A 72089-nucleotide genomic window follows, 5' to 3' on the forward strand; every position below is an offset into this window, starting at 1 on the left:
TTGGACCCAACTTGGCAAACCGCCACTACAAACCACTAACGTCAGGTTAAACCCATATGGGGGCCGCTCCTATGCACTTCTCGGCAAGTGCAGGGCTGTCGTTTCTATCGAGACTGAAACTGTACCAATGATCTTCTACGTGCTGCCAAACACCAAGGACACTGGCACGGAGACACTACTAGGGCAAACCTTCAAGAAGCAAACTCGTTGCCACATCGATTAAGAGTTGCAGCGCATTCACCTCGCCATAGGCAACATCCACACGGATACACCTTTTAGCAAGGGTTGCACGATGGAACAGTTCGCACGACCACCGATAGAACTATTAGCATCCGAATCTAAGGAGAAGGGTAGTGCCCAGCCACCATCCACCACCTCTCAAGAACCACTACTCATGGTAACAAAAGCAAAGGCTCAATAACCTAGTTTCCAATGGAAGCCTAAACAGCCGCAACCGCTGCCTAGGAGTCGTCGCACACGACCTTGTAAGACCCAAAGCTCTAAACCTAAGATGCCAAGGCGCATTTTCAGAAATCAGGGCATGATCCAACAAAGGTGGATCTCCAAAGCCCTCCTACATGCGCAAGGCTACTATGAGGGAAAGACCTGGTTATATATCCCTAAAGCCCACATGGCCAAGACCGCCACTCGTATGCTACCCCCATGCTTGATCACCCCCAGTCCCATCAAACCTCAAAACCATGGGCCGCAATGCTCCCTAGGCCCACATCTATCAAGCCCATCTACACATATGCCCAAGAGACTCGAACAAGTCTACCGGCCCAAACGACAGACACCATCGCATGACCCATCACCCACTAGAGTCCATCTAACTACAATGATCCACTCTAAAGGCAGCAGTCCATTAGAAGTAGCTGTACTTTCCCAGCCCTAAGCCAGGAATCCCAACCGCAACCTAAGGCACACCCGCAACCACAACTATCCACTGTCAAAGGCTCTAGTGTTATCAAACCCCAATCACCAACACATCTTAAACCCTCCTACGAGCAGAAGTCATTTTTGACATTGGCCTCAGATCTAGCCAAAGATACAGGGGAAGACGTGGTTGATTGCATTAGATGGCTCAATGCCACCTTCAGAGAGATAGCTCTAAGCTATAACCGCTTGGACTTAGGCTTGTTGCCCGAACCTTTTGCAACTGAAATTCGCATGATGCCTTGTTCTTGGGAGACGTTTGAACTTGCCTTCGCAAAGGCAGCAAACTCCACTGCTGTATTGCTCAACAGCGAGGTCTCTAAAGAACAAGCCCTCAAACAGTGCCTCATAACGTCATACAATCAACGAACCACTTCTACCATCACAGACCAAAAAATTGCAGAATTATCCCAACTTGCTGGGACTGAATCCCCATTCTTGCAGCACTGGTACACTCTTAGGTTGCAATGGGAAGTAGAGGAATGCCGAGTCATGACCAACACGGAGCAGCGCCGCACAATCAAAACAGCGGAGTACGACTCCACTTATATCGTGCCAACCTCATACAAAGTGTTAACCACTCTTCGCAACCGCCCCCTAGAAGAGCACATCAAGGGACATCCTTACCTCGATCGCCTACTGACTAAGGAGGAGCTACACATTGCTAGCCGCAGTGCCTCCGGTGACTTCATAACAGATGTTCTCACTTACATAACACATGTTGGCACTCACCCTTTTGATCTCGATCGCGTAGCTTAGTTGGAGTACAACCCCGATTTTTACACTTGGTTCCTATGCCGGTGACTCCTAAGACCCATTGCCAAAGGTCCTCAACCTCCCACACCTTCAATCCTAGTAAGGATTCTTCTCAAGCTGGGAAGGGAAGGGGAGTAAGGTGAATTAAGAGATCAATTAAAACTAGTGAAAATCAAGAAAAATGCATAAGCGCATAGACAAGGAGCGAGGTAGGAAGATGTCAAGAGAACTTTAAAATAAAAGGCAAAAAGTTAAAGCTGAAAGGGAAGGCTCCACATTGGATAAGATTTTAAGGCTTTCATTCAGTAAACACATAGAGTCTTTTCTTTTTAGTCTATGATTTCTTTTGTGAATTGTTAATTTGGAAGCACTAATGGAAATTGGGGTTTATGATAGGAATGAAAGATGTCGCAACAAGACAATGCCCACCGACTTCCATTCACGGAAGAGGAAAGAGCACAGTACAACATCACTTTGGAGAGCCGCGCCTACAACCAGCTAAAGTTCCAAACCATTCACAACATAGAAGGTTTGGTGGCCAAGGAGGAGGCGGCCAGGAGAGTCGTTGAAAAATGCAACTTCACCAAGTACCTGGAAAAATTCGCACAAGAACCCGACCACAAAAAGTGTGTGGAATTTCTCACATCTTACAACCTCGACAACAAGTGCCGCACCGTCACAATAGGAAGGGGACAAAACACCAAACAGGTGCAGGTTCACTTAACCCCCGCCTTGGTGGAGAAGGTGTTGGGACAAGAGCCGAAAATAGAAAAGAAGTAGAAGAGAGATGTGTACACCATGCTGAAGATGAGAAAGGAGGATGTGCTAACAAATGACGGCATCAGTATCCAGGACATCCCTGATGCAGAAACCAAATTGCAGGCAAAACTGGTACACGTGCTCTTCTCTAGTCAGTGCTACAACGCATTGATGCACCGAATCAGTGTGCCTATGCTAGAGAACGTAGCGGCTCATACCCTGCATGAAGTCGATTGAAACGGCTATGTGTGCAAAACTATCGACCAGGTGGCTAAAGCACTGGTCTTAGGAAGCACGCCCGCAAGAGGAGAGTCTCCAGCTTCTAAGACAATAGAAAGAAAGAAGGCCTCATCCAAGGCCTCTTTCATCACCTATGGAAGCATTTTAACTGCGCTCATCCAAAAGGTAGTGAAAGAGATGCAAGATGCAGAAGAAGGGAAAGGGAAAATGCCCAACAGGTCACCCCCTCATCAGTATCAAGAGAGGTCCAACGACAGGATTGAGACTGATAAGGAAGGACAGGAGCAAGAAGAGCAATCAAGCAAAAAGCAGGTCAAGGAACCCAAGAAGAAGACAGTGCAGAAGAAAAAAAAACTGGATGAAGGCCGCAGGAAGGAGAAAGAGGATTTGGAAAAAGCAAAAAGACAATCCCTCAAGGAGGTCGAGGAGAGGGAGAAGAAGAGGAAACAGGAAGAGGAAGAAACAACTGAACCAGTCAAGAGGGATAAAAAGGCTGAGAAGTGAAAAAGAGAAGAGCAGGAAGAAAAGGAGAAACTGGAGGAAGAGTACAGGAAGGCCAAAAAAGAAAGGCAAAGAAAAGCTGCGGAGGAAGAAGAGGAACTAAGAAGAAAAGAGGAGGACTTGGCCGAAGCCACATGTCGGTCCATTGAGCAACAATGAAGTGCTGATGATCCAGGAGCCTGGAGCCAGCTAAAGGAAGAAGGGCCTAGCTCTAGCACGCAGGTACCAGAAGTCGCGCCGCCCGCTGTCCTAGAAGGCAAAGGCAAGGCCCTCCTCCATCCTATCTCCACCCTCATAGCACCCTCCACTGAACCAACTATAATCACCCCTAGCATCCCCACCAGCATGGAAGTTTCCAACTTCGTGGCCTAGATGCAATATTTCATCAGTAAAGAAATGGCCCAGGGAAAGAGCACAAAAACCACAGCCATGGGGCAAAAGAGGCCAACCGCAGATGCTGAGTCGAGGCAGGATCAGAAGCGTCCGCGAGTGGAGGCCTCGACCACCCCAACCCACACAATAATGACGCACCTAGCCAATTGCGATGAGTATGTCGTTGAGCTACTCTCCCAACTGGAGAAGGCAAAGGAGGAAAAGAGAATGGTTGTGACTGAGTTGGTGGCAAAAAAGGAGTCAATAGCCACCTTCCAGCTTGAGAAAACCTGCATAATAGCCATGCAACAACGACAAATCTTTGACCTCAAGTAGGAATTAAAGGCCAATGAAGACATGGAAGAAAGCTACAAACAACGGCTCGAGGAGGAAAATCAAAAACTGGTGCAGATGCAGCGGGAATAAAAGCTCCTCTTGATGCAACATGGGGCACTGGAGGCGAAAACCGTCAACATCGAGCAAATGATGGAGGAACTAAATGCCAAAGAGGAGGAGAGTACATTATCTAGGCTAGTAATTACCGTTTGCAGTTCATCAACGATAGCTCGTACTTGGCTTTAATTTCTTACTATTGTACTCTATTTTTTGCATGATATAGTTGCAATTCTATGCACTCTTTATGAGAGCAATTACCTTGTCTTAAGAGTTTCTTGACCACAATTTGTGGACAACTCATTATTTTGTAAGTACCTCTTGTTTTCGGCTTAATTTAGTAGTGGTTTTGGACTGATTTACAAGAAACTACAGTAGCATGTTTTGCCCTTTTGAGCACTTGCTTGCTCTCATTATGGCTAGTGGTTCCCGGTATTGCTGTCTTTATTATTGAGAAACTGGATGGAACTGACTACAGCTATTGAAAGACCCATATATGGCAAGTTTTAGTGCAAAATTTGCATATTAGACCACTCAAAAATTGGGGTGCCAAAACTAAAAACATTGTAGCCAAGGATTGGGAAGAATTGGATGAGATATGCAAGTCCACGATCGTTTTATCACTCTCTAAGAAGGTTCACCACAATTTTGTGACTAAAAATCAGGCTGCATATGAGCTTTGGACACAGATTAAGAATCTCTATGACAAGTGGAGTCCCGCATCTCAAATGTATTGGCTAAAATAGTTCATGAACCTTTGCATGAAGGAAGGGACTTCTATGTCTACACTCCACTCCAGCATCATCTAGTTAGCTTCATAGGAGATTGAGTTCAAGGATACTTTGCATCCTTTCTTTTTGCTTGGTACTCTACCTGAGTCATGAGACACTTTCAATACAGCTCTATGTGCTAAGAATAGACTGAAATTGTAAGATGTTGAGAGTGCCCTCTTGATAGAAGAGATGAATAGAAAGAATGTATATGCTTCCCGTACATCACATGCATTGACTATGAGAGGTTGACAAGATGGAAACTGCCATGGTAAAGACTCTCAAAGGTCTCAGTCTAGGACACGTGGACAATCTTGCAATAAATCATGTGGCCGTAAGTCCAATCCTACTTATCATTATGTGGGAAAGCATGTCATATTTAACCGTAATGCCATAAAATATGCAAAGACAAGCGCAAGAAAAAGGGACAGAATAAACTATAAGAAAAGAATGATGGCTATAGCATTGTGCCTAGTAATTCTAGCATCAAGATTGATGAGATTAATGTGGTGTAGCAACCTAATGTATCTAATGATCTTATATTGGTAGCCTCTTCCTTGGATGCTTCACAAATGACTAATTCTTTGTCAGGCTATACTCAGTGTTGGTTGATAGATTTAGGGGCTTCCTTTCAAGTGACCCCTCATAGAAAGTGGTTTCACTTCTATCATAGTATGATTGGATCTTTCCGTTTCAATAATGACCTAACATTAGAGATAATTGGTATGGGTGACATCTAGTTGTGTTTTGGTTTAAAAAGCATGTTTGCTCTTCATGATATACGTCATGTACTAGCTCTCACAAAGAGCCCAAACAAGTCAAGAACAAGCCAAGAAGTGTGGAAGATCAAATGCATACCTTTGAAGCTGATGCCATGGCTACCATGAATGATTGTACTATAGGTATTAGAACTGAGCTAAAGCAATGGTGGCGAGTGAAACTCCTCAATCAAGGCTCTAATACAGTTGAAGGGAACCGCCTAAGTGGAAGCATAAGCAAGAAAAAGCAACAGAGAGACGAGCCATGGAGGAAGGAGAGAGAGAGAGAGAGAGAGAGAGAGAGAGAGAGAGAGAGAGAGAGAGAATGTGGGAATTCCAATAGTCAGTTGGGCGAGCTCAAGGCAAGCTCATTTATTTCCTAGAAGGTTTCCAAAAGAGTCAAGAAGAAGCCAAGAAGTGGGGAAGATCAAATGCATACCTTTGAAGCTGATGCCAAGGCTACCATCAATGAATGTATAGTAGGAAACTCCTCGATCAAGGCTCTAATACAATCAAATGAAATTGCCTAAGTGGAAGCATAAGCAAGCAAAATCAAGAGAGAGATGAGCTATGGAGGAAGGAGAGAGAGAGAGAGAGAGAGAGAGAGAGAGAGAGAGAGAGAGGGAGGGAGGGAGAATGTGGGAACTCCAATAGTTGTAGTGTGTGACTAGCCTTCCCTTATTCAATAGTCACACTGAAAGAATAAAGAATAAACTCAAGTGATGGGCATCCACCGCATGCAGTAGTGTACAAGTGCGCACAGGTGCGCGGTCATGGTATGTGAAGTGAATATAGGGTGGCATAGGCATATCCACCTTTACCCCCAATAGGCCTTGTCTATTGAGCCTCCAAGCTCTTAAATACATTTTTCTACAATAATAAAACTACCTTAAAACTCATGGTATTCTCAAAACTCATGATATGCAACTCATGGTAATAGATTTGCCTCAAAAATCATAGTATATAGCTATGAATTTTAGTTGTAAGTTTTTTTCTTTCTCTTACACATTTTTTCCCATATTCTCTATGAGCTTAGGATGGTGCTTAAACCCACTACCCACTAAGAACCCCAAAAACCAAAACCAAAACCCTAAATCTCTAATTCCTAAATCCTAGATATTCAATCCTAAACCCTAAGCCTTAAGCCCTAGGGCATAATTCCTAAGCCCTTGCACTCCATAAATATTTGAATCCTATAGTGTAAATCATGAAGCTTAAAACATAAAATTAAAACCATCGTTAATAAATCCTAAAAACCCCCCAAAAACCCTAAACCCTAAATATTACTTTAATTTGTAATCCCTAAACCACCCTAAATCCTATATGCTCTAAACCCTTAACAATAAACCCAAAACATATGCTCTCAATTATGAACCCTAAATTGCCTATCCCTAAACCAAAGGCCTTGATCCCTACACCCTAAACTCAACTCTTATATTTTAAAATACAAAACCTTGAATCCTGAATCAATAGGGACTACATTTTTTTGAATCCTAAATCCATAGGGACTATATCTTTAGATAGAGCTTACATTTGTGTAAGTTAGTTTCAACTCTCTTTAGATCTCTTTTGCATACAAATCTTAGCTATGTACTCTAGCTTAGACCATCCCTGATACTCTCTTTAAGATATCTTTTAAGCAAAGCTTGGCCACCTATTCAAGCCTGTAGCAACCCTCTCTTGGAGATCTTATTGAGGATGCTGAGCTTGGCTAATAGGAAAAATAGCTTTAACTCTCTCAAATGTTTTTGAGGGTAAGGTGCTAGAGATTATATCAACTCCCTCCTTGAGATATCGTTGAGGTAGTAGAGCTCAGCTATGTGCTCAAGCTTATTTCAACCCTCTCTTTGAGATCTCTTTTAGGTAGAGGTTGGTCATGTGCTCAAGCATGTATCAAGCTTCACTTTGAAATCTATTTGAGGCAAGACTTGATTGAATTGATAATAACTCTCTTTAAGTTTACTTTGAGGAGGCAAAAATTGACCATATGTTCAAAGCTTATATCAAGTCTCTTCTTGGGATCTAGCTAATGAAGTAGAGGTTAGAAATGTGCTTGAGTTTATGTAGACTCTCTCATCAAGATCTCTTTGAGATAGAGCTTGGCTATGGTTCCAAGCTTGTATTAACATTCTCTCTATGATCTCTTTTAGCAAGAGCTTGGCCGTGTGCTCGAGCTTATATCAACTTTGTCCTTGAGATATCTTCAAGGTAGTAGAGTAGCTTAAGAATGTGGTTAAGTTGATATCAATCCTATCCTTGAGATCTCTTATAGATAGAGCTTGCCCATGTGCTCACAAGCTTGTATCAACCTTCACTTTGAAACCTCTTTGAGGCAATAGATCTTAGACATGTACTCAAGCTTATATCAACCCTATATTTGAGATCTTTTCTAGGTTTAGCTTGGCCATGTGCTCAATCTTGTATCAACCTTAACTTTTAGATCTCTTTGACACAGAGCTTGGCCAAGTGCTCTAGCTAATAGCAACCTTACTTTGAGGTAGAGCTTGGCCATGTACTCAAGCTTATAGCAACTCTCTTCTTGCTATCTCTTCAAGGAGGTGAAGCTTAGCAATGTGCTTGAGCTTATGTCAACCCTCTCATCAAGATCGCTTTGACATAGATATTGTTCATGTGTCCAAGCTTATATTAACCTTCTCTCCATTATCTCTTAATTAGAGCTTGGCCATGTACTCAAAGTTACATCAACTCTCTCCCTGAAATGACTTCAAGGTAATAGAGCTTGGCCATGTTGATGCCAATCCTATCTTTGAGATCTCTTCGAGGGAGAACTTGGCCATATGCTCAAGCTAATATCAACCCTCGCTTTGATAACACTTTGAGAAGGCAAAGCTTAGCCATGAGCTCAAGCTTCTATCAAGTCTCTCCTTGGGATCTCTTCAAGGAGCTAGAGCTTAGCAATGTGATTGAGCTTATATCAATTCTCTCATCAAGATTTTTTTGAGATAGAGATCAAGTTTATATCAACCTTCTCTCTCAAACCTATTTCAGCCCCACCAATAGAGCTTGGCCATGTATATGGACTAGAAAACCTACATCATATGCTCATTTGTGTATCTTTGGTTGTGAGACATTCTACCATGTTTCCAAGGAGAGGCATAATAAGCTAGATCCCAAGTCTGTGAAATGCATCTTTCTTGGTTATGGGGATGCAGATGAGATAGGATATCACATATGGGATCCGTGGGGCTCATAGAGTTATCCGTAGCCATGATGTCGTTTTCCCTGAGAGAAAGATGCATAGGCGGCCTAAGTAGGTAGTTGAGGTATGCATGGTGATCTTTCAACAAGAGCCTCTTGCTCCTGTCCAACCAACTAGAAAACCTACTATAGCTTATTCTCTAGTGGCTCAAGATCAAACCTATTTTGAGATACTCTACTAGAGCTAGACATGAGTATGACATCAGCATGAGCGCTTTACACCCTTTGTAGATTATATTAAGGTGACAGATGCAGGTGAGCCTCTCTCTTATGATAAGGCCATGCATAGAGATAATAGTCACTCATGGGACAAGGCTATGTACTTGGAGCTTAACTCCTTACAGACAAACCATATGTGGGATTTGATTCCTCTACCTATTGGCACAAAGGCCTTGCCATGAAAGTGGATATACAAGTTGAAAAGTATCCTTGGATGTCCCAAGTCAACCTACAAGGCTAGATTAGTAGCTAAGGGTTTCAAGCATGAACATGGTGTTGACTTTGATGAAGTATTTTCTCATGTGGTCAAAATGACGACCCTACGCTTGATACTAGCATTGGTTGATCTGAGCTTTATCAGATAGATGTAACGATGGCTTTTCTACTTGCATGATGAGATTTATATGTAGCAACCTAAGAGCTTTGAGAAAAAAGGCAAGGAATGCCTAGTGTGCAAGTTGAGAAAGAGCCTTTATGGCTGTAAGTAAGCACCTAGGGAATGGTACCACAAGTTTGATGCATTTATGTATTCACATGGATATAGCCATATTGCTATGGATCTATGTTTATACATAAAAAAGACTCGTGATGGCAACCTTATGATTTTGGTACTCTATGTGGATGATATGCTTATTGCTAGGAGAGCTCATGATGAATTGGATGCCTCGAAAACTCGACTCAAAAAGAGCTTTGAGATGAAGGACATGGGATAGTCCTCACATATTCTTGGGATGTGCATTACACGGATCGCTCTAAGGGGTTCCTTTATCTATCATAGGAGTACATCCAAAATTTTCTTGAGCAGTTTTATATGCAAGATGGTAAGCCTATTGGCAGTCCTCTATCTTCTCATATGAAGGTTAGTCATGCCGATTGTTCACAGTCTTATGAGAAAAAGGTCAAGATGGCCAAGATCCCTTATGCATCTATAGTGGGCAATTTGATGTATGCCATGATAGCCACTCATCCTAACATAGCATTTGAAATGGGAGTTGTGGCACGCTATATGGCTACACTGGACAGACAGCATTGGAATGTTGTAAAGGGTGTCATCAAAGCTTATCCATGTGCTTAATCTTATACCAAGTCTCTCCTTGGAATCTCTTTAAGGAGGTAGAGCTTAACAATATACTTTAGCTTAGATCAACCCTCTCGTTGAAATCTTCTTGAGGTAGAGCTTAGTCATGTATTCAAGCTTGTATCAACCTTCTCTCCGAGTTCTGTTTTAGCAAGAGCTCAGCCATGTACTCAAGCTTATATCAACTCTGTCCTTGAGATTTCTTTGAGGTAATAGAGGTCAGTCAACCTTATATCAGCCCTATCTTTGAGATATCATCTAAGTAGAGCTTGGCCATGCGCTCAAGCTTGTATCAACCTTCACTTTGAAATCTCTGAGGCAAATTTTGGCCATGTGCTTAAGCTGATAGCAAATGTCACTTTGAGTTCCTTTTGAGGAGTTAAAGCTTGGCCATATGCTCAAGCTTATATCAAGTCCCTCCTTGAGATCTCTTTGAGGAGATAGAGCTTAGTTATGTACTACTTAAGCTTATATCAACCCTCTCATTGATATCTTTTTAAGGTAGAACTTGGCCATGTATCCAAGATTGTATTAAGATTTTCTCTAAGCTCTAATTTAGCTAGAGATTAGCTATGTACTCAAACTTATATTAACTCTCTCCTTGAGATGTTTTCAAGATAGTAGATCTTTGTTATACGCTCAAGCTTATGTCAACCCTATATTTCAGATCTCTTCTAGGTAGAGCTTGGCCATATTCCCAAGCTTATGTCAAACCTCTCTTTGATATCTCTTCTATATAGAGCTTAGCTATGTGCCCAAGCTTACATTAAACCTCTCTTTGAGATCTCTTCTAGGTAGAGCCTGTATTAACCTTCACTTTGCAATATCTTTGAGATAAAGCTAATAGCAGCCCTCTCTTTGAGTTCAATTTGAGGAGGCAAAGCTTGGCAATTTATTCAAGCTTATATTAACCCTATCTTTGAGATCTCTTCTAGGTAGAGCTTGGCCATGTGCTCAATCTTGTATCAACCTTCACTTTGAAATCTCTTTGAGGCAAAGCTTGGCCATGCTCTCAAGTTGATATATCACTTTGAGTCCACTTTGGGGAGGCACATCTTGGCCATATGTTGAAGCTTATATCAAGTCTCTCTTCTTAGGATCTCTTCAAGGAGGTAGCACTTAGTCATGTGATTAACCTCTCATCAAGACCTTTTTGAGGTAGAGCTTGGCCATGTGTCCAAAGCTTGTATCAATCTCCTCTCCAAGATCTCTTCTAGCTAGAGCATGGCCATGTGGTTAGGCTTATATCAACTCTATCTTAGAGATAACTTTAAGGTTGTAGAGCTTACCTACATACTCAAGCTTATATCAAACCTCTCTTTAAGATCTCTTCAAAATAGTGCTCTGCCACGTGCTCAAGCTTGTATCAATCTTTACTTTGAAGTCTCTTTGAGATACAGCTAATAATAGCCCTCTTTGAGTTCAATTTAAGGAGGTGGCAGAGCTTGGTGTTGGGAGTTAAAGGTCAATTGTGCCTAGCCGCCTATATTTACTTGTACTTACTACACGCACACATGTACATTGTAGGTGGCAAAAGCCTGTCACTATTATCTTATTAGTTATTCTTTACATGACAATAGAATGAAAGAAGCCATGTCACACACATTGACTTTTGGAGTTCCCACACACCATCATGTTCTCTCTTACTTGAACCTACATAACTGTTACTTCTCTCTTCCTTCTGCTCGTACTTCCACTCCTACTTCACCTTTCAATTGATATCAAAGCCAGCATTCAAGGAGCTTCACTAACATTGCATTCATCCCAGGAAGAAAGCTAGACTTGAAACTTTCATGGTAGCCACACACCGAGATATGCATCAGTCTCGTTGCGTCTCTGATTAGCTCCACACCTTTCAAGCTTATTAAGGATCTCCATGACATTGCTTTGAGCCTTCTCTAATGAGCTTTAAGTTAAACATCAACGATAGAAACCTCGAGCAACTAGCATAAATTGCACCAATTTAGTTGTCTCAATTCTTAACATCAATCATCTTCTCCAACTCATATTGAGCTCCAAGATCAATGATCACTAGATTGGCACCCTCCTCGATATTGAAGACTTCCATCTTGAGCATTATTTGGAGCATTTGAGATCAACCATTGATCTACAATTCAAGACAAGCTTGCTATTCACTATTTGGGTAACAAGCATTTCATTGGTGTTTGCTCTATTGATGCTTATGGGACCTCATTATTGTCCCTAGATGATGCGTTAAAGCTTGGAAAAGACTTTTCAATTGATTAAAGTTTGATTAGCTCAATAATTGCAAGGTCTATGTCGTTGTAGCAATGTTTTAATAGCTAGCATTCACAGTGAACGTTTATGCATTAAATACCAATTTGCTATTCAAGTATGCTACATGGCTACATTGATATTTCATATTGATTTTTATGCTTGAATATGCTTATGTCGAGCTCTACCTCTTCGATTTGAGCTCAATTGATTATATATAGGTAATGACTATTTGATTCAATGACTCTCTCTCTCTCTCTCTCTCTCTCTCTCTCTCTCTCTCTCTCTCTCTCTCTCTCTCTCTCTCTCTCTCTCTCTCTCTCTCTCTCTCTCTCTCGTGATATATCTATTTTTTCTTTGAGAAAGCCAAGGAATAAAAAATAAAAATTTAATCTTTCTATAACCCTTGTAAGAACATATTCAATACGTGCGATCTACCACATCAACCAATTCTACCACAATCCAAGATTTCAAATGCTTAAGATTTTTGCTCATTAAATTTTAGCTTTGCACCTAAACACTATGGTCTCTCAAGGGAGAGATCAAAAGAAAAAGTTAATACTAGCATGATAATCAAATCTATTGGAATTGCGTTGGTTAGCCAAAAATACATTTTAGTTATAATAGCATGATAACAAGTTATAATACAATTACATAGAGCTAAGAAGCTCCGATAATCTCACAAGAGAGATGGAGAAGAGACAAGTAGCTCTATTTACCATGGCATCAATCATTTCTCGAATCTTTCTAAGCATTGACAACACTTGGTGAATATGCTCATCAAATATCCAAAGTTATACTACAAGAAAGCACAGTTTAAGACAACTATTATAAAAAATAATAGAATAATGAAATATCACAACAAAATAAGATTTAGAACTAGATTTATATCAACATAGGTGAGACTACGAATATACAATAGCACACTCACTACTATAATAAGTATGAACCGCCATGCCTTGGAAAAAAGTAATTACATGCCAAAAAAGGGAAGCTATCAAAGAGAAAATAGTTCCCCTACATGTTGATAACAGCACAATCAAGAAATGGCTAATGACTAAAGAAATGAAAGCCGAGCCATAGACAATGGCTCCAACTAGACATAAACAAACGATGAGATCCATAAGAAAGAATCAATCTGTTGGAACCAATGAAAGGAAGATGAAGAGCTATTAGACAAACATACATTACATAAGAGAAATATACATCGGGAGAGTGCTCACTACACTTGTGTGTATGTGTGTTAGTAATGAGTTTTATATTCAAGGACCCTGGGGGAGAAGATGTGTGTGTGTGTACTAAAGCTTGGGAGCAATTTGGTGGATGTTGCACTTTAAATCAAAATTATAAGTCGAGCCTTACATTATTGGTTCAAAGTGCAAGGTCTTTATAAATGATATTTATGCTATATGGGCTTGATTTGGCAACACCCCATGTACTTGTCCAAAGAAGGATGAAAAACATACTGTCCTTCAAATGAATGCTAGAAAATTTAAAAGGTTAGAAAATGGTAGAAAATAAGTCCATCAATATCACATCAATTGGGTATCTTTTGAAATATGAAGAATTTCATGGCATGCTATTGCCTTTCACATCCCTCCAAAAACAAAACGGAAGCTTTGGTAAGATCTTCCAAATGGACAGTCAGGTTCATTTGAAACCCTTCAAATTTGAGGGTCATTCTAATGCTTACAACTCAAACAGCAATGGCGAAGATGCTACTGTCATCTGCACTCGAGAGATACCACAGTCTTTTTATCCTTCCTGTAACACCGCACCTTTTCCCACCCAAGACAGTACATATACACCATACCTGGCTCGACTAGAGCCAAAAGATTAAAAGCCAATCTAGGGTTTATGGAAATGGCAGTGCCTTATGATGCCACACTTTTTACCGTTCAAGCCCATGAGATAGATGGGGTTGTGGAGAATCCTTGACCAACCTTTGCATAGGCTGTTGGAACCGTGAATTGGTCTTGCATTATTTGCTCCTTCCCAAATCTTAAGCGTCTTGATTATTCTGGCGCTTTACAAGCTTTTAGTCAAGTACGTGTCCTTTATGCACCGCAGATCATTTGGCTTGGCACCAAAGAGATTGGCATTATTACAGGTAATCTTTTGAAATAACCCAACAGACCAAGGTTCTCAACCCTGCAAAGAAAGCAGTAGGAGAGCACTCGTATCACAGTTGCAGAAACACAGCAGCAGCATCCCAACCAGGAAATGCTCCTCGGGGGGATGTTGGCAACTCAAAATAGCATTCCTTCATGGGGGGTTTCCTCCTTAAAACCCCTTCGGTTTACAATTAGCAAACCTTCTTCTTGCCTTTCCAGCAAACCTGGCCTTGGGTATCAACCAGTAACCTGCCGAGAGGTCAACTATGCTGAAGTTCGAAAACCTACAACATAAAGCAGACATATGAAACACCACAGGGAAGATAAAAGCCGGAAATGCATCTGTAGCTCAAGTGCACCTATAATGAACCAATGCCAATTACAAGACGCATGAAGAGGTAAGAGTCGCTGCCAAGCAGCAAGCTTTTCATGATTTCCAACTTCCCACGAGAACCCCACTTATGGTGGTATGGGGAAACCCTTGAATAATCTTTCATCACATACACGTCTTACAAGGGCAGAGAATCTTTGGCGTTCATTTGATATTGGTGAAAACAAGAAGCACAAAATATACATGTGGACTTTCAACATCCCACACCTCCAAAACTTCTCATAACTCAGGACCCCTCACACTTCATCTTCGAACTTTTTCCCGAAACCCTTGGGCCCTCCTCTTGCAGAAGCAGCGGAATCAGACCGCTTCTTTTTAGTTTTAAGCTTTTCATCCAATGCTTTCACTTCTGCTTCACTTGCCCGTTTTGCATAAAAGTCTGAGACAGCAAGATATATGACCTGCACAAAAAGTTCATAAATAAGGTATGAGTGATAATAAACAAGGATTTGGTTTTAACTGAAGATCAGGAAAAGGTAGTCTAGTAATTGAAGTTGCCCTGTACTTGGAAACAGATTTACATTGGACCAATGCTACACTAATATATAGTTCTAAGGTGAGCATCTTGGTCAGACGTGCAAAGTTGCAAATGCCAATCACATTGGGCAAAAATTCTATTCCAAACTCCCTGACTCTCAATATAGAACAAACAATCTCCCTCTCTCTCTCTCTCTCTCTCTCTCTCTCAAATCTTTGAGCTCTGTTACTCTCTTTCATTCTCTCTCACAAATGTTTTTGGCAAATGCCGCCCTCGGGTTTTCGGTGCTTTTTTTTCTCAGAGCGGCATCCCTATATGAAAATTCTCATTTGTGACACTAATAGCAACGCATATAGTGACACTTTTAGCTATGCCACTATCTTGTATCGCAAATGGCCATTGCTATCACCCCATTCCCTTGTAGTACATGTATATTCATTTGGTGGAGCTACTCTGCAAGTTCAATTGTAAGCATTGAAAGGATTTCTGAACCATCTAATCCAGACACATGCTTTACCAAGATGACCCTCAACATAGAACAAACAAAACCAGCTACTCTGCATGTGCAATTGAAAGCATTGAAAGGATTTCTGGACCATCTAATCCAGACACGGGCTTTACCGAGATGATCACACAAAATTTTCCAATGAATTTTCCAATGACATCCAAAACCTTAGGCAATTTGTGACTAATGATGACTAACTATACAATGAGGATTCTGTCAGCATGTTCTCTGCAAAGTTGCACTTCTAACGATCAGTTTTTGTTGTTGATGAAGCGTGAATAGAAATGTACGTATCTGTCACACAATACCTCTAGGTTTTAGTGTCTCTATTGTCCAGATCTCACTAGTCCTCTTGATGTTCAATGCCTACATAGTATGCTTATCTGCAAATTTGATCCCCAAAGACTGCCATGTCCCACATGAGAAGTCATATCATCCAAGTGAACTCATGTGAAAAAGAAAATACTAGGCATGTGCAGGCTGCACTATATCCTTCTGATCCCACTTAAACAAGCTGCCTCGGAAATACTTCCACTTTACACAGCACATCATTTTGTCGCCCTGATTGCCAACCTTCTATGAGTTCGAAATTCGAATGCCAACCCTTGCATTACATGAGACCACATGACAAGTCCACAAGAAGGCCCCATTTTCTGATTCAGAGGGAGCTTTGGTAACCACTTCTACAAAGGGGAACACCAAAGGTGACAAGAACACTTAGGCTGGGAAGGCAATTCAAAACAACGATGACACCCCCTTCCTCAAACAGAACCAAAGACACCAAAGAAAGCAAACCCATCTATAAGCAACTCCCTAAACAGAATAGGTTTTGTACACACTATCAAAGATTGATCCATGTAGATGAGAAGGATTGTACTAAGGCCAAGGTGTCCTAGTCAAGAAACCACAAGAGGCCATGATTGCCTCCACTCCCCCTAGAAAACAGAGTGGGGCTATCCATCCCACTACTACCCCATTTGCTCCTACTGGCACACATGCCACTGGACATGTGGCACACAGACAACCTCATCCACCCCCACCTTACAGTACTCCTAACAGTTTGAGTGATTGAACAATTTTCCCACGAGAGACAGTCCAAGTGGCACCTACTGCATGTGCATTCTTATAATGTAGCATTACTCTATGCATCTCTTCTCCTCGGAATGAGTGCCCTTTCCACACCGTGGGTACTTCGGCATCTTCTCATTTTCATCTTTCTTGTCCTTGGCATGTGCCTTCTTCTTCTTCCCTCCACCTGTACCTATAGTAAATGCTTTGGTGGAGCCAAAACCACTAGCCCCAACCTCTCTAAGTTGCTCGTCATGCTCCAAGACAAGCCATGAAAGCTCCTCCCTTAGTGTCTTGCGAGTCCTCGATATGATAAGGCTAGTGTAGAAGACATCAAACCAAGGAGATGGCAGCTGAGTCAAAAGGATCATAGCCATGTTGCTCGTCATGCTCCAAGACAAGCCATGAAACTCCTCCCTTAGTGTCTTGCAAGTCCTCGATATGATAAGGCTAGTGTAGAAGACATCAAACCAAGGAGATGGCAGCTGAGTCAAAAGGATCATAGCCATGTCTTCAAAGGATATCGTCCGACCAAGATAGGCAAGCTCACCTCTCATATTCTCCATCTTCACGATGTGCTCCTTCATGGAGGAGAAACCATCAAGACTAAGCATCCGCAACTTCTTCTCAAGGGAAATCTTACAGGCAAACATCTTGTGCTAATACAAAGACGCAAGCTTCTTCCACACTCCAGCCATGGCCTTCAACCTACGAACATGCACAAGGACAACATCTTGCAAACTCATAAAGACAAAGGATCAGGCTCAAGAGTTGAGCTGATTCCACAAGGCTGCTCGGTCCATAGAAGCCCCATCTGCTGGATTCTCCTTAGGACACAGGATAAAATCAAAAACAAGAGCCCAAAGATCAAAGGTGTCGAATATGCGCTCCACCTTACACGACCACCACAAATAGTTCGAACCATTGAGTTTGCCTTATTTGGGTAGGGAAGGTTAGACAGGCACCTACACCGAGGGTATCAAGGACAACATTTTCACATCGGACAAAGCCTTCTATGATAAATGAATAAAACGAGGACGGGTGCGAACAAGGGACTCCTCTCGTCGACTAATATCGCGATAATCACATCTCCTCTCAAAAGAGTATCTAAAAAGAAGCTCCTCCTTTGAGTCATCAAAGCTCGTAAACTGGTAAGACATCTTGATCTTGCAATCACCCAAAAAACCTGCGTACTGATGGAGACAATGCAAGAGACAAAAGGCAATCAGCTACACGAATAGTAGATGTGTGGTCTATCAAGGAAAAGCTATCACCTACCACCAAAAGGGATTCGGATGCACCAAAAAGCTATCACCTGAGCCAAGAAGCAATCACGTATAGCAAGGAATTTGCGTTTTCAGTAAAACACATGAAGCAAGAGCCGTCTGATGCTAGGATGCTCTCAATGGGTCCCAGATGCTGTCGCCTAGACTCCTAAAGAAGTTGCCTAGCTGCCAAGAAGGTCAAGACAAGCACTGAACCACCTGCACAAGCTATAAATACAATATATGTTGCTTGAAAATATGCAATTAATAAATCTAGGCTACTCTTCCACGATGAAAACTTGTCTTTTGCAAGGAATCTCCAAACTGTGTCCTCATTTAGACGATGATACCATGTGAGAATGCGCAACAAAAGAGAAACATGAACACAAAGCGAAGCACACAGAGAGAGAGAGAGAGGAAGTAAAAGATGAAGGAAGAATATTGCATTCACTAAAGAAGAATGTTGATACAATAGGGATGGACTAATCAATCCCTGCATGCAGCCCAAAGTGTCAATGAGGGCACCAAATCAAGCTGATGACGATGCAGCACCAAGCGCACACTGTTAAAGTGTCAAATTGTACACCTACAAGTGAAAGACTGAAGAGACTGAAGATACGTGTGTCTACCAAGTGGAGGGTGTGGCTATAAATAGCCAAAAGACCAAAAAATTGGCCAATATGCACCTATAAGGGCCATAAATGCTGGCCAATCAGCAATAAATGCTGGTCACTCTCTAAAAAATGCCACAAAAAATAGGGAGGCCCCGAAAAAATCCCAAATAAAAAAGAAAATCTCCAATAGGTATAGGCAAACTGTGGAAAGCAAAAACTGGCCTAGGAATGCACATAGGAAACCGACAACTGAAGAAAATGCACCTAAAATGCCAGAGCTCTTATGTCTTCGTCAAACTCTGACAAGAGATCACAACCAAGAGACGATAGGCTGACATGACTAACATAGGCAAGCTAACACTTTCAGCCTGCTCCTTCAAGTGGACACTTATCCCCATGACATGCTCTCTCCTCTCTTCTCTCTCCTCCTCCTTCCTTTCTTCTTCCTTCCTTCCTTTCTTCCTTCCATTTTCTTATGCTTCTCTCCCTTCTTCTTCTTCTTCTTCTTCCTTCTTCCTCCTCCTCCTTTTTTCCTCTCCCTTTTTAACCTATTTTTCTTTTATCAAAAGTAAATGCAGCAATGGAAGCATAAACAGATGCTGTAATAAACTATTGAACACAAGGACAAAAGAGAAAAACACAAAAGAACACCGCAAAGAAGAGAAAACATAAGAATGCTCAAAAAATGGAATCCATATACTAAACACGGGACAGTCACATACAACAGTGAGTCACTAGCTACATGGGCACTGGCACCAACTGGTGCGTAGATCGGATGCTGTACGCTCGCGTAGTGAATGCCGGAAGGTCCCCAAGAACAACAGAACTCTACTTTTTGCACAAAGAATCCACTTTGTGTATGAGCCCCGATCATCAAAGTTTACGAAATCCACCGTAAAGCCTCACGGAATCCACCGTGGCACAGAATCCGCTGTGAAATATGCCTCCTAGCATCATACCGGATTCCGTAAAGCCTCACGGAATCCACCGTGGCACAGAATCCGCTGTGAAATATGCCTCCTGGCATCATACCGGTATGATGCCAGGAGGCATATTTCACAGCGGATTCTGTGCCACGGTGGATTCCGTGAGGCTTTACGGTGGATTCCATAAACTTTGATGACCGGGGCGCATATTTCATAGCGGATTCTATGCCACGGTATGATGCCAGGAGGCATATTTCACAGCGGATTCTGTGCCACGGTGGATTCCGTGAGGTTTTACGGTGGATTCCGTAAACTTTGATGACCGGGGCTCATACACAAAGTGGATTCTTTGTGCAAAAAGTAGAGTTCTATTGTTCTTGGGGACCTTCCGGCATTCACTACGCGAGCCCCGGTATGATGCCAGGAGGCATATTTCACAGCGGATTCTGTGCCACGATGGATTCCGTGAGGTTTTACGGTGGATTCCGTAAACTTTGATGACCGGGGCTCATACACAAAGTGGATTCTTTGTGCAAAAAGTAGAGTTCTATTGTTCTTGGGGACCTTCCGACATTCACTATGCGAGCGTACAGCATCCGATCTGCGCACCAGTTGGATCCACTTTGTGTATGAGCCCCGGTCATCAAAGTTTACGGAATCCACCGTAAAACCTCATGGAACCCACCGTGGCACAGAATCCACTGTGAAATATGCCTCCTAGCATCACCAACTCCCTCTCTCCAACAACACCTCCAGGTGATGAATGACTAACTGAGGAGGGAGCCCAAAATAGAACAAAACAATGCCATAAATGATAGCAAGTAGGCCAACATTTAATGCTGTTTGGGCAACAATAAATGTCAAATTAGTATCAACATGACCACAAAAAAATACCTAAAATACCTAGTAATGCCTGGCCAAGCCCTAACTCATATATGAGCTGACTAGACTGCTAACACCCTCTCTCAATTCATGGGTGATCTAAATTACATTTCACACGAAGGAGATAGAGGAGCTCCACTAGCTGGCAGTTGGATACCTCTCCTATTGTATGCAGATGACATTGTATTGATAGCTGACTCTCCAGAGGGTCTACAGAGACACTTGGATGCATCACATCCACACTACTTTATGGAGTACAGATATGGGGGCCGAGTCTTGACCACCGTAGCAGATCAAGGCACACTTATGACAGATGGAGGTCGATGGAGAAACCCCTAGTGTCCATGATATCCAAGATGATCAGATGTAAGGCCTCAATGCCACATGAGATCATCAGAGCCAAGCTTGCAGCTACACTGATTGTGGTAGAGGCCCTTACCCGATCGGTCACATATATACATAGCCTATGAAACTTACCCAGAGACAGGTATGCACGGTTGGCCCTTGAGTCCTCTAGACAGCTTGCCAGAGAGGGTGATACTTCATGTTGGTATGCACAGATGTCGGCCTGGTTTGAGCTGCGTGGGTTTAGCATGGACAAGTTACCCCCCTTCCAGTGCTCCCTTGATGCACCATCTCTTGATCTGAGCAGGTTAGTGAGTCGCAAGATCATCAGAATGGATCTTACCCAGTTGGATATCAGATGGACATGGTTGATGCCAAGGCAGGAGCTAGGAACAAAGATGGCTTTCTACCGCGAGCATTTCCTTCATACTATAGATGATGGATTTATTGCTCGCCCGCGATACATGGACATCCACCTTTCCCATGGGATCAGATGTACTATTGGCCAATTGCGCACCTCCTCACATCAACTAGAGATTGAGACTGGCAGATATAGATCCATCCCATCAGAGGAGCGCATATGCCAGATATACCAATTAGAGCCAGAGACAGAGGAGCATTATATCTGCCCTGTTGCCTAGCGTATTATGAGATCCGTGGTCGTTTCCACTGTCTCTTTAGAAACGGATTTGAACCACTATCCAAAATCATGGATTTTACCAATCAGCAATGCCTTGGTCTCTTTCTTCTTGAGATACGACGGCTTCGTGACATGCGCCTCGGGAGTACAACTGCTCCAAGACACCAAGACCCTCCAAAGAGGCAGCTCAAGGACTTATTTGCAAAGGAGACTCAAAAGACTTCAATACAGTTACAGCCACGGTCCACACGAGAGCCTCTTTCACCGCCACAGTCCACACACAGACAAGGAGTACTGATTGATCGAGAAGTTCAGCTTAGCCGATCCAGACGTCCTAGGCCTCGACACAAACACCGATGACACCGTCATAGGCGGATACAGGGGATTATTGCTCGGGCTAGAGCTATACCCACATGAGATTGTACCATTTGGAGCTCATTGTTACTAGATAGAGCTCTATGCTTTACACACAGCCATAGTTAGTTTCCTTTCTTATTTTGCCTTGTGCTATATATTTTGCCCAGACAGTTGTACCATCATACACATGATTGTAACTCATGGTCTCATAAGTCATTTTAGCCTTTTGTAGACTTTAATATATCATTTCATTTCATCTCTCTCTCTCTTTTTTCTTTTGGTGCGGTGAACGTATCTCTCTCTCTCTCTCTCTCTCTCTCTCTCTCTCTCTCTCTCTCTCTATGCCATGCCCAATGACGTCTCGTTCCTCCTTTCCTTATTTCCTTACAATAGAGCTCTATGCTTTACACATAGCCATAGTTAGTTTCCTTTCTTATTTTGCCTTGTGCTATATATTTTGCCCAGACAGTTGTACCATCATACACATGATTGTAACTCATGGTCTCATAAGTCATTTTAGCCTTTTGTAGACTTTAATATATCATTTCATTTCATCTCTCTCTCTCTCTTTTTTCTTTTGGTGCGGTAAACGTGGAACGAACATCTCTCTCTCTCTCTCTCTCTCTCTCTCTCTCTCTCTATGCCATGCCCAATGACGTCTCGTTGGGGTGTTCATTTGCATGGCGGCGTGGAGTTCTATGACTCCCGGGTGGATGCGGACTGGGCGTGCTGGCCAAGGGGGATAGTAGGCCACGTGGCCTCCCCCTCCATCATCGACATCCCCTTCTTTTCATCAATGTCATCATCTTCTTCCTCCCCATCGTCATCTTCAACTTCTTCTTCCATGTCATCCTCCTAATCGATGTTGTCTCCTTCCTTCCCTAGCCACCTGTTTAGCGACAACAGAGGGAGGGGAGGAGAATAAAAAAATTTCAACTACTTTTAATAAAAATTATGGTTGGGGGAGGGGGGGGCCTATGCGAGGGGGGAAGGGGGGAATATTACAAAAAGAAAGCTTAAAGGTAAAGTTTCCAGGATATATTAAGTGAAGTTTCATAATTATCCACCAATGGATGCAAAATGGATGGAAGAGGATGACTTGGCAAACCATCCTCAATTGTTGCAACTTTACCTAGATGCCTTTCAGTTAGAACCGGCTGCAATTTGAGCTTAGTCACGTTCAACAGAGCAAGGGTCCGAAGTATTGCCTGATGCTTAAGGGGAAGGTAGCACTTCCACTCGTATAGTTGTGGACAGTTCTTGCATGTAGTAGATCTTGGATATACTATTCTAACAACAATATGTCTGTAATAGGGTCACTACTCAATATACTAGTTATCAAAATTAGATGCAATGATGAAAGCATGTGGAAAATTGTTGTAATAGATTGTTGTACACAGGAGACAAAGAAAGAGAAAGAAAAACGCTGCAAAAAAAAATAACATTGTACAAAGAACTCAAAAGCAAAGAGATACTTCGAAAATGGAATCCATATACCAAGATATGAGAGTACAGAACCAATGTGAGTCACTGACTATGAAGGCAATGGTACCTGCTTCTCTCCCTCTACTAGAACCAATCAAGTGATGAATGATCATAATGATTAATGTGGAGGAGAAGCCTAAATAAATAAGCAAAAATAATGCCATAAATCATGTCAAGTCGAGCAACATTTAATGCCATCAAGAGGAGATGTTGGAGGAGCCATGATGAGGAAGATACAGAGAAGATGAAGAAAGGTAAAAGTATGCCAACAAACTCGCAATGATTGCACAAGTTCCAAGCAATAAAGAAAGCACATAGAGAAAAGATCAACAGTAACCAAAGTGTAGTGATGAGAATGCAACAACCAAATGCAAATGAACCCTTTCTAAAGCTGAGCAGTGTATCTCAAAATGAAAAGAAGGACCAAAAATAACAAAACCAACCCAAAAATACCGCCGCCCAGCCTTGCACAAGAGCAAACAGTCAAAACACAGGTGTCAATCAATAAAACGCAGGCAGTAGACACCAAAACGCAGATTTGTTGGAGTAATAACAGTTCCCCAATAACAGGCCCAAAAAGCTGAAAATGAAAATGGTAGTCTACAAAACGTTGAGGAGACAAGCCAAAAATGATCAAAAGATGGTCACTCAAGCTAGAAATCAATCACAAAAGTCAGAACAAGTCCAATTAGCACGAAAAGAGTCAAAACTCAAACCTAAAACAATGTAAAACAGCAACAGGAACAATGACCTTGCAATCTGATAACATGTCAGAAGTGGATGCAATGATGGAAGCATGTGGAAATTTGCCGTAATAGACTACTATACAAAAGAGACAAAGAAAAGAGAGAAAAACACTGCAAAAGAAAAGAACGCTGCACAAAGAACTCAAAAGCAAAGAGATACTCGGGAAATGGAATCCATATACCAAGATATGAGACAGTACAGAACCAATGTGAGTCACCAACTGTGAACGCAATGGCACCTGCTTCTCTCCCTCTACTAGAATCAATCAGGTGATGAATGATCATAATGATAAATGTGGAGAAGCCTGAATAAATAGGCAAAAAAATACCATAAATCATGTCAGGTCAGCCAGCATTTAATGCTGGTCGACCAACAATAAATACTAAAATGACCATTTTAAAGGGCCAAGATAAATGTCTAAATAATCAAGATAATATCCTAGTGCCCTAGCCCGCTGACATGCATAGACTCCATCATGAACCGACATATCTGCTAACATCGGTCACTATGAGATGTATGCAAATGAGTATGGTTGTTACCGCGGCTTTGAGACTATACTTTTGCATCAGTTTGAGATTAGCTCATGATCAACTGTGCATGAGCTTTTGCCTCAGTTTTGAGATCAAGTTCTGATTAGTTTTAGCTCGGTATTTGATTAGTTTGAGAACCCGTTTATGGTCACTTTTGGGATCAGTTTCGCATCAATTTTTGCATTGATTGCTGATCAATTTTTGCAATCAGTTTGGGGTCACATTTGCAGCAGATTGTGATCAGTTCTCAGGTCAGCAAATGATCAGTTTATGATTAGATTCTGCTCAGTTTTCATAGCTTGCAGCTGGTTCTATGGACAACAGCATGTTAATAAATGCCATTGACAGTTTCAGCCATGGTTTATGTTAAGAACATGCTTTAATATGGTTGTGAAGTCAAAAAAGTTGGGAAACACGAGTTATGAATGCATCCAATGTGTTTCTAGCAATAGTTCTAGGCTAATTCTCGGTATTATCTCATGTTTATGCTGGCTGGAAATTTTCAAAGGTTTGGAGCATGTGGCATGGTTGGACAACAATGGCCACTGTTGTGACTGTGATGCCTTTTGGAAATTCCAATGCAATATGCTTTTCTTTTGGCACAATGCAATGCAATCAAGGACAATTGCACAAATTTCAAGGGGCACGTCTATCACAAGAACATGAAGTTTTGAAATGCTTTAATCTTGCAGATAGCGTTTGATTAAGTCGTTAATCAACTGTGCAAGGTTGTTTAGCACCGTGCATGTGTGATGCACATGGCAGTTATTTCATGGTAATGGGCTGAGGGTGTCAAAGACAAAAGGTATGATAAGTTATGCTAGCTAGGCTTTGAGGTCAATTGGTGTTAGTTTCGACCCTAGGATAGTTGTTTGGCCATATTAAGTGTCAATGGTGACACCAAGGACTAGCATAAATTAATTAATTAATGCCAATCTAAGGGTCAACAAAGGTCACGGACCACTCCAATTGCAAATGGCCTAGCCAATTTAATTACGGATAGGCACTTTTAATTTTGGGCAAGGTTAGAAAAGCTGAAATTAATTTTCAGGATTATTTAAATCTAAAATTTGATTAAATGGCTGGATAATGTTGAAAAATGGGTTTAGAAGGCTACCACTAGGCAAAAATACCCATGCAAACTGAGAAAACGTTTTTAGGGGCTGGGTGTCAGCAATTCAGTTAGTTTTATAGCCTGGGAGAAAGAGAGAGAGGGAGCTACTGATCCATTTTCTGATCGAACAACAATTTGCTATAGAACACACCCATCTAGGGACCTCGATAGGCAAGGGATAGCAAGGAGACACCTTTCAAGGACTGGCAACAACATTGATGATTAAGTGACAACATTTTGAAGGTGCCTGGCAATAGGTGACTACATTAAATGCAAGCTAGAGCAAGCAACATGCAAATTTTAGGGTTTCACAAGAAGAAAATCAGATTTCTCTCTCATCTTGGCTTTCTCTCACCTTCTCTAGTCAATTCTCAAAATATCTCAGTATTTCTCAGCTATTCTTAGCACACCTCAATCAAATTTGGTGGACAACAAGAGGATTTCTATTGTAAACACTAAATTTTTGCAAAACTTAGGGTTTAGCCACGATCTCGAGACTCGTGCCGACAGGATAAGGCATGGTACACTGAAATCAATACCTACAATTTGTTGTACTAACAGGGATTTCATATGCCATGCCATCCATTGTGAATTGGGGCCACATTTGGCCCTTCTAATCTCTTTTAGGTATTTAACATGTTGTAAGAACCTTCTCCTTGGCTTTGATTTCCTTGTAAGTTTGGAAGGCTTGGTGATGGATCTTTGAGGCAAGACCTCTAGGATCAACTTTGTGCTTCTTTGCAATGGCCTTTATTCTAACCATCTGAAACATCAAAGAAAACAAATAATACAAGTAAATTAAGACAGTTCTCCAAATCTCTGACATAATGTTATCTAAAATCACCTGGTAGCAAACAAACACTAATCACATAGTCTATCTCATATTTGAATAAAACAATACATACAAAAGATGTATGAAACGCGGGAGGCCTTCTGAACAAGAGAAATAAACACCCTCTCGTGTTTCACACATCACTCCTTTTTAGGATACATATTTGATCAAAGATAATAAATGTCATAAAGTTTTACAAGACTCAAAATAGAACATCTTAGTATCAACAAGTATCCTTCTGTGTCATCAATTTCTGTTGAGCCAGGATTCTAAATCAAGAAACTTGCATTCCACCGACGATGAAATGCAAAAGAAGTCTTGTCCATGGGAAGAGCCATGACTTATTGTGTTTCATACATCGCGATTTTTTGGGATTATTTAAAGAATCTTGCATTAGTGGAAAAAAATCCATTTGAAAAAACTCGTCGACCCATGACCATTCGTGGAAAAAAAAAATCCATTTGAAGAAACTTGCATTCTCAACGACGTATGAAACGCGAACGAACTCTTGTCCATTGGAAGATCATGACTAATCACATTTCATGCGTCGGGCCTTTTTTTGTATAATTTGGCAAGAGTTGTCAAGTGTTGCAGAGTAACCTCATAATTATCAAAGAACTTACATTTCTAAGGGTTCGGCACATATGCTGGGCGATGAAACCTTCTTTAGTCGTCTTGCACTGAAGAATAATTTTGCACTATGACCAAGTTAGCCTTGAGTTGGTGTGATCGAGCATAGAAAGAGCTTTTTCTTTGAAAAAACTCTTTTGTGGGCATAAGCAAGACACCCAAAGGTACGAAAGTGACCAACAGAAGGTTTACGGCTGTTCCAAGCCCTTCTGCTGCAAAAAAGAATTCAGCATAGAGGACATGTATTCCCCCCCTCGGTCCGAACGGAGAGTCTTAATGTGGCATCCAGATTGGTTTTCAACAAGTACACTGAAAGCCAAAAATGCATCATACACTTCTGACTTCTTTTTCAAACAATAGACCCAGCAAAAACGTGTAAAGTCATCAATGAATGTCACAAAATAATAACCACCACCCAATGACATGGTCTGCATAGGCCCACAAACATCTGAATGCACCAACTCCAATCTGGTTGTGCATTATTGGCACACTGTACCGATTTCCCAACGGGAGGTGCACTAACTGAAGCAAACAAATCTCTGCGATATGTGATATGTCTAGAAGCACCACTGTCAAAGAACCAAGTGTCAGCATCCTCTGTAGAGCTAAGTGCTCTATCGGCCCAAGAGATGTCATAACTGCAAGTGTAAAAACAATAGTCCCTGTCCACAACAAAGGACACGGACTCACTAGCAGTGGAAGGAGTAGTAGAAACAGACATTCCTGACTCCTTCTCTTTGGCAATGCGCTTTCTGCACTCAGTGATATAGTCGCCGGGCTTCTTACAATAATGACATTTTCCTTTCTTTGCTTGCGTGCCCCCTTGTGACTAATTCTGCGATGTGTCCAAAGTGCCAGAACTCTGTGGAGCATTTTTCACCTTGCTGTTCTTGCCTTTCTGTCGTGCCACAAAAGCCTGCTCAGAGACTATAGCATCCACACCACTATTTTTCCGTGTTTGCTCGTCCTCTAGAAGCAAGCTAACCAGCTGAATAAAAGTGAGTGGGTGCTCAGCAATCCTCATTGTGAGGTTCAATGCAGTATGAAAAGACAAGTACGAAGGAGGTAGGGAATTCAAGGTGGTGGATATCAATTGTGCATCCGAAAAATACTCATCTACATTCATGAGCTGCTCCCTCAAGTCCTGAATCTTGTTTAAGTGATCTTGCATAGAATCACCTTCATGCATCTTCAGAGTTTCCAACTCTTTCTTCAAGAAAGAGATTCGTGTCTCATTTTTTCCTGCAAACATATGCTCCAAAGTCAACCATGCATCTCGTGAAGAAGATGCCGAACGGATATGAGGTATGATGGACCGCTGAACTGCCAAAGCAATCAGCGACAAGGCCTGTGCATCACGGGTATCCCAAGCTTTTTGAGCTGCAGTTCTTGGAGGAAGTGGCTGAGGTGGAGCGGGCTGAGGTCCCCGTTGTCCACGTGCGCCATGGGGAGGAGGAGTAGCGGGAGCTACAACTCCCGGCCGAGTTTCCTCTCCACTGACATAATCCCATAAATTCTTGGCCACTAATACATTTTTCATCATAAATGACCAAAGGGAATAGTTGTTTCCGTCCAGTCTGTCCTCTTTGGATACATACGTAAAAACATCACCTCCCTGATTTGCCATGATGACAAATTTCCAAAGACAATATGAGCAATGTCAAAGCAGTTTGAACTGGAAATCTGCAAATTTCCAGAAATTGCAGCAAATACTTTTCTGCAATTGATGTGCAAGGGCGTACTCTGTCAGAAAACTGTCCTTTACTGCACGCTTCCCAAGGTGCAAACAGTGCAGTGCAACACTGTTATGAATAAATCCCCAAAATTTTTGCCAAAATCTTTGTCAAAAACAGTCGTTCTGTGACTGTATCAGCAGTTTAAATGCACCTGTCCTCCAAATACACAAAAGCCCCAAAATTTCTGACCATTCAGTCCAGAAATTTGCATGAAATTTACTTTTCCAGTAGATCTGTGCCAACCGCGTGTGAACCGCCGCTTCCAAAATTTTATTCTCAGCTGGAATAATAATAATTTTAAAAATTTTACCTGGGCGTGAAGCACGTCGTGAGCTGCTGACGTTACGTAGACTGGCGGGCAGGCGGGAGCAGGTCGTCTGATTGGCTGACGAGTCGTGATGGGCAGGCGGGCTGCGCGTAGACAGGGCAGGCAGCGTGAAGCACGTCGCGAGCAGGCGTTGACTCCGCCTGCACGAAACTGGTCGCCAGACTCGCGAGCTGCTGACGGACGTTTGCAGGAAACGGGCCCTGGCGTATTGAGGCGGATTGCTGGTGCTGCTCGCGAGCTGCTGACGGACGACTACGACTGCTGACGGGCAGGGTACTGGTGGAGGCTGGCGACGAGCTGTACTGTGCTGAGGCAGCTCTATGGAACAGCTGCCTGACTGCTGACAGAACTGACGACAAGTTGTACCTGTGCTGACGTGACGTCTGACGCTGGAGCAGAACTGGCGTGTGCTGCAGAAACTGAGTTCAGAGCTGAGCTCTGATACCAAATGTGATAACAGAGGATCAAGGTACAGCTGGGATTCAGTAGACAGTGTGAGAGTGAGAGAGACAGAGTTGAAGCACGACACCCAAGAGAATAGACTGAATGAGTGTGTTCTGAAAGTACAAAGTACAACCCTTAAACCTTAGGGTTGTAGGGGGGTGTTCACACCCGACACACACTAAGTGCCTAAATGTGTGTAACATAAGCACATAAGTACATACGATAATAAGACCATAAGTCTGGGGGAAAAAACCTCTCCTACCGAGAGTAAAAAGTGCCCCAGTGTCCTACTGATCACCGACACTCCCATATGAGCGTAGGCGTAAGTAAGGCGTGAGTAAAATACCCAACAGAAGAGGATCTAGAACCCTAATTTTCTATAAATTGGGAGCCAGCCCTCCACTCTTCTCGGAATCTCGTTTTTGTAGGTTTTAGGTGTTATCAGCTTGCTGCCCACACCTCGTTCGCGGAGGACATCTCAGCCCTTGCTGTCCATCACTGTTCCCTATAGTCTGGCACCTGTTTCCAGCCCTCCACACGCTGATTGCTGCTGTTCTGCCTGGCAACTGACTGCTGATCATCAGCATTGCTGTTGTACAGCTTGCCATGTCAGCAAACTACTGCGTTTGCACGCCCTAGCTGCCGCCCTGACAGTTTTCTCTCCCCTGCTACAATCGCTGCAGTTTTTCTCTCTCCTGCAGGCTGTCCTGCCTGCGTTTTTAGTCTTTCTCTCTCCTGCAAGCTGTCCTACCTGCGTTTTTAGTCTTTCTCTCACCTACTGCCTGCGTATTTAGTCTTTCTCTCCTGCAGGTTGTCTTGCTTGCGTTTTTAGACTTTCTCTCACCTGCTGCCTGTGCTTTTAGTATTTCTCTCTCCTCACTGTTGTCTACATCAGATCCAGCTTCTCACTGCTACGTTTGCTAGCGTTCGGCATCCGGAGGCTGACTTGCTACGATTCGGGATCCGTTCGAAGTACAACACACTCTCATGCTCATTACCCCTGCCCTGATCCTTGAGATACAGGAGTTCAAGGTTCAATATTCATTCACTGCATAGTGTGTTTGTTGCATGAGCATCGTATTATTAGTAGTCATATGATTTCATTTATTAACTCTGTTCATTGTCTCTGAGTTACCCTAACCCTAACTGTGTTCTTTTATCAGTTTGTGCTTTGTCGCACGGTTTCTGTTTATGCTTCTGTGTTAGGATATTTTCTTTACATAACTTAGCAAAAGAATTCAGATCCTACTACTTCTTCTCCTCCTTCCACAAAGCCACCAACTCTTTGCAATCCTTGCGCAAATGTCTCTTCTTATCACAGTGATATTATTGGGCCTTTGACTTATGCTTCCTATCACCCCTCTTTGAAGCTATAAATACCTCACTAGAGCCACTAGACTGCTAATGGAAGCCTCCCCTGTAATCACAAAGATGTCTCATACTCAAGTAGCATGGAAGACATCTGTAGAAAACTGAGGAGTGTTGATGATGTCTCAGCCCTCAAAGCATTGGCCACTCCAAATTCCAAATGAAGCTTGTAGAGCATAGTTCCCACAAAATAAGCCTTTGGAAGGGCGGATTGCATGTGTCAAAGCTGGTCATGTACCTGTATGACACAAAGTAAGAAATGTTGAATAATACCCTTCGGCTCAAACTTCATCTACTAGAGCTGTCCATAAAGAGTGAAAGCACATATAGGCGAAGGAGTCTCATGCAGCATTAGAAGCTTCACCCAAATTGCTGGAAAGTCCTACAAGAGGTGATCGCCAAAAGGACTTCTTTAGAGATGCAACGAAGAAGAGCAAAATATGCACAGGTATCATCAATATCCCATGTGAGCACAGCTTCTTCATAATCGTCCTCATCAAAATCAACAACAAGAGTAGGATGCTCAAGACGCTCACAAGCTCCAAACACAGCATACCACAACTGTCTTCTACACAAACCAAGCTTTCATTAGCATCATTCCATGTTAGATAATCACGGCCGTGAAATTTGTCGTTAGTAAAATAGCAAGGGGGACCACGATAGGAAGAGAAAATCAAGGAAAGAAGAGGAGGAGAGAGTACAACCAAAGCAAGGCACAAACTGCACAAAACAGAGTTCACACGCAATGTTTGATCACAAAATCCACAAAAACTGGGAAAGATCAGCCAAGAGAAAACCGACAAAAGCTGAAAATGCTATCACCTAGCCTTCAGGAGCCCAAGAGGTTGAAAACACAAAGACTACAAGTCAAAACACAGACAAAAGAGGCACTCACTGCATGAATCAATAGTGATGAATGACTAATTGAGGAGGGAGCCCAAAATAAATAGGATAAAACAATACCATAAATGGCAGCAAGTCGACCAGCATTTAGTTCTGGTCAGCCAACAATAAATGCCGAAATAGTATCAACATACCCACAAAAAAATACCTAAAATACCTAGTAATGCCCGCTCATACATAAACTAACTAGAGTGCTAACATCTTCTTCTCCTTCTTCTTCCTTTTCCTTTTTCTTCTTCATTCTTTGTTCTAACTTCTCACATCTTCAATTCGCCATTGTGTATGATGTACTCCTCAATAATTATGGTCTTTTAAGATTTCTAATATCTACATGGATCACAACTTTATTTTTTCCTCGAGGCATTCTTTGTAAATTGTAAGTTGCAAATCATTATTTTATGTTCTTCAATCTTGTAATAATCATGTATGATGTGAGTGGTAACATCAAACTTCATGAATCATATGAGTAGTAGTGAAATAAATACTTGAAGTTTTGTGTGAAATTTGAGTAAACATTGTTGTGGACATTGATTTATTTAAGTATCTATGCATGGATTTTAGGCTAAAATCTGAAACTCCTCCCTCCCCCCTTTCCAAAATTGGCCAAAATTTGATTTTTGTCATTTCTGTTTCCCCCATTTCCGAAACTCCCCTATACTATAACTAAAGGAGGTCATGGATTGCAAGAAACAAGCCACTTGGGGAGAGAGAGAGAGAGAGAGAGAGAGAGAGAGAGAGTGTGTGTGTGTGTGTGTGTGATGAGAGGTGGTAATAATCTAATCTAAATGAGAAATGGGTGGGAGTGAGGATCAATGTCCACAACAAGCCCTCTTATATCCTATGATGCACAATTGTTTGTATTACAAAGCAATTGAGGTCCAAGGTAATGATTGAATGTCATGAACTGCTGTACGGAATGCATATAGACATTGATACTGCAATGAAAGCAATTGAGACTTTCTCTTATTCGCCAACTTTGAGATGAAATGTGGATCACTCTACACCGACATGCATTGTATATCAAATGATTATGTTTGACCACAAAAAGACACCTAACTTGCTACAACCTTTTCTTATTGTAGACACTATAGTAATGCATTCACATGTTATCTTCAAGCTTCCTAGCTCTTCTACAAGAATGATGACATATGGATTGTTATATGCCTATTTTGTCAAAAGTGGATGCAGCAATGGAAGTGTTTACGAATGCTGAAATAGACTGTTGAAACACAAGGCAAAGTGAAAAAGAAAGACAATGCAAAAGAAGATATCTCAGAAGAATGCTCGAGAAATAGAGTCCATATACCAAGACAAGGCACAATCGCATACAATAGTGAGTCACTGACTATGCGAGCACTAGCACTAGCTCCTCTCTCCAAAAGAACATCCAAGTGATGCATCCTATGACTGAGAGGAGAAGTACAATATGTAGGCAACAAATATGCCACAAACAACTAGTCAGTCAACATTAAATGCTGTCCAATTGGCATAAAATGCCACAATTAAAGCATAATAAAAATACCAAAAACATCTAGCACATGCCCAATCCAATCTAGCATGTACAAACTCACTCATGAGCTCACCTATCTACTAACATCTCTCTCAGATCATGCATAGGCCACCACCAAGATGCCTCAAAGAAAACCTGATATCAATATCAATCATACCAACTCCTAAAAATAGAGAAGAATCAAAGCAGCTCTCAATGTCTTGCAATAGCATACAAGGCTATCCTGTCAAATGCGCCTCTAAACATACGTAACTATGGATGCCCCACCTTTGGCTAGACCACCAAAGTATCTCCTCATGTGAGCACTAGACTAGGAGCCCATCCAATATGGGTAAAGCTCACACGTGTCAAGGATATCTACGCCCTCAAAGCATTGGCCACTCTGTCAAACTCCAAGTGGAGCTTGTAGAGAACCATCCCCACAAAATGTGCCTCTGGAAGAGCAAACTACATGTGTTAAAGCTAGTCATGTACTTGTGTGACACAAAGTAAAAATGACTAAATAGTGATTTTTAGACTCGAACTTCATCTGCTAGAGCTGTCCATAACATATCATTACACACAAAGGTGAAAGGTGCATCATACAATATTTGAAGCTTTGACCATACTTTTGGAGATGACTTGCAAGAGGTAACCGCCAATAAAACTTCTTTAGAAATATATCTAAGAAGAGCAAAATAGGCACGCGCATCATCCGTATCACGTGTAAGCACATCTTCCTCATGGTTGTCTCGTCAAAATCTTCTTGAACTCAAAAAAAACACTGAGGATGGGAAATAGCTCCACAAACAATGTACCATAACCGCTTCAACACGAACCAAGCTTTCATAACACTCCAAGTTAGATAGTCATGGCCATGTAACTTATCATCAGTAGAAGTGCACGGAGGAGCCATCTAGAGAGGATAAGAAGAGAAGATAGAGTATAGAAGGTGGACAAAGAGAAAAGACAACCAAACCAACAGCAAATATTGCACAAAAAGAGAGTTCACATGTAATGTAAACAAAAATCTGATCAAAAAAAAAAAGAGCAACTCCTACCAAAGAATAAAAACTCAGCCAAAAAATTGCCAAAAACAGCCCATAGAAACAATCATCCAACCACAATTAGGTCATAAAACCAAAAACGCAAGCTGTTGGAGCAATAAATGCAGCAAATTGACAATGACAAGTAAAGAAATTGTCGTAGGTTGAAAATATGAGCTCTTCAGCACAAAACGCAAACAACAGTAACCAATAGATAGGCTGAATAGGAGGCAGCAGCACGTCACCTGATCAAAAGAGGTAAGCAAACCTGAAATAAGCAAAAGAACATCAGCAAGAGCATAGACCCTACAGTCTAATACCATGTCAAAAGTAGATGCAACAATGGAAGCATATACAAATGCTGAAATAGACTCCTAAACACAAGACAGAGTAAAACAAAAGAACAGTACAAAGGAAGAAAACTCGGAAGAATGCTCCGAAAATGGAATCCATATACCAAGACATGAGACAATCACAAACAATAATGAGTCACTCGTTGTGCGGGTACTACATTCAAAGCAAGAAAAAAATAACAATGGATCATGTTATATATGGTAAGATCATGTTATACAAAATATATTCAAATATCATGGCATGCCACAACCTATTATGAGTGACAAAGATTCTCTGATGATAAGTTTGTTTTGCCGATGTATTTTTGAGTGTATCATACAACCTCGAAGTTCTCATCTTCTATCCCACAAATAGATGTGCAACCTCAAGAGGTAAATGCTACAACTTTTAGATCTTTTGAAGTGCAATGTGTCTAAGCACAAGGCCAAATGAAAACAATATTTGCCACTATCAGAGTTTGCTTATAACAACATAAAGCATAGTTCCACTAGCAAGGCATCTTTTCATATTGTGAAAGAGAGAAAACAAGTCCCACCCATTTTGCATGCAAAGTATAAGGTCTTTTTGGCTAACAAATATCTCAAGAACATGGACGAAACCTAGAGGAAAGTAAGGCCAGCTCTCCAAAAAACTCAAGTAAAGGAAAAGAAAGTAATTACCATTGCCAATAAAAAATTGGATGTGACCCCATTTACCTTTTTAAAAAAGGCAACAAAGCTATCATTGAACGTAAGGGATTTTTTTTCCCCCTTTTATAGCACTTATATTCAAATGTGTCTAGCATTTTGATGTTTCCAAGACTTTCAAGTATACCATTATCCCTTTCACTTCAAGGTCTTACATTGCTCACATTGCCTTCTCTTACCAACACGACTCGCAAGTGGGGCACCCCAACATTTGTCCATGAGCTACAATACACAAGGATGGCAACAAGAACTTTAAGGCAGTATAACTTTGTCATTCCAATAGCTTCAACACATCAATCATGTGGTTAACTGTTTCAACATCTTCAACCAAGAGCTAAGCCCTTCCAGCAATAAAGATTTGCTGCAATACGCTATCTTAGAAATGCAATATGCTTGAAAGGACATTGAGACCCGGCTACATACTAGATTCTACTTGTGCTGCAACGTAACCCTCTAGCAATGTGTTTGGAAGAACTGTCAGGTGCAGCTGCATAGTATAGCTTTCTCGACATCATTGTGACAGCCTGATATTGTAGCAGCTTTGCAGCAGCAGCCCGATACAGTTTTTTCATCTCCAATGTGCCGTCAAAGAGATGCCAAAAGGGCCTTTATAGTGACAGCCTGATATAGCTAGTTGTAGCAGCTTTACAGGGGCAGCATTATACAGTTCATCATCTCCAATGTGCCATCAAAAGGCACACAAGACCCTCTCGTTCTTAAAACAATCAATCATGAAATAAAGACCACAAATATCAAAGCTGAGCCGTAACCAGGAAAGTCGAGAGGAGTCGAGGGGTGTTATAACATACCGCGACGGTTAGAAACACGAGTCCGACAAAAGCAGCAAAAGCCAAGACGGAGACCAGTAGACTGTTGTCAGGGGGGGTGTCTGCTAAAGCGTTTCCTGCAGCCGGTGCCGCCCCTCCCCCGGCCCCCGCACTCTGTTCTTCGATTGCAAATGCAGGTGAAGAGAACATAGCCGCACAGGAGTCCCGCACCGCGGCAGGCACACCCAGCAGTAGTGCTCTTGGTTGTAGTCCATGAGAAGCGATTTGCCTGTGGTTAAGGGTGGAGAGTGACCCTCTGCTTCTGGCTGAACAAATGTGAGAGAAGGTAGCTGTAGCTATGGAGGTGCGAGCAGAGGGAAGAAGGGAAAACGGACTACTAGCAAAGCACAGTTGTAGTTGGGTGCTGCGTAGGGCCTCCATGTCTCTCAGCACTTGATTTGTCAGCGGCCGCCATATCCGAGGGTCCTGTCTTGAACGACATGGAGCCTCTGGGACACATGGCAGGACATGAGTGGATAGGTGTTCGGACACACAGACTTTATGGACGCGATCAGAGTCAGTCGATATGGTGTGCCACGCGCAGACTTTATAGAAGTCTTCAGAGTAAGTCGATATGGTGTGGCACATGTTAGAGGGAATGATTTTGTACCTAGTTTAAGGGCTTGCATCGATACTTGTAATCATCAAGGGGTGCAACAAGGGTAGTGCTACGAAAAACTTTCTTCTTAACCAAGAAAAATAATGGCAAGTTCCCAAAACATCTAGTTTTGATATTCAAGATTTGTATGAGACATTGTTTTTACAACGAAAATACTCAAAAAATCAACCAATATTTTTAAGGGCATAACAAAATTCCAATCAATATTTTGAAGTTCTAGCCAATACAAATATACTAAAATGTCTTTTTTTGTTAGCACTTGTGCCCAAACCCCTAATTACGAACTCGATATGTGGTCCCACTATAATGTCCATCTTGGTGACCAAGCAAATGGAGCTATTTTCACATTTTACAATATATAAGGTGCCTTCACCAATACCCATAAGATTGGAATCCTGGACCTTGGGTTTAACATGCCATCTCACTATCACTTGAGCTAGCAAGTCTTACCCATGTATAAATATATTATCATGTAAGTGTGTAATTGTATGTGAGCATAAGTGTATGCATACTAATTATTTATGAGCTTGGTGTTGGATTGGAGCAAAGTGAGAGTGAGTTAGTGGGGTATTTACTTCGCACAAGGGAAACAATAGCTCACATTTACTAGCAATCAATGTGCCACATGGCTCAACTGTATGCATGCAGGAGGGAACCCTCAAGGAAGTAAGCATCTAAGATGTGAGGGCACCACGCTGAGTGAGGAAAGAGATCAAATGCTTGAGAAGACATGCATGAATTATCTCCAAGTTGCAAAGTCACATGAGGTGGACATGATAACCATCAAGATGTTATTTGTAGCTAAGCAAAAGTAATACAATGCATCATGTAAGGCATCCATAACAAAAGCTAAGAAAAGGATTCACAAGGCTACAATTTGTAGCCAATAAGTTATTTGTAGCTAAGCAAAAGTAATACAATGAATCATGTAAGGCATCCATAACAAAAGCTTAGAAAAGGATTCACAAGGCTACAATTTCATTTGCACTTGATCATGTCAAGCAAAGGTATGCCGATCTTGTTAATGCATGCATGTTTTTTTACTTTCTGGGTCATACTCTAGAAAAGGATGAATTGCACAATGGTTTGATGCCACCCTCTGGGGCAAAGCCACCTTGATCCTCATTAGCAGGGGCTTCTACTTGGTCATGGTGGCTTCTTGGATGGAGTGTGATTGGGTTCTTACTTTTGTTGTTGGGCATAGAGGAAACCTTGTCTATGCTTTGCCATGAAACTCTTCATTACCTAACTACCGAGAGCATTGTCTAGCTCGAATGCCCAATGTGGATCTCATATTCGGATATACAAATCTAGCTTAATAATGAGCTAGACAAACTGGCTCAAGCACTTAGTAAGGTGCTTTGTGACCCAATGGTGTTTGAACCATAAAGCATGTATTTTGTAGTATTAGAGGAAGGAGCCCCTAATTTTCTTGAGCTTATTGATCTGCATGGATTCAAGGTTGTTGTGGGAGCTTAATTCTCACCCTTCCCTAATGCATCTTACGATTGCAGGGAGAATGGTCACTTCACACAATCTTGCCCCAAAGGACCCCTTTACCCAAAGTAGACTAAGAAGCATGAGGTAGCAAAGGAGGTGGGCATAATATTGAAGAAGCAACACAACAAAATTAGTGCCCTAAATCCCACTCAAGTCCTACCCCACTTGCAAGAGAACATGACATGTTGTGAGTCTAGCAGTTTGCATGGCTGTGGATGTGTGATGCAATTAGAGAAAGATGCATGGGACAACTTAGCTTGCATGCACAAACTTCATGATCTGGCACTACTCTCACAAAATCTAGAAGGTATTGTATCCACTTGCGCATAATAAGCATGTAAGGAGTAAATGTCAACCAGTCACATAGACATATTCCATGCTAATCTAAATGTATGGTGGTTAAGTGGATGCTTTAGGATATGCATGTTGAGCCATGTCACTACATGAGATCATAACCCCCTTTTCTATTCAATTAGGATTAGGTCGCATGCATTCAGTAAAGCAAGTCAAAAACATGCCACCTGCCTTATGTTTAAATACACCCTTCCTTAATTATGCTTGGTTTGTTGAATCCCTCAAGAAAGAATGTCAAGGAGCTTGAAACCCGTTGTGAGCCCTAATCAAGTTTGGTTGAATTGCTCTAATGATGTTGCCAATGTGGCCAAGAGGTATGGGAAGACACATGTAGTGACTAAGAGGAGGCAACATGTCATGGTCTCTTGCTTAGGAGAAGCCCTCCTAAGGGATCCAAAGGAGTGTCCTATAGATTTGATATTGCATCACCGTGTTCATGTTGTGGAGTCCTTTCTCAGGTAAGTTACTCATGAATATATGTGTGCATCATGTGGGTTCAAAATAAGGTATTTTTAAAACACCATTTTTATACATTTTTTACATATAGAAGGGTGCGATGTAAAGGGGTTATTATAGATTGAATAGAAAATGGTTATGCTTTATTTAGAAAAAATTCATAGATAAGGATATTTATAAATAGGCATTGAATGCACGTGATGTAGAGGATATACATATGGTAACTTCCTCGAGAATCCTTTTTAAAACTATAGGATGATCATCACACCTAGATTGTTAAAGTTAAACTTAAGGGCAAGTGGAAGCTTCTTGGAGATGGACAAACTAACTTCTTCTTTAACATCCTCAAGCTTAAGTATAATAAAAAGTTGGTGGCATTTGTGGAGGATGAACAAGCGCATTGCATTAGAGATGATGCAAGGATCACTAATGTCTTCAAGCAACAAGTATCCTCCATGGTTAGGTGTGAGCCATCTTGTGAAAGACATTAGGTTAAGAAACCCAAAGTGTTACTGGAAGAATTTCCACCATTAGGTTAAGAAACCCAAAGTGTTATTGGAAGAATTTAATTGAAGCCTAGTTAAAAGCTTGTTCCCAAGGTGATTAATAGGAGTAAGCCTGGTCATCACTAGAGGCCTCCCATGGTGCAATGCTTCACCTATAATATCCATTCCAAAGCCCTTACATTAAGGACCAAGCATGCTAGTGAGAGTAGTATGCCCTCAGCAATATGGCTTTGTGTATGGTCGTAAAATCAACTACTGTATATTGAATCTAAAACATTCTATTGACTATGCATTGGCTTTGCAAGTTGACTTTGTGTTGATCAATCTAGACTAGGGCAAGGCCTATGATAGAGTCAAGTGGGCTTTTGTCATCTCTACACTGCATGATTTTGGTTTTGGGTCAATATTTGTTCACTTGGTCAGGGCTCTATTCAAGATATAGAAAGGAATTATCAAGGTTCTTCCCCTACCCACATGTCAATACCTTGCCACTCATTTTTTAAAGATGACAATGCAAGTTTGATCAAGGCTAAGAAAGAGACTCTAGATTGATCTCCAAATTTATGGAGATTTTGCCTCGCGGTCTGCATGGCAAATCAGCATCCAAAATTTTGAGCTTGTTTATCTTAGTTAGAAGACCCTCCAAAGTGAGTCCTAAGATATGGCTTTAGATTGGTAAAAGGTGACAACATAAAGATAGTACAAGTGAACTGGAATACTTAACCTCTAGCAACATTGATGGAAGCTATGGTATAGGAATGCTACAAGAGAGATCTTACAAGTTCAAAGCCCCTAGACACCTACCTTATCTAAATATATACCACAACAATGCATACCCACAACAAAATAGGGCATCTTACTATCCTACACCTCTATAGCTAGCCATGCTAGACCTAGTTGAGCTAAAACTAGCCACACAGAGAGTTGAAATCAATCCTTTAGCACATCACAACCCCCTTGCTCAATTATCACTCACCCTTCAAGCAATGTGCCAATCCAGTATGTGGAAGAGTCGATCAAGAAAGAGGAGTTTACCCCCTACATCGCACATGATAGAGAGGCAAGCATAGTTCTCATGGACCATTGCCCTATTCAATCATAATGCTAGGGTGCAAAAGAGGGAAATGAGTAAATAACTTGAGACAAACAGTTGTGTGTTGGAATTATCACAATCAAGGCATATATCAAATGACTATCCCAAAATAAAGAACCTTCCATCTAAAAGTCAAGAAAATCTAGCATACAATAAGTGTGGCATTACTCACTCATAATGTTTTGCAATTATCCTAAACATTTGTAATATTCAAAATGATCCTAAGGGACAAATATCTCAATTCAAAACATCAAGGCCATAATCATTAAACTCGAAGATGAGAAACTAATACCACTTGCCTAAAATTCATCAAAAAATGGAAGTACGCCATTGAAGCTCTCATTGATGTACGAGCTAACTATAATATCCAAACCTAGGATGTATGGATTGAAATTGGACAACCTGATCTTGTGCCAATCAACACAATAATTAACCTAAATGGAGGATCCCATATTTTCTCATATGCAAGTGCAAAATTCTCATGACCATAGAAACTAAAAGCATATCCATCATGGTTTTCATGCTCTCAAACCGAGAATATGTAGGGAAAGAAGTCCTACCTGGAAGAAATTCCAAGACAACCAAATGCAAAGTGGACTATGAAGCACACTACATACACTTTAGCCTACTAGGTGTCAAGATAATCTCAACATTTATTAAAGACAACCTTTCGAATTCCCAATAAAAGGGTAGGAAGCCTACCTCTGAGTCAAAAAGAAGCCCTAGTCAATGTTGGGGTAAAGGTACTTGTGCTTAGTTGCATGTGTATTACTGCACTAATAGTACATGCATACCTATACACTATAAGTGGCGAGCACCCATCACTATTACTTCATTCATTATTCTTTCAGTGACATTTGAATAAAGGGAAGGCTAGTCACACATTGTGACTATTGGAGTTCCCACATCCTCTCTCTCTCTCTCTCTCTCTCTCTCTCTCTCTCTCTCTCTCTCTCTCTCTCTCTCTCTCTCTCCTTCCACCATAGCTCTTGCTTCCACTCTAGGCTCACTCCCTTAGAGCCAACCATTTGAGGAGCTTCTTCATCCTTTGCTTCGATTCAAAGCTTCAACTCAAGGTTTCATATGGCAGCCCATTGTTTCTTTCTCTAGAGGTATGCATTGAGTCTTTCCTTCTTTTGGCTCGTTCCAACTTGTTCGGTGCTTGTTGAGAAGCTTCCCAAGGCTTAGTTGAGCCTTGTTGAGTGCTTATTGAGAACTGTTCTAGTTTGGACAGCAAACAATAAATTCTATAATGCATGTTTGATGCTTTGGGGATGCTATTTTGGTACCTGGATGGTATGGTTATACTTTTGGGATGACTTGAACACACATTTGGCTCAGTTTTCTCAGATATTTCATTGCTATAATAATAGGGTTGAATGTCATTTATTTGGGAAGAGCATATGCCTCTTGTCACACTTTATGCTTCTAGAGCTTGATATTGATACCCAAATGTTCACTTGATACTTGGGGATGCTTGAGACATGTCTTAGAATGCTTTTGGGCTTCAATTGAGCTCGCATTAACTCAATTTTGAGTGTCATATCCTTGCTATTCATAGTGGACAACAAGTAGTTGTCTGATAAAGATTATGTTCATTACGCTTTAAAGCTACTTGGGTACCACATATTGGATGTATTGACACTTTGATTGTCATGTATGCCTATGGATATGTTTATGACATGATCTTAAGTTGAGATTGGAGCTTGCATGCTTTGACATTGACTGTCATTCCTATCCTTGGATGCTACATTCAGAGTCTTGCAGACTACTTGGGTTCAATGCATCCGGATGTATGCTCTATGGATCTTGGATACTCGGATGCCATTCATACGATGTTTTGAGCTTTGCTTGCTCATTTGGCATTTGACTTTTGCTTAATGTGAGCTACTTGGCTTTATGTACTGAGCCACATTGACACTTCGATATACTATAGAGCATTTGGTTTATATAGTTGAGCTTGAGCTTATTACAGTGAGATAGTGGGACTCATTGTGACATGTACATGCTCTCTTGATATTTGTTGGATACAATTACCCTATTGTGGGCTAATTTGATCTTTTGGCTTGGACCTAGTACTTATGTCTATCATGCTGTTGTTAGTGGTATTTATATGCTTTAGGTTATGTATGAAGCTTTTACTCAATGGGTTATGCATCTAGTAGTTCTCTTCATTTGCCCTTGAGACCTACCTTGTGCATGATGTCTATGTCTATTGCATATGATTTCCGACACATTGCAATTGTGATAGTCTTCAATGCCAATTGTTCTTGGCTTCTTCCTACTTGGTTGCTCATAGTTGGCTGTTGGCATATTGTTGCAATTTATTATAGCAACCTATCATTCCAGTTCTATGCATTCTATTTGAGGGCATCACCTAGACTTGACAGTCTTTTGCTTATAGTTTGTGAATAGCTCATTAATTTGTTGTATCTCCTTTCTCCCGCTTAATTTAGTAGTGGTTTTGGGGTTGATTTGCAGGGTATTACAATAGCCCGTCTTGCCATTCTTTGTACTTGCTTGATCTCATTATGGCTAGTGGTTCTCAAGGACAATGCTATCTTCAATATTGAGGAATTAGATGGGACCAATTATAGCTATTGGAAGACCTAGATATGCTAGGTTTTAGTGCAAAAATTACAAGTTCAACCACTTAAAAATGGGAGTGCCAAACCCAAAAACATTGTGGCTAAGGGATGAACTGGATGAGCTATGCAAGTCCACAATCATTTTATCACTTTCTAAGTAGGTTCACTACTATAATGTTGTAACTGGAAATTAGATTGCATATGAGCTTTGGATATAGATTAAGAATCTTTATGACAAGTAAAGTCTTACATCTCAAATGTATTTGCTAAAATACTTGATGGATCTTTGCATGAAGGAAGGGACTTCTATGTTTGCACACTTGAATGAGTTTCACTCTATTATTAGCCATTTAGCTTTGTAGGAGATTGAGTTCAAGGATACTTTGCATCATTTATTTCTGCTTGGTACTCTACATGAGTCATGGGATACTTTCTGTATGGCTCTCCATGCTAAGGATGGAGTGAAATTGTAGGATATTGAGAGTGCCCTCTTAATAGAAGAGGTGAACAAAAAGAATGTGAATGCTTCCTGTACGTTCCATGCATTGACTATGAGAGGTCGGTAGGATGGAAATGGTCATGGTAGAGACTCTCACAGTTTCAATCTAGGACATGTGGACGGTCTTGCAATAATTCCCATGGCTGTAACTCTGGCCTTACTTGTCATTATTGTAAAAAATTAGGTCATATTCGATCACAATGCCATAAAATGCAGGAAGAAAAGCGCAAGGAAAAGGGAAAGGATAAAGTGCAGGATAAGAATGATGATCGTAGCATTGTCTCTAGCAAGTCTAGTGTCAAGATTGAGGAGATTAATGTGGTGTAGCCTAATGTATTTGATGATCTTATATTGGCATCTTATTTTTTGGATGCTTCACAAAAAATTGATGCTTTGTCAGGATATAGTTAGTGTTGGTTGATAAATTTAGGGGCTTCCTTTGATATGACCCCTCGTAGAGAGTAGTTGCATGCCTATCGCAATATGATTGAATCTGTCCATTTGGGCAAGACCTAACATTGAAGATCGTTGGTATTGGTGATGTCTAGCTACATTTTGGTTCAGGTAGCATGCTCGCTCTTCGTGATGTACGTCATGTATTAGCTCTCACAAAGAGCCTTATCTCTGCTGCCACCTTGGGTGATACAGATTATGCTGTCTCTTTTGGTAATTCTTCATGGAAGATTTCCCATGGGAATCTTGTTATTGTGTGTGGTGCTAAGTCTAGTACCCTCTATCCTTTGCTTATATCTGGGTTAGTTGACCATGTTTTGGCTACTGTGGTGGTAGTTCCACACGTATCTCTTTGGCATCGTCGTATTGGGCACATGTCTTTGAAAGGAATGAAAATGTTTACTAGTTTACACTATCTTCCACCCCTAGACTATAGGTGTTTTTAGTCTTGTGATGATTGTTTATATGGTAGGAAGACATGTAGTACACATAAGAAGTCTGGTATGAAGCATGTGGGTAAGCCTTTGGCTCCTGTTCATTTGGATGTATGTGGTCCCATTCCCTGTTAGTCACTAGGTGGTGCAAGTACTTTGTCACATTCATTGATGATTACTCACATAAGGTCTGGGCTTTTCATATTAAGTAGGATTCATATGTCTCGTCTATCTTTCAGCATTGGTTTATTCTTGTTGAGAACCAGTCTAGGTATAGGTTGAAATACCTAAGGTTGGATAATGGGGGTGAGTATGTCTCAAAATCTTTTAAGCAATTTTGCAATGAGCGGGGTATTAAGCGCCTATTGACCATCCCCTACACCCCTCCCCAAAATGGTATTGTCGAATGCATGAACAGGATGATTCAGGAGAGAGTCCGCAATATGATTAGCCAGATAGGCTTACCCCAACATTTTTGGGGTAAGGAAATTACTACTGCATACACTTGATTAACAAGTTCCCTTGCACTCTTATTGATTGCCAAGTTGTAGAGGAGGTATGGACTAGAAAACCTCCATTATATACTCATTTTCATGTCTTTGGTTGTGAGGCATTCTACCATGTTTCCAAGCATGAGCGCAATAAGCTAGATTCTAAGTTCGTAAAACACATCTTTCTTGGTTATGGGAATACATGGGCGAGATGAACTACCACCTCTATAGGATCCATAGGCTCGCAATGTTATTTGTAGCCATGATGTCATTTTCCATGAGGAAAATATGCATAAGTCGCCCGAGTAGGTGGTCGAGGTATGCAAGGTGATCTTTCAAGAGAAGGCTCTTACTTCTGTATAGCCAGCTAGATAGCTTGTAGCACAGCTGATGCTTTAGCCTAGGCCCCACCTATTGTGTAGGATTAGCATGCTTTGAGACACTCTACTAGAGCTAGAGCACTTTACACCCTCCATGGATTATGTTATGGTGATAGGTGCAAGTGAGACTCTCTCTTTATGATGATGCCATGCACGATATGATAGTTACTCATGGGACATGGTCATGAATTTGGATTTTGACTCCTTACAGACTAACCATATGTTCCTTTGCTTAGTGGCAAGAAGGCACAACCATGCAAGTGGGTATACAAGTTGAAAAGTATCCCTAGATGCCCCAAGCCTACTTATATGGTATTGACTTTGATGAACTATTTTCTCTTGTGGTCACTTAGTACTAGCATTGGTTACTTATCAACTAGATCTAGACCTTTATAAGATGGATGTAAAGGCGACGTTTTTATATGGAGACTTGTATGATGAGATCTATATGCATCAGCCTAAGGGCTTTGAAGAAAAAGACAAGAAACACCTAGTGTGCAAGTTGAGAAATAGCCTTTATGTTCAACTAGGGAATGGTACCACAAGTTTGATGCCTTTATGCATTCAGAGGGATACAGCTGTAGTGCTATGGATCCGTGTTTGTAATGATGGTAGCCTTATGATTTTGGTACTCTTTTTGGATGATATGGTTATTGCTCATAGAGCTCATGATGAGTTGGATGCCTTGAAAACTCATCTCAAGAAGAGCTTTGAGATGAAGGACATGGGACATGCCTCACACATTATTGGGAATGCACATCATGCGCGATTGCTCTAAGGGGCTTCTTTATCTATCACACAAGGAGTATATCAAGAACGTCCTTGAGTGGTTTTATATGTAGGATGGTAAGCCTATTGGCTATCCTCTACATTCTCATGTGAAGGTTAGTTAGGCCAATTTTCTACAGTCTAATGAGTAGAAGGCCGAGATGGCCAAGATCCCTTATGCATTCATTGTGGGCAATTTTATGTATGCCATGATAGCCACTTGTTCTAACATAACATTTGCAATGGAAGTTGTGGTAAGCTATATGGCTACACATGGTAGATGGCATTGGGATGCCATCAAGGATATCATGAGATACTTGAAGGGCAGCACAATAGCTATGTGCATATGTTATGGTGGCCAGGGTGTAGGAGTCATGGGGTACACTAACTTTGATTATGTAGGGTATGCAAACAATAGAAAGTCCACCTCTAGCTATTCTTCGCCTTTGCTAGAGCTATTGTTTCCTTGATGTCAAGGTACAAAAATGCACGGTCCTCTCAACTACTAAGGCCGAGTATGTTGCAGTCACTCACACTAAGGCTTGCAAAAGGAGGCTCTTTGGTTAGACTGACCTTGGTATTATTGATGCGGTCCCTACACTACATTCAAATTCTATGAGTGCTATCCAGTTAGCCAAGAATTTGGTAATCTATACAAAGACGAAACACATTGAGGTGTGTTACCACTTCATCAGAGAGGTCATTGAGGACAAGTTAGTTGTCCTTGTTAAGATCTCAACTGACTAAAATCCAGCATATCTGCTCATGAAAAGTCTCCCAATGGAGCATTTTGCCTTAGGAAGTTAATAGGCATTGGATGAGATGATGTCTTTCCTCATCCTGTTGTACTTATGTGTATTTGTACTTTCACTTTTTTCTTGTTCTCTCCTCACTAGGGGTACATTCGCCTTTAAGTGGGAGGTTGTTGGGGGTAAAGGCGCATGTGCTTAGCTACCTATGTATCACTATATTGGTAGTACCCGCACACCTATACATTGTAGGTGGTAGGCGCCCATCACTGCCACTTCATTCTTTATTCGTTTTTAGTGACATTTGAATAAATGGAAGGCCAATCACACATTGTGACTATTGGAGTTTCCACATACTCTCTCTCTCTCTCTCTCTCTCTCTCTCTCTCTCTCTCTCTCTCTCTCTCTCTCTTTGTGTCTTGTTGCTCTTGCCCCTTCCACCATAGCTCTTACTCTTCCGCTCGTGTGCTTCAACTCCAAGTTCACTCCCTTTAGTCAAAGGATATAAAGAAAGTATTGAAGTATTCCTCAAGGCATAAGAGGAAAAGTAAGTACCACTCAATAGAAAAGTAAGTATTCCTAGTCTAAGAAAGGAAATCAAAGCTTTTAAGAACCACATCCCTAAATGCAACAAACAAGACCACCCGAGTAAGCTAAGATAATACAAGTTCTTATCTATTGAAAGAAGAGTCTCATATTGGGGGTAAAGTTGCCTCCGCCTAGCCGCCGGTGTATTACTACACTGGTAGTACCCTCCATTGCATGATCTAGGTGTGGCGGGCTCCTATCATTGTCACTTTATTCTTTATTCTTTTAGTGATAGTTTGAATAAAGGAAGGCCTGATCACACATTCTCTCTTTCTTACTCTTGCTCTCCCGCCATAGCTCCTTCAAGCGAGCTTCAATCCTTCTCACCTTTCAACTGGTATCAGAGCATGGTTGCTTGAGTATTCTAACTTGGTTCGTTGCGTCTTTAACTTCCTATTGAATCCCTACACTCTTTGGGTCTCCTTCCCGGCAGCCAACCATAGCTGATTCTCTCGAGCTCTCATCACTCCCCAAATTCTCGAGCACCTTCCCGGTCCCTTTGGGCACCCTTAGGGCATTGCATTAGAGGTATTTCTTCATTGGTTTCAGGGTTTCATTGAGTTTACAAGTACAACAGGGTTTGGAAGAGCAGGGGCACTCATAGCTCCCTTATTATAGCAAATAGTTATGCATGGACTATGATGTATCTTTCATGCTGAATCATTTGGATTTTATGTACTCTTGATGGTACTTGGTGGGCAACATCGTTAGCTATTAGTTCGTGGTCATTTTGCCTTGGTTTTGGTGGTATTTTGGCTGTTTACAATAGAAAACAGCAAGCCGTTTTGAAATGTCTGCACTATTTCAGCTTGCAGTATGGCATCTTCTTCCACTGACAGTGCTATCTTCAACATCATTAAGGTTGATGGTATGAATTATGCCTATTGGAAGAGCAAAGTTTGGCAGGTATTGGTGCAAAAATCACAAATAAAGCCACTAAGGATGAGTGACGAGTAGCCTGAAACTATGACTGATGACGAATGGATGGAGCTTGATGAGTTATGCAAGTCCACCCTTATCTTGTCTCTCACTAAACAGTGTGGTTGAGGAAGCACATAGTGCTTGGCAGCTTTGGGACAAGATCAAGAACCTCTATGATAAGAAAAGTCTAGCAAGTCAGACGTATTGGCTGAAGCAACTTATGGACGTGTGCATGAAGGAGAATATGACGATGTTGGCTCATTTGAGCCAGTTCCATGCTATTCTCAATAACTTGACTTCGTAGGGCATTACCTTCAATGATGAGGTTACTCCATTGCTTTTGCTTGGGACTCTGAGTGAGTCATGGGATGTATTTCGCACTGCCTTATGTGCTCCTGCTACTACTTTGAACTTGCATGATGTAGAGAGTTCTCTTCTGTAGGAAGAGATCGTAAGAACTTGGATGCCTCTCATGTATCACATGCTTGACTGTTAGAGGCACAGATGGTAATGGAAAGAATGATCATGGGAATGGCCGTGGCAGAGACTCATAGAAGTCTAAGTCTAAGTTGCCTCTTGTGGGAGAAATGCTAATGTGACATGTCATCATTGCGGCAAGAAGGGTCATATATGCCCACATTGTCATGAGTTGTGCAATGAGAAGCGCAATGAGAAGGGGAAAGACAAAGTACAGGAAAAGTCCTCTAATTGCAGTATGGTATGTGAGAAATCCGATGTGAAAATCGAGGAAATAAATGTCATGCAAACTGAGGACTTCGATGTGGGGAGTATATACTTGCAGCTAGTTCTTGTGATGCTAAGCCGTTGACTGAGGTTCACTCTATGTATGCATAGTGCTAGCTTTTGGATTTTGGTGCTTCATTTTATGTTACACCATGTCGTGAGTGGTACCACTCCTGCTGCATTGTCTCTGGCTCAGTTCGCTTGGATGATGATAGGTCACTCGCTATTGTTGGCATTTGGGATGTACGACTGCAGTTCTCTATTAGCATTACTTTTCTGTTACACGATGTACATCATGTACCTATGCTTACACGTAGTCTTATGTCTTCATGGTAGCTTGATGATGTTGGGTTTCATGTCTCTTTTGGGGATTCTACTTGGAAGATCACATGTGGTAGACTTGTGCTTGCTAGAGGTGCCAAAACTGGTAGCCTCTATCCTCTTGTAGTTGATGGATTCTCTGTTGATCATGTTTTGTCTGTGGGTTCCATCCCACATGTATCTCTTTGGCATGTCCGTTTAGGCCATATATCCTTGAAGGAAATAAAAATGCTTTCTGGTTTGCAGTACTTATCGCTCCTTAACTATGCATGTTTTGATTCATGTGAGCATTGTCTTTATGGCAAACAAACTAGGAATATGCATAAGAAGTCTGGTAGGACACGCATGAGTGAGCCCCTAGCATTGGTACATTCAGATGTATGTGGGCCCATGCCCTGCCAGTCTATGGGTGGTGCAAAGTATTTTGTGACGTTTATTGATGATTTTTCACGTAAAGTTTGGGCTTATCCCATTAAGCTTAAGTCAGATGTCTAGACTGTGTTTCAGAGATGGCTTGCATTGGTTGAGGCATAGGTTGAAATGCCTTAGGATTGACAATGGGGGAGAATATGTGTCACATGCCTTTGAGCAACTATGTCATGAGAGGGGTATTAAGCGTCAGTTGATCGCCCCCTATACCCACCCCATAATGGTTTGGCTGAGCGGATGAATGGAACCATCCAGGAGCGTGTACCCCATATGCTTAGCCATGTAGACCTACCACAAAGCTTTTGGGCTGAGGCAGTTAGTACAACTGTTCATATCATAAATGGTCACCTTCCAGTGGTTTGGATTTCCAGGTTATAGAGGAGGTATGGACCGTCTTATGCACATCTATGTGTCTTTGGATGTGAGGCATTCTGCCATGTGTCCAAGGATAAGCGCAATAAGCTAGATCCTAAGAGTGTCAAATGCATTTTCCTTGGCTATGGAGATGTAGGCGAGATGGGTTACCGTCTTTGGGATCCACATGTATGGAAAGTCATCCACAGCCATGATGTAGTCTTCCATGAAGGCAATATGCATAGGTAGCTTGAGAAGGTAGTAGAGATACGCATGGTTATATTCCAAGAGGAGCCACATGCTCCTGCATAGCCAATTGGACAACCTGCAATAGTAGCTGGTACACGTGGCCAGGGTGTTGGACAGGATGTTGGACATGCAGCAGAGCCAAGATGGCCTACTAGAGATAGACGTCCCCCTGATAGATTTAAGCCCTCGGTGCATTATGTCTTGGTTACAGATGCAGGAGAGCCTCTCACCTATGATGAGGCTATGCGCAGGGGTGACAGTCACTCTTGGTAGAGGGCTATGCAGTTTGAGATGGACTCCCTGCGACTTAGGATTTGGTTGCATTGCCTAAGGGCAAGAAGGCTTTGCCGTGCAAATGGGTGTATAAGTTGAAAAGTATCCTTGGAAACTCCAAGCCAACTTATAGATTTGTTGCTAAGAGTTTTAAACAGGAGCATGGAATTGACTTTAATGAAGTCCTTTCTCCTATGGTCAAGATGACCACCCTACACTTGGTTTTGGCCTTAGTTGTGCAGCTTGACTTGGACATATATCAAATGGATGTCAAGACTGCATTCTTGCATGGGGATTTGCATGATGAGATGTACATGGAGCAGCCTAAGGGCTTTGCACAACCTGGCAGGGAGCACCTAGTGTGCAAGTTGAAGAAAAGTCTTTATGGCTTGAAGCAGGCACCTAGGGAGTGATATCATAAGTTTGATGCCTTTTTGTAGTCACATGGCTACAATAAGAGTGCTATGGATCCGTGTCTTTACACGAAGAAAGCCCATGATGGCTCATTACTTATTTTGGTACTTTATGTAGATGATATGCTGATAGCAAGGAAAGCTCATGATGAGTTGGATGTTCTTAAATCTTAGCTAAAGAATAACTTTGAGATGAAGGATTTGGGACATGTCTCTCACATTCTTGGTATGCACATTAAGTGCGATAGGCATCAGGGACTACTCTACCTCTCACATAGAGAGTACATTCATAAAGTCCTTGAGCATTTTCGCATGCAAGACATGAAGTCTATTGGTTGTCCATTATTTTCTTATGTGAAGATCTCACAGGCCGATTGTCCACAGATAGATGAGGAAACGACTACTCTACCTCTCACAGAGGGAGTACATTCATAAAGTCCTTGAGCTTTTCCGCATGCAGGACATGAAGTCTATTGGTTGTCCATTATTTTCTTATGTGAAGATCTCACAGGCCGATTGTCCACAGATAGATGAGGAAAGGGCTGAGATGGCCAAGATCTCTTTTGCATCAGCCGTGGGCAGTTTGATGTATGCCATGATATAGCCACTCGTCCAGATATTGCCTTTGCAGCAAGGAAGTAGACAACCAGGCCCATTGTCTTGCTGGAGACCACTAGTGTATTGAGGAGGTTGTTAGTCACTTGCCTCTCTCCCAAGTCTGCGGTTCTTGGCCAATGGCCTTGATTGGTTTGCTAGCCCAGAGCATTTAGACTTTGTCTAGGTTGCCCAGTTTGGGGTGCCATCACCTCCCTTGATGTTGGTCGGGGGGAAAGATTGGCATGCTTATGCTTGAGAGATTATCGATCTCGTCCTCTAGTATGGGTTCAGTGTCCTTTAGGTGCTCATGGGCCTCCCTTACCCATTCCTTCATCTTCTTGATGGCTTTGAGTTGGCACTTTGGGTTGGGGTATTCCCCAATCTTAACACTTCCCTTTTTAGCCTTCTGAGGCACCGACGTCTCTTCTTCTGCACCACTGACTTTCCCTCCAACCGGTAGAGTCATGGCACTTTCGGTTTTGAGGGTGACCTTAGTGTCTGGCCTCTTCTTCCTTCGTCTCCGACTCCTTTTTCCAACTAAGGTTACGTCAAGGTTGCTAGGCCATGGTAATGATATGCCGACCTACTTCATTTGCAGATGGGTCATGACATGCAACGGGATAGGTGTGGCCTCCCCATCGAGTGTCTCGACATCGAACAACCCCAAAGGATAGGTGTGGCCTAGGGCAGTCAACAAAGAGATGAGTGATGTCACACTCAATGCATCTTAAATCAGCCTTATCTCTATTCACTTACTCTCTCTGGGGGCAGCATGAAGAAATATGTCCTAGGTGCTTGCAAGTCCAACATACAATCGGTTCTTGGGCTTGCCCTCCTAGGCCTCTGCCTCTCCCTCTACCTAATGCCATCACTAGTATTGGTCGAAATTCCATGAGGATAGCATTGCCTTCCTCATCCTATGACACATATGGGTTTACATAAGGCTTGTCGCTGCTAGGCTCGTCTGCATAGTGGATTGGGGTATCACTTTGTGGGTGGGTTATGTAGGGTCCTGGTGGTCTAGGGATGCTTGTAGGATTTATTTCCATTCTAGGGATGGTCAGTTTAGCGTCATTAGGTGTCAGGAGAACCAATGGGACTCCCCTTCTGAAGAGGTTCGGTGGCTTGTTCGCAAGGAAGGGTTGACCATAGGGGTGCGGGTATGGGAACCTCTAAGGTAATAAAAAATGCATGGTGTAATGGCCGAACCTACCATAATCATCACAAGGTCGTGACCTAGGGTCCTGACACTCAGCTGGCAAGTGGGCTCCACCACAATGCACAAATTGGATGTGTGGGCATGTTGGTCATCTCATCATCTCCTATAGTTTGGCTATGTCCATCCTAATCTCTGCTAGCTCTTATCTCGATTCAGTGTCTTTCCCTTTGTCTTGTGTGCTTGGGTTTGCTCTCTCACTCAGCATTGAGGCTTTCTCGGAACTCCTGGCACTGGACTCTTCTTGATTCAAGCCTCTGGAGCTTCTTTCCTTGAGTTGGTCATCCACTCTAATAGCTTCTTCAAAGACCCTTGCCAGTGCATCTCGATGTAAGCTTGAGTTGCCAGCCAAGGCTTTGTAGAGCTCTTCACTTCTTATTCCGTTGAGGAATACTGTGGATATAGCCCTTTCGGTTGGCCTTTAACCCATGGGAATTCTCTTGAAGAGGCTCCTCACGTGGGTTAAATAATCTCAAATATCCTCTCTCTCTTTCTGTTTGATGTTCATAAGTCGCACTAACAGGTTATCGGAGTATCCAGGTTTGGAAAATCTCTTAATGAAGAGATTTTCAAGCCACTGAAATCGGCATGCTCTGCAACATCTAGACTTGTGTGCCAAGTCCACCGACCCTTGTCGCCTAAGCATAGTCTCGAAGGCTTGGGAGCATTGAGTAGGATTAGTGAGGCCATTGGCCTCGTAGACCTGCTCAAACTGCTCCACGAAGCTATATGGGTCGTCAGTAGCTTTGTATTTGTCCAATTGTTTTGCTACCACATGGATTTTTGATTGGCTCTTAGAGCCTTGATTGACTCCTAACCTTGTCAGTAGCGATGTTGCCAATGTTGCAGCGCTTTGTTTTGCGGCCGTGTTATCTAACAGTCACTTTGTCAGGAGCTCACTCGGTGTGAGATCTCCTTCTAGCTCTCTCTCGCTCTCTAACTAATTCCTGCATGCTAGGGCTAGCACCCTCTAGATCTCTTGCATTTCTAAACTCTGGTGTAAGTTCCTAGTTTGTTGATCCTAGTTGTACATAGCTAGGCCTTGTAGAGCCCTACGGGCTAGTTTTCTCTCTTCCTCTAGGTCTACTATGATATCCTCTACTAGCCTACCATGGTGTTCTAGCTGAGTTTGAGCGTCATATTGGTTTACTAAATGTTGAACAACCTCAGGAAAGTATCCTAGGTTAATCTCCTCATTGCTTCTACGACTTGTGCTGCCATCTTCCATATCTAGGACTTCATGCTCTGCCAAGTCATTGATTAAGTCGATAAGGCCAGGTAGATCCACTTCCACAATAGTACACGTCTGGTTTTCAGCTGTATTCCTTGGTTGGTCCTACCTTCGAGGATTCGATCGCCCACCTATGTCTTTGGGTCTTCTCCTATTGGTGGGTTCCTTCAAGTTCTTACATTTGGGTGAGTTCCTTATTAATTACAACCAATCCTCAACACCCTCACTCTATGGTTGTGTGTGCTCTTTTCCATGCACTGTATGAAGTCATGCATTTAACTTTTCTCAATTGTGCTTAGAGGGCTAGAATTCAAAGTGAGTGAGAAGACAAGTGCCTAGATGACTCTATTAACCTCCTCGTGGGTTTAGCCTAAAAGGTTTGTATGCCTGATTTTTAGCCATTGATTTTTGGCCATCCTCGCTAGTTTATAGGGTTCTCTACTACTCTCTCTGCCCCGTCATGACTCGATAGTGCTCTAAGACTCCACTCGATGCTGTTGTCAAGCTAAATCACCAGATGGTCGACTAGCATCACCTCTATGCTTGCTTCTCGATGATCCCTTTGTTCCTTGTGCCAAAAAGGATTTTCTAGCGTCTGTGTGGTTTTCGGATGTTCGCACAGCCGGTGTCTAGGTGGTCTAGTCTAATGTTCAAAAGATTTTAAAATTCAAACTGGGCCCAACATGTTCGAATTGTAGGGGTTGAATGTTTGATTCGGCCTATCCAAATGGTTGAGGGTCAAGCGAGAAAGGGCCGAATACAATTGGTCGGAATGTCAAATTTAGATAGTCTGAATGCGGTTGTCCAAGGGTCGAATGGCCGAACGGCTGCGTCTGGTGGGCCGAGGTTTGAATGGTGGATTCGAGCAAGCTTTGTCCGAGTGGGATTGGGTGGAGTTGGTAGGGACGAGGGTCAAATTTTTGAGTGTCCGAGTAAGATGGGCTAAATGCCAAGTTGGTCCAAATGGTTGACTCGGACGAGCCAAACGATGGGTGTCCGAGTCAAGTGAGCCAAATGGCCGAATGGCCGAGGGCTGAGTTAGATGGACTGAGGGCCGATTTTGGGACTCGGCCTAGAATCATCATCTCTTGGATGAGTCGAACGCGATGCATTTTTCGCCGAGCTTGCACAAAATCCGTTGCGTCGAGCAATTGAAGCCTTTCCACTAGTCGAGCACCTCCAGATCCTAGCTACACATACAGGGGAATGTGTGGGAATACCTATAGTGGGCAACGAACTCCTCAGTGGTGATGACGAGATTGAAGCAGGTCCACGCAATGAAGCTCTCTCTCTCTCTCTCTCTCTCTCTCTCTCTCTCTCTCTCTCTCTCTCTCTCTCTCAGGCAACCAGGGTTTCAAATGAGCTTCCCCTTGGTCTCCTGGTTGGTAGACCCCTCCTCCACAAAGTTTCTGCCGCTCCTGCCCCCTTGCTTATCGATCTCAACCCCCTTTAGCTCTCATTCCTCTCGTTTTTCACAAAACAGTTTGGCCTGTTTTACAACAGCAAACCTTACACTTTTCCAACCGATTTTCTAACCTTAACCTACTCTAAATGCAACAAGAATAAAAAACAAGATACTAAACTAATTTCTCCTACTAACTAACCATCAAAGATAAAAAATACTTACTTGTAACACGGATTAAAGATCCAAAACCTCCTATCTACCTCAAGCTCCAATTTGGGGATGGAACCCTTACTTCAATGCTTGATTTGAAGTGCGCAAGCACTCAAGCTTGAATCCGTTGGTCTCGACAAACGGAACCAAAATGTAGAGGCGGCGAGCACAAGCTCAACTGCCAAGACCCACGGACTGCTTATTGTTCAAGCATTTCAAGTGAGCACTAGTGGCTACCTCTCACATAGCCGACACACTATCCCTCTCTATGAGTGTAGTGAGCTTAGCTTGATGCCCAATTGAGTTGCTTTCTCTCTCAAGTACTTAGATAGCCCCACGATTTGTGATGTAAGCTCAAGCATCCTCAACCCTTTTCCTCTAAGCTCCATCCTCCATAGCCACACGCAAAATAAAAGAAGAGAAGAGAAGAGAAGAAGAAGAGAGGAGAAGTGAAGAGCTTCACCTCCAAGATCCCTCACTCTCGCAAGCTCACTCCCTCACTCCCCCACACTCTCTCCCTCAAGCACTCATAAGCAAGCAAGAGAAGAGAGGGAGAGAAGAAGAAGACTCCACTTTGCCACACACCCAAGAATGAGCTCTCATTCACTTTTTGAACTTTATATACAAAGCCCTAAATCCCTTTTGGGTGGTCATCCCCTTATCCCCCTTTTTTACATGGCCGGCCGTGGCCTAGGCCCTTTTTTTCATTGTTCTCCTATCCTTCTAGCTTCCCTCCTACCGCCCATCTATATTTATAAATTACAGAGGTCAACCTGATGCTTTTAAAATAAATCATGGTGTGCCTTTCGCTCTTTTGCAAAAGTATCAACTTGTGCTTTTTTGCAAAAGTATTTACTTGTGCTTTTTTTTGAGTGCCTCTCCTTGATTTAGGACTTTTTCATACTTCTTGTGTTTCTCGATTTTTCTTGGCATGCCTTCATTCTCCATTCTGCTTTTGCCTTGGCTTTTTCTTCTGCTTTAGATTTTCTGGGTTTTCCACCTTGTTTGTTTGAGGGTTAACATCACTTAACCATGATAAATTTGTAGGCCTCTATCTAGAGTATGTCGTTCTGACTTTTTCACTATATAAGGTCACTCCTACGTCCTTGGAGAGCTTCATCAAGGTTGTCTCATAGAGTCCTTGTGTTTCATTCTCTACCATGCCTATAGCCTTTGTCAAGCTGGAAGATATGGTTTCTTATAGACCTACATATGAGGCATTCCATTGGCCTTGTATCTATTGGTGCTCTACATTATTTCTTTCATGGACTTGTGTTTAATCTTCTCATGAGCGACTTCAACTACAACAAGTGTAAGCTAGTGTTTGGTTTTTGCTAGTTGCTTTCTTAATTTGACTACTTTGTGGTCTTTGAGAGCTAGGCCTTGTTCTTTGAGTTGACCATGAAGCTCATTCATCATTGTCTCTTGCTCTTTAATCTAATCCTAAAGCATCTTAAGCATTGAGTCATGCTCTTTTAATTGATTTTGGAGCTCCTTTACTTGCTTCTCTTGAAGCTCTTTGAGTGTTGTGTCATGCTCCTTTAGTTGGTTTTGGAGCTCCTTAAGATTTGAATCATGCTCATCTAGTTGATTTTGAAGCTCCTTAAGATTTGAATCATGCTCATCTAGTTGATTTTGAAGCTCTGTATGTGCTTCTCTTGAAATTCGTTGAGCATTGTGTTGCACTCCTTTAATTGATCTTGGAGCTCCTCAACTTACTTCTCACTCTATTAGAAACTTCTTGTATTTTTTCTAACCTACCTTGGAGTTTTTGATTGCCCTTTGAGTGCATTTGCCCTATCTTTTTAAAGTTCTTCACACAACCACTCTAGGGCTTCTACTCTTCATGCTATACCCTTCTTGTTGGAAGATTCATGTGCATTTTTTGAGGTATCTATCAAGTAAGGGCTCTCTTCTATGGTCTAGCTTTTGCTAGCTCAATTATTTGCACCTACATGTTTCCTATTTGAGCCACTAGCTCACAAAGGATTACTAAATCAATGGTTGGCTCCTTGATTACCTTCTCCTTTCCCTTAGGAGTTGCTCTCTCCTTTTTGGGCCATGAGGTTTGCTACATGTTAGTCCTTATTGCGCATAGATGCCTCCATGAATGTTGTGATAGCCTTCTCATATTCTTCTTGGGACTACTTCATTCTAGACTCTAATTTTCTTCACTTCTTTTTAGATAACTTCTTGGAAATAGGGATTATTATATGCTCTTCTTCATCCTCCCTCTCATCAAAGCCCTCCAAGGATGAACTCAATTCCCCCGAGGAGTTTTCTATACATTAACATATTTCCATGTTCTAAGATTGATATCCAAGGTCTCTTTTATTAATTTTGGGGTGAACTCAATTCTTCCCTCCTGTTTGGTATAGTTTGGGTAGATTTTAGGTTGAGTATGAATCTTCATGTTTTGATAATTGGGTCATAGTTTTGTATTAGCCTTGTGCAAATTAAAAAATGAACACAAGTTGGGATGGCTCTGATATACTCATCAAGCCCATTTTTGGCCTATGAGTTCCCTAATAGTCTAGTATTTCTCAACTAGGCTCTCAAGGTTGCTTAGAATTCGAAACCATATGTGGCTCACTCCCCACATGCTTGCTTCCATATTTAGCCATTCTCCCTAATAGGTGGAGAACACCAACTTGCCCTCATTTAGTGGATCTTTGATAAGTATGGCCTACATTATGGATAAGAGGGCCGAGGCCTGTGTGGTTGCCATTTGCAAGAAATGGAATACATGTTAGACTCATTTGTTAACAAAAAAACAAACTTTAATTTACTTACCTCTTCTTTTATGTGTTCTAAACTTTATCCCAAACAATTGTTACTTTAATTGTGGTCAAAGTCTACATGATGGTCACTTTTCTCATATGGAAGAATTGAAAGAATTGGAGATCACTAAGTTGGAAGAATTGAATAATTCTTGAAGCTTTCCTCCCACTATTGACCACAGAAAAGAATGCAAGCTTTTGACCTTGGAAAGTCGGTTATCCAGTGTGCAGGATTTTTGAGGGTTTGGTCAATAGTAATGACATTGTTATTGATATTTATAACATAGTGGTTTCATTTATGCACAATGGGTTATTAGGGAACCCATCAATTGTAGAAAACTAGACTATACTCTAGTCAACTCGATAGGTGGAGCCATTAGGATGTATAAGTAGGTCGATGGCACCGGAGAGTCAAAGGATGTGATAGCATGAGTGTCAATAGTTAATGCTAGTTGGTTGTTTGGATACACCTATTTTAGTAATGTTGACTTATGACAGGGAATTGATAGGTTCAATGTGGGGTATTTAGGTCAATAAACCAAGATGGGCTTAGTGTTATCCTTTAGCATAACATTTGTGGATCATATAGGGTGCATCTCAATCAATGTTTTTTGTGCTAGGGATGGCCTAGCTTGATTGGCTTGTGATTTCTCATTAGGGGAAGTAGCAGCACATGGTTAGTTTTTGCTGCTACTACATTTTCTTATCTTTGAGTTCTTGTATTGGCTACTAGAGGGTATGATAAAGGCTCATGGTAGTACAATTGCAAGGACAAGGTCTACTTGGGGAGACATAGGTATTTGCAACCTTGATAGTATCTTTGGATGGGTAAAAGAGCCTTGGGGACCCATTGATATGTGATGCACAACCTATGATGATGGTATCTATGCATATGGCTTTTCCATTAGAAGAAGTAATTGTTATATTAGAGCTAGATCCTACTTGGGATAAGTTAGAATTTTGCCTCCACTAGAGTTGAGATGATGAGGTATGGGTGTTCATAGGTTGTTTGTATTGAGCCTACATAATTATTTGCTTTGACAGGAGGGCCATCTCAAATGTGGGGGTGTTTTGTTGAGGCAATGGTGTTGGGGTCCTTTTTGGGATGGATCCTAAAGTCAATCCCCCAAGGCTAAATGCTAAGATGACCCCCTTGCACTAAGACATTTCATATGTATGAATTTCTTAATATAGTTGGTGTGGCAATTTGTGATTAATTAAATGGGCATCCCAACAGGATGTTAGTTCCCGCTCCATCCATTCTCGTGAGCATAGAAGGAGACAAGAATGGTATTTTCTTCCATAGTCAATTATATGTTACACTTTCCCAATAGTGAGTAAGGTCATAGGGTTGTAGGTTTATGTTAGTAGGCCAAATGTTGGTTGACCTAATTCTTACCAGTAATAGTATGGAAGGGTGTTATAATCAACACCTTCATCAATGAGTGCATCAGCTTGAACTCTATGGTGGTAGTCAAGTGGATTTGGAGGTAACCATGTGGAATTATAAGGTTATCCTCTGCCTCTAGGTTATTGATAGTGGCAATTTTGATGAAGGTTCTAGGCAGAAGACTAGGTTGGTGGGCGAGTTGTGTATGCTACTCCATTTGTTTCATACCATGTTTGATTAGTCACCATGATGGCTTTACAACACGGGAACAATGGGCTCCTTCATGGATGTCTCATGCAAATAATGGCATGGAGGGTAATACCGTTTAATGTAACTTACCATTGAAATGTCAAATGCTCTACTCTTCCAATCTTTCCAACTTTGCATTATCAGTTTTGCTGATGACATGAATGTAGTAGGGGCCAAGGCCTTTTGATCATTATTGAAGAATCACTCCTTGACATGCTTGTCAAACCAAGCCTTTCAATTGGGATTTTTTAAAATGAGAGCATGAGTTGCAAGGAGGTGCATTCCTATAAGGCATTCAAGTTTAGTGAGACATCTGGCCCAAGATTTAGTGCCTTCCCAATGCACTTGAATCGCGATGTGTAGAGACTCAAAATAATAAACTCAAATGACATAATTGTGTCGATCCCATAGGCTAGTGTCAAGGGGGTTTGCGATGTAGAGACTCAAAATAAGAAACTCAAATGACATAACTGTGTCAATCCCATAGGCTAGTGTCAAGGGGGTTTGCGATGTAGAAACTCAAATGACATAACTGTGTCGATCCCATAGGCTAGTGTAAAGGGGGTTTTCCCTATGGCAATTGGTTCCATACAGTTGATTCCACACTTCTCAAAGGGGAGACATCTGGCCCAAGATTTAGTGCCTTCCTAGTGCACTTGAATTGCGATGTAGAGACTCAAAATAAGAAACTTAAATGACATAACTATGTCGATCCCATAGGCTAGTGTCAAGGGGGTTTGCCCTATGGCAATTGGTTCCATAAAGTTGATTCCACACTTCTCAAAGGGTTGGTGGATAATCACAAGTGAGAGTTCCATTTTGTCCTTCCTGATAGGTAGTTTGCTACTTTGGCACTCATCATAATCTCTTTGATGAAATGGGCCATGTCTTTGAAGAGAGTTAGTCACCACAACTAGGAGTGTAGAATCTTCCTTGCTATGGCATTTGCATCAAAGTTTCTTTCTACAATCCCTGTGTGTGATTCTTTTAGCACACTCTTAATCTTGTGCTTGCATACGTATCTCCCAAGAAGATCATCCTGCATTAGTCAATATAGTTGATTGGCAATCATTTGATAGGGTTGAGTCTTGATTAGGAGACAAGCGAGCCATTATCTTTTGCCAAATGGGATGTAAGATATGCCTTAAAGAGTTGAGCCTCTTGCTAAATGTGAAACAAATGGGTACATCGAGGAGATTGTCATCAATCCTAATTACTTCTTCTCTGCTAGTGATATGAGACATGTAGCTGGCAATAAAATGTTACCTTCCCTTGTGTACAACCACAAATAAATCAAATTCTAGCAGAAGTAAAATCTATCTAGCAATATAGCCTATGGCACATGGCTTATCTACAAAATAAAACAATATTTGATAGTTTATCAAAAATGTGAATGGAGTAGCCAACAAATAGTGTTAAAACTTCTTGATAACATACACCATTGTTAATTCTTCCCATTCTATTGTGGAGTATTTCATTTTCACTTTAGCGAGATGTTTGCTAAGCTCACTAAAACATCTATATCATGCTTGCAGAGTTGGCATGATACAACTCAATTGCAAATTTGGATACATCAATATACACGTAGAAAGTGAATGTCCAATTCGGGGCTCAAAAAGTGGGTGCAATCATAAGAGCCTTCTTGAGAGCTTCATATGAAGCTTGGAATTCTTTTATCCATTCCTAGACAATTAGCAACTTGTACAAAGGCCATGCTATGAAGGTGTAGATTCCCACAAAGTGGCGATGATAGTGAGTATGTCTAAGGAAACATTGGATGCTTTTATAGTTGGTGGGTGGTGCAAAATCCATTATTTCCTTGATCTTGACTCGATTTGATGCAATGCTATTTCTAGAGACCACATTGACCAAAATGATTCCTTGTTTAACCTATAATTGGTACTTCAAGGGATTTAGAGATAGGTGGTACTGCTAACATAACTCAAAGCCTAGTTTAAGCTTTTCAAGGTGTTCCTCCCAAATGGAGTGGATATTAAGGTCATCCACAAATACTTCAAGCTAGCATCTTAGCATGTCCTTAAAAATAGTTATGAGACTCAAGAAGATGATCAATACATTTGTTGGACCAAAAGGCATGACAATATAGGCAAACACCCCCCATTCAGTAGCAAATGTGATCTTAGGCTAATTATACAAGTACATTTGCCCCTGATTGTAGCTCAAAAAGCCATCCAAGAAGGTATAAGCTTCTTTTTCTTCCACTCCTTTGATCATGTGATCTGTGTAAGGCAGTGGATAATGGTTTCTTTTGGTTGTAGTATGCAGTTTCTTATAGTTAATGCATATTTGGATCTTGCCATTTTTCTTGGGTACCATGATGATGGGGGATACCCATTCTGTATACTCAATGCCATAAATGAATCATTGTTTTTGCTATTTCTCAAGCTCTTCTCGCATGTGGGTGCGTAGCAAGGATTCATATGGTAGGGTCATTGTTTAGTGGGTTTAGCATCATATCTCAAAGAAATGGTATGTGTTAGTACTTGAGGCGAGATGATCATGAGGTTAGAGTAATTTCAAGTGGGTTTAGCATCATATCTCAAAGAAATGGTATGTGTTAGTACTTGAGGCGAGATGATCATGAGGTTAGTGTAATTTCAAGTGAATGCATTGCAATACTCCTTGAGTAGATCAATTAATTCACTACTTGTCTTCTATGTTGAAAGATAAAGCATAGGAAATCTCCTTACACTGGAGAGGATAAGGGTAGCTAGGTGTAAATGGACCGGAGGACAGGGAAAACCCTAACCCTAACTCCTCCAGAGGCTATATAAATAGCCTAAAGTACACACTCAAAAGTAGAGGAGAGTATACTAATTGTACCTTGAGCAATTGACTAAACAAGATCTTGTTCTTGTACTTGAGCTCCCTCTCTCCCTCTTGTGCACACTCTCTCACGCTTCTAACTCTGATTTGCAACATGGTATCAAAGCCATCTCTGATCCTTCAGCTTCCCTCAGCCTCTTTACACATCTAAGTGCACAAGAAGAACCATTGCCATCTTAGTTACCTTCCTCTCCACCATAGCCAGCTAGACCCCCTGACCTTGGAGGAGGTGATGTGTGCAATAGAAGCAGTATTAGCTCTTGATTTCTTCTGGAGACTTCATCCTTAGATTAGGGTGCTTCAGTACGGTGCATTAATCCTTGACATTGGATGACGTGGTGGGTAGCATTGCCACAAATGCAAAAAATGATACAGTTCTGACAATGCGACAGTTCGTATAGCAGTGTGGCATGTAGCAGACGTAATAATGGCGGCCACCATGGGGTTTTGATAGCCCCCCAAGTGGGCTATCTCCACCCAAGAGGGTTCTCAGAAATTCTTCCTCTGCTACTCCCACAGAGTCAAAACCTAACTATGGTTTCATGGCAGCCATAGCCACAAGCTTGAAAGCTTGACTTTCTGGGTTTTTTTTTTCATCCTCTACTATCACTAACAGTGATTTTAATGACCGAGTCATCTCTCCCGTAGTCAACTACTAATATGGGAACTTCATTTCAAAGGTTCATTTACTTGGAAGGGCATCACCAAGCTTATCAAGACCAACATCTACCATCTCTAGCAACATAAACTAGAGATGAGTGCTTGTAAGCACTAAGGAACATTGCTCAATCATTATTACTGTTGGTACTTACACAATTTGAGTTTTTTCATCAGAAAATTAAAACAATTGAGTGCTTTACTTCATTTTGTAAGGCTATGTGTACAACTATAAACACATAGACCACCATCCAATTCTAAACTTGTATTACATATCATGTGTGTTTTTTTCAAGTACCCTGGTCAATGAAATCAGAGGGATGAGTGTCATTGTACTCTCCTCGGAGTCATCATCAACGAGCATTGAAACCATAGACCGTTCGTGCCCAACACAAGGTTCATCTACTAAGCCATGCCACAAGGAGGAGCCTGAAGTTTAGTCTAGGTTCACATCATTGAAGCCTAAAAAGACCATTAAACCTCGGAAGAAGATTGGACATAAGAAAGGACCACCAAAGTCATATTTTGAAATATTACATATGTATGATTCAGCCTTTCTCCTCATTACAACTTTGATATCAATTATTTGTAAGGGTGTCCTTGATTTATTTCCGCATTCAGTGGCAAGGTTGTCAGGGACTAGACACTGCCCTTGTTCTAACAAGTGGTAAGACCTTCCCAATGGCCACAACATATGCGGATGTCCGTCAAATTCAAAAATTTAATGGAAAATATTTCCATCCTTGGCAAGTCTTTGTCAAATACAAAATGATGGAAAGAGGATATTGGTCGTTCATAAAAGGGACCAAAGTAATTGACCCATCCAATCCCCTTGATGTAGAAGATGATGAATGGGCTCAAGTCATCATCATGCTTCATTTAGATGAATTTTTAATTCATCACATTGACCAACTCTCAACTGCAAAAGAAAAGTGGGATGAGCTTAAAAGGCTCTACGGTGCTACAAGGAAGAACTCCAAAATATTTCTCAAGATTGAGTTTTTTAGCTTGGAATACAAACAGGGAGAAGATCTAAGCAAGTTCATTTCACATATGAAGGGGCTTATGGCACAGCTTGCCCCCATTTAAGCACCCATCCATGATGAAGATGCCATTGCCATCTTGCTAAAGTCTGTGAAGAAGGTTTTTCTAACCCTCGTGACTACCCTAACTAATATCCTGAATCCAACTTTAGCAGTGAAACCATACTGAAGGGTCTTTAGCATTTACTTCCCATGAGCAAGTGTTAGTCCATACAACTTCTGCTAAGTGCTCCTTCTATCACAAAAAGGGGCATATTATGAGCAACTACTAGAAGAAATATCTTGACAAAATGAAGTGCAATAAATGCAAAAAGACCGGGCATATCACTAGTAAGTGTCCCAGTGTTCCAGAAGTACCTAAGGAATTGGAGGCCAACTTTACCTCCCAATCCATAGGTGATCGATTCTTTTGAGTCTTGTAACACTCTCTACCTATAACCTTTTCTTGTAGCATGATTTATAAAGGCATCTCATTAAGAATTAAGGGGAGGCATTGTATTATGTTTTATCCAATGCCACCTGGCATTGAGGGGGGGCGTTGAAAGATAAAGCATAGGAACTCTCCTTACACTGGAGAGGATAAGGGTAGCTAGGTGTAAATGGATTGGAGGATAGGGTAAACCCTAACCCTAACTCCTCCAAAGGCTATATAAACAGCCTAAAGTACACACTCAAAAGTAGAGGAGAGTGTACTAGTTGTACCTTGAGCAACTGACTAAATAAGATCTTGTTCTTGTACTTGAGCTCTCTCTCTCCCTCTTGTGCACACTCTCTCATGCTTCCAATTTTGATTTGCAACATTCTACAGTGAGGTCCTCGGCTATGTAGGCTAGTTACGCATTTCTCCTAGTTTAATAAGGTTAACCTCTTTGACCTTCACCGTGCAAGCCCTTAGTGGGTTTGTGGTTTGCCCTTTCCTTAGTGCACCAAGGATTACAATAATTTGATCTCCTTTTTTGTAATGTGTAAATAGTTTGGGGAGATCTTGTGGCTTCTTTTGGCTTTACGTTTTTGATTCATTCTCAAGTGTTATGTTTTTAAAGGTACTTGCAAGATGAATTGGTAGTTTTCTTCTCACCTTACAAGACTTGGATGGTGGCAGTACTTCAAGGTCTAAATCATTGCTCCCATCCATCTCTGAGTCGGTAGACTTAGTTGGTGGTCATCAAAGGCTAGGTCTTATTCTTAATCAATCAAGAGTATTTCAAAAGTGAGGACTCATTTAGTGGGATGGTATCCCATTTGCTCATAGTCAATACCTTTAGGTGCTCCAACCATTCAAGTTTAGATTTAAGTTTGACTATGCTTGCATCAATGAGAAAATCTTTTGTATGAGCGGCAGGCTTAGGATCACCCCCACCACCAAGATCTACTCTATCATTTAGCCATTGGTGTCATAGTTGATTGAGTTAGTGTCTATGTGTCGTCTTCTTCATCATTTCTGGATTTTTCACTTTTGTCCTTGATGTCAACCCCTTGCTCTCGCATTAGGGTGATGAAGAGATCATTGTGATAGTTAAATATGTCTTGAAGGTTTATCCATTGCCACATGGGGCTAGTGAGAAATTCTTTGAAGATTAGGAGATTTGCTTTAGGTTTGTCACAAAAGCATGGCCTCCACTAGCTTAACAACCTAGTGAGAAATTCTTAGAAGATTAGGAGATTTGCTTTAGGTTTGTCATAGAAGAGTGGCCTCCAATAGCTTAACAACTTATGTAATTCAAGTCTATTTATTGGAATGTGATAGCCCTTGGTGAAAACTTGTGGCACTAGGTCTAGGGTTATCGAGACACATTCCAACTAAGAGTTGATTGTGTACACCATAGGATCTCATGCTTCTCATTGACTCAAACATTCATGACTTTGTTTATATTCAAGTTGCTCTATGAATGGCAATTCTAGAGTAGCAAGTATATGCATATGGTCTTGCTTGTCTTTGAGGCATGGAATGTAGTCTCTGTGAGAGGCTATTGGGCATGAGGATAGCTAGCATCTCCTCATAGCATGCTTGAGATTGCATCTAGGTTAATTGGGAATGTTTTCCATGTCAACATTTCTATCCACGTTGTGTCCTTCATGTTTCTAAGGAAGACTAGACCATTGCCCCAATAATTAATGAGTCGACTATTTTGCATCCAAGGACATCCAAGCAACAAGTCATAGTCAACCCCTTTCATGACAACAAAGTTAATTGAAAATTCTACTTTGACAATCTTGATTGGCTAGTCTTTAGTACACCTTGTGGTCGGCGATTTTAAATCCATCAGTAATAGTCAAATTGAAATACACATGCTCAATTGGTGGGTTTCCCCATCCATGGGGCACATATTGGTTAATTATGTTAATGCTAACTCCTATATCGATGATTCACAATTTGATAGAGTTTTCGAGGGCTTCCATTGGAAGGAAGTGTGACACTCTGCCCCTTCCCAAAATCTATTGACCCCCCAAGCTCCCATGGTTAGTGAAATTGAGAGGTTGGGTTGTGGGTTTTGTGGTGATTGAAGAGGTTTAGCTCTATCCATCCAATTTTGGTTGCTCACCATATGCAAGCGCTTCCTTTCATTAGGGCTTCAAGTGAAATTGAAATTTTCATGGAAGTGAGGGTTTAGGTTCTATCTCTTGATATTATAATTTAGAATACCCTATATCATTCAAATTTATAGACTTTTGTTTAAGCTTTACATGCATGTTGGCCAAAATATAATAGCATAGTAGTGGATTTGCCAAGGTATGGGGTGAAGTAGGGTGAGATGCATACGAAGCATGGGAGAGGTTGAGAAGACTGAGGGTCTTCATGGCTACCTTAGCTACTCTAGCAATCCTTCTTATGTGGCTTTGATCCATTCCTTGACATTATCTGTAGTGGCCAATTGCTACTCTAGATTTGAATATTCCCCAACCTTTTTTGTGGTAGCTCTCTCGATTTGTGTTGTTTTTGTGGCACTCTTTGCACTAGAGATAGGAGCAATGCCTTAGAGGATCGTCAGGCCTTCACCTTTTCATTTGAGAGTAGTATGCTTCCTTCTTTTCTTAGCATTTTTCCTTCCTATTATCAACCCATTTACTAGTTGGTCCTTCAATGGAAAATCTGACTTTCTTGCTTTGGGCTTTGGTGATGGCATTAGTTGGAATATGAATAAAATTCTCATCCTTGATCATTTCCATTGCAAAGAGATTCAACAAAGTTGAATGTATGATTATCTTACTACTGGTAGCTTTGTGTCTTGGGCAATCTTGGTACATATGAGTGATTTTGCACTTTGGGCACTATTGGTCTACTTTATTTTCCTAAGGTTGTTGTTGTCATTATTGACAATATGAGGATATGTATTCCAATTGTCTGCAAGTTTAGCAAGTGATTATCTCTTGAGATTTGATCATTCCTCACCCCTTCCTTATTCGAACATCATAATAAGCACGAGCCTATAATCCATTAGAATAGAATGGCCCTCTTCATCATAATAGACAAAGGGGTTAGTGTACTCCTTGTCATCAATTGGCTGACATAATGGATGGGTGCATCACTTGGGGAAATGAGTAATGATTGGGCTTATGGTCTTGGAATCCTAGAAGTTGATTTCATTGAGGATAGCCAAAGTTTGGATTAGGCTAGAGAGCAGCATCCCCAATTAGTGCATGTACATGCTAGCTTTAAGCACTCCAAAGGGAGGTGGTCTTTGCCACAATGGATGCACTACATATCTTATCGATAAGGTCTAGATAGCTTCAAGGTTTCTACCATTTTTAGGAGCTCTTACTATTGTTTCTTCACGTTAGCCATGAGGTTTTGTGTGACATTTACTACTATTGTTTCTTCACATTAGCCACGAGGTCTTGTGTGTCATTTACTTCAGCCTTGTTGTAGATTGGTTGAGTGTCTTGATGGCTACCAATGGCTTTCTTACCTCTACTTCTCTTGGTGTAGGTCATCACAATAAGGATTGCTTCATTGAGCACATCATTGATGCTAGAGAAATTTAGGCTTGATTTTTTTGCCATGGTTTCATAAAAATTTTCATTGTTGATTCCCTTGATGAAAGCTTTGGTCACAACCCTAGGGATAGGTCTTTCAACATTGTTATGAATTTGAAGATGCTTCTTACTTTGGGAAATATGTATTTCAACATTGTTAAAAATTTGAAGAGACTTCTTAATTTGGAGATATAGTCTCACATGCTCTTCTCATCTTGCTAGTCAATGTTCATTAGGTGGATGATGAGGTTGCCATTGTCGGCAACCCCTATAAAGCACTTGATAAATAGATCTTTGAGCAATATGAATGAGGAATTCTCAATGGCATCTAGCCTAGTGAACCATGTTCTACCCTTCCCTTCAAGGTATCATCCAAAATTTTGCACCTTCTTAGAATCACTTCTAAGATTATTCACTTCACATACTTACTCAAAATGTTCGATAAAGCTAGAAGGGTTGTCCCCAGCCCTGTCCCTAGCTCGATAATTATCAAGCTATTTTCCATAAACAAAATTCTAGTTTGGTCCTTATGTACTTGCAAGAGTGTTCCCCATTCTTGTTAATAGAGATTGAGCAATGTGCATTCCTACTTGTAGCATATTAGTGTGGTCAAATAGGTGTCACTACATTAGATTTAATAATGAATATTGTGAGGATCCTAGAGCTTTGGCATTCAATAACATTCTTTGAATGCTATCCATTTCTTCTTGAAATGTTGCAAGCTACCATTTAGTGTCATCATTGATGTCCAACAACCATTTAGAGTACTTGTGCATTAGTCCTCTAGCTCTATGAGCTTGCTTCCATGGTGTGCTAAGACATATTAGAGTCTCATAACTAGTAGCCTGTTGGACGTTATTGATTGTGGCATGAAAGTTATTGGAGGCTTCCCCAAATCTTTGGTTCTTTCCATTGTGGAGGGTGGTATCTTTGGCCTCTAGGTGGACTAATTGGATGACTTGGTTGATAAGGTGGTGAATAGGGTGTTTTCAATATTCACATACGTGTTTATGATTGGGGTCTCTACTTATAGTAGGAGTTGGAAGATCATGTCCACTCCGTAAGTGCATGAGCCTATGTTGTGGATTTAAGTTCTGTGTTTTCTTTCTATCTTGGTTGATAAGGTCGCAAATAGGGATGTTTCAAATATCTACAAATCTGCTAGGGCTAGGGACTCTACTTCTAGTGGGAGTCAAAAGGTCATGTCCACTCTACAAGCACATGCAACTAGGCTTGTTGTCCATTAGGTTCATTGTGTATTCCTCTTATTTCAATCCTTATCCTTTTTTCTTAAGATTATTTGGTTATTCAACAACAAGCAAGGTTTTCTTAATCTCAATTTAGCTAATGCTCGTGCACTACGCACAAATAGGCTTGCTCTTCTCCTCAATAGACGTGTGTGATAATGCCTTAATTTATAACCTGTGAGTGAATATGTTGTTGGGTTCAAGTTGAGTGGTGGGTCCTTCTAGTTTTCTTGATTGTTTGTTTAATTTTAGCTTATTTTCACCCAAGTTGTTCTTCTTCTCTTGTTGTTGTGTGTACCCCTTCTATTTAATGTATATGTGTGTGTGTCTATGTGTGTGGGTATGTGTTGAAGGTGGTATGCAATGTGATAGAGTGGAGTTTCACTAGTGTATGTGTGCATTATGTTGTATGCTAGGAAGGTGTAATAGTTCATGTGTGCACTAGTGGATGTGCAAGTGAGGTGTAGTATTACGAAAAAAATGAACTCACAAATGGGCCCTTAAAAATAATATAGTTTAAGATGTGGGCCTTTTGGATTGTCCAATAGAAAGGCTAGATGTTGACATCCATGGAGGGTGAATCTCCTCTCTCCAAATCTTGGGTTTTCTATTAAAAAAAGGGGTAGTGGGGGATTTAAAAAAAGGGAGAATAAATAGTACACAAAATTTGAGTTTCTCTCACCTCGTATTTCCCCCCTTTTTTTGGAGAATTTTCAATTTTGGTTTTTTTCCCTCTTACGAAATTAGTTTGACCCAAGAGCAACATACCACTTTCCCTCTTTTCTCTATACTCGTGAATTTTCGTCTCCATTGAAGCTCCTTGTTGCTGAAAGTAATTAGGGTTTTGAGCGTTCTTCTTACCTCTGCACTTTCTTCTCCATGCAACTCCAGATTTTGGGCAAAACACAGGTGCCCATCTCTCTTTGTGTTTTCTCTTGTTTGCTATTTTTTCAATAGGGTTTGATGTCGTTTTTTACTGTTATTATTGTTTTATTGCAGAGGTTGTTTGGGGTAGGAGACAGAGGTGCTCATCTCTCTCTCTCTCTCTCTCTCTCTCTCTCTCTCTCTCTCTCTCTCTTTTCTTTCCCCCCTCTCTATGTGTGTTGTTTCTCTTTTATGTTGTGTTTTCAATAGAATTTGATGTTGGTTCTAATTGTTGTTTTCTTGCAGAGTTTATTTGGAGTAAGAGGCAAAGGTGTTAATCTCTCTCTCTGTTTGGTTTTTGTTTTGCTGATATCTTTTCAATACAACATAATGTTAATTCCAACCCTTGTTGTTTTATTGCAGAGATCATTTTCGGTGACATTGCATAAGTGCTCATCTCTCTCTCCCTCTCTCTTTCTCTCTCTGTGTTTCCTCTTTTCTACTGTTTTTTTAGTATACCTTCATGTAAATACTAACTCTTGCTATTGTCTTTTGTAGATATCAATTTGGGCAAGATTGGATGGGTGCTCATTTCTTTCTCTCTCCCACGTACTCACACACTCTCTCTTTCTTTCTCTCTGCATTGTCCCTTTTCTACTATCTTTACAACAGGGCTTGATGCTAGTTCTAACTTAAGGATCAATTGTTGTTGCAGCACTTAACACAAGGTAGAGCAAAGATTATGTAGCTCGATTTACATGTAAATCTGCCATATTTTGTGGTGCCAAAATTTATTCATTTAACTAGTGACTTTTATGTTTGATGAGATTGATGTTTTCTTATGTCCATCATTTGC

General features: G+C 41.3%; 1 protein-coding gene across 1 annotated transcript; it reads right to left on the reverse strand.

The window, feature by feature from the left end:
* Positions 1–14743: 14743 nt before the first annotated feature.
* On the reverse strand, positions 14744–36858 carry LOC148036775 (uncharacterized). The gene is made up of 2 exons (XM_087675656.1): positions 36323–36858; positions 14744–15142 (listed from the first exon to the last, which is right to left on the reverse strand). The coding sequence occupies exons 1-2, from the start codon at positions 36719–36721 to the stop codon at positions 14978–14980; spliced, it is 564 nt and encodes a 187-aa protein (XP_087531782.1). The 5' UTR covers positions 36722–36858; the 3' UTR covers positions 14744–14977.
* Between the last annotated feature and the right edge of the window lie 35231 nt (positions 36859–72089).

Source organism: Lygodium microphyllum, chromosome 4 (genome assembly GCF_053477565.2).
Source record: "Lygodium microphyllum isolate KBCC chromosome 4, Lygodium_microphyllum_v1.1.10, whole genome shotgun sequence".
Taxonomy (NCBI): Eukaryota; Viridiplantae; Streptophyta; class Polypodiopsida; order Schizaeales; family Lygodiaceae; genus Lygodium; species Lygodium microphyllum.

Bases quoted from the DNA above. Each gene is read 5' to 3' on its own strand.
- LOC148036775 (XM_087675656.1), bottom strand. From the start codon at position 36,721: ATGGAGGCCCTACGCAGCACCCAACTACAACTGTGCTTTGCTAGTAGT. The intron at 15,143-36,322 runs GTATGTTATAAC...CTTTTTGTGCAG, and splicing joins TCGTGTTTCTAACCGTCGCG to GTCATATATCTTGCTGTCTC.